This window comes from Solanum dulcamara, chromosome 11 (assembly GCF_947179165.1).
Source record: "Solanum dulcamara chromosome 11, daSolDulc1.2, whole genome shotgun sequence".
NCBI classification, from domain to species: domain Eukaryota; kingdom Viridiplantae; phylum Streptophyta; class Magnoliopsida; order Solanales; family Solanaceae; genus Solanum; species Solanum dulcamara.
Window position 1 is genome coordinate 8,416,370 of NC_077247.1, and position 69,194 is coordinate 8,485,563.

The following is a 69,194-nucleotide window of genomic DNA, read 5'->3' on the forward strand; positions in this document are numbered from 1 at the left end:
AGGACCAAACCGCTTTGATACCACTTCTGTCACAATCCAACCCCGTATGCCATGATGGATACCCGAACTGGACACTTGCGTATACCCTTACCAACCATAAGTAAACTTGTCTCCTATTTGAGTCATAATGTGCCAATAGGTAAGATAATATATCAGCCGAAAAGGCTATCTATCATATCGGCACAACTGTACATACATACATATACACAACCCACATACATGTCCACAGACCTTTAAGAGTAAGAACAGTAATATAAGGCAGGACAGGGCCCCCGCCGTACCCATGAATAAATAAATATATATATCAAGGGTAAATACCAAAACTAGGCTCCGATACAATGGAGCGCTTCTAAACTACTGGGTGGAACTCCTACGCTGATGGATCCCCAGAGTGTGTATCTGTACCTGCGGGCATGAAAACAGCCCCCCGAGAAAGGGGGGTCAGTACGACATATTTACTAAGTATGTAAAGCATAGACATCATAAGGAAATTATAGTTGGCGTAGGGATGCAGGGGCAAGCATGACATCTAATCATTTATTGTACCTGTAGCATATAACATAAAGTCATACATACTATCATCACGTACTGTACCCGGCTCATTCGGGGACTTGGTACAACAACTACATCACTCTGTTATCATAAGCATCTATATACTATTAGTGCTATCTCATATAATAATGCCGAGGAATGTACGGCCCGATCCATATACCATATAGTAATGCTGAGAAACGTTTGGCCTGATCCAGATATCATATAGTAATGTCGAGGAACGTTCGGCCCAATCCAGATATCATATAGTAATACTGAGGAACGTTCGTGTTACACCTCACCCTTTTAAACTCAGAATGTTTCATAAGTTCCTTGGACATTACCATATGAACCGGATATGCTACGACACTATCAAACGGCTCTATGGAAGGGAGAATGTGATACCCCATACTAGAGAAGGTTGGAGATGAAATCATAAGAGTCCGGAAGGAATTGGAGGCCAAGTAACGAGTCGTAGGACTCGACTTATCTACGCAAGCTACTAATTTAGAAATCTTACATACGTGAGTTACTTGATTACATACCAAACTTATGTAGCACGGATTACATAGGCTCTTAAAATAAGACGAGTTTCCGAACCTACGAAAATGAAGCAAGCAGGTGACAAGCAGGCAGGTGACTCACCTACTTGGGATGGACCCCACGCTGCCACATGGCAGCCCCTAACTGGTTGCATAGATATGGTGGACCAATCACGGCTGGACACGTGTCACCCTAGGGGGCTGACACGTGTCACCCCCATAGCCACCTTATATATATGTGTATTGTGACTAATTAGTTCATTCCTAGCCAGAAAATCAGTCCAAAACATGGAGAGAAAACGTGAAAAATGAAGAAGGGAAAGGCAGCCATGTCTGGAAGAATTTAAGGGTAAGTTCTTCAATTTTCTTCCGTGAATTAATTATATACGGTGTACCTTAAGTACGTGGATACGTATATATGTATTTTAAGACCTTCATGGAAGTAAAACTCCAGCTTTGCAATTGGAATTTGGAAGAGAAAATAAGAGAAAACGTTAATTAATAAACCCGTTTTTGGAAGGGACAGTGGTTAGTAATATTGGTATAACTTCTTGTGTACAGATTCGTTTCGAGTGATTTAATATGTTTTGGAAAGGTATTTAAGAGGCCGATAACTTTCGTTCAGACTCTAAAATCCATTTTTACTTGTAGCATCTCGAAAAAGGGTGATGAAGTGTAAAGGAGGTACTGCCCAGATTTGGTTTTGGAAATTCTACACGGACAGCTGTAAGTATTTTGGTCATATCGTTTTGTACAAAATTGATGTAGGGATGATTCGAAATTGTTTGCGACCCTAAGACATATGTCTATAACTTTCATGAAGGGCGTAAATCCTGTTTCCCTCCATTACCCCTTCGAAACGAAGCGACAAGGTGAAACAGTAAACTGTCCAGATTTCACATTTTGGATAGTTTTGGCGAGTTTGACAAGTTTAACGTAAGGTAAGGTTTCTTCTTTAAATTTGAGCTTTATGTGTTCTGATGGAGCATGTTACACGCCCTATTGGTGGCTGGAAATATGAAAATGGCTTAGAAATACTTGGCGTTCGGAATAAACTAATTTGTAGTCGTTATAGTTGAATTGTTGTCGAAACAAAGTGTTGTTCTTGTGAGTTGCTCTGCAGGGGTGTGGCTTGTTGTTGCAGGGCCTAAATATGTCCTAATGTTGGTTAGGGTGCTTCTGGTAGAAGCCACATGACCCCTCGTTATGTATAATTAAAGGCGTCACAAAATAAAGGCTAGACGCCCTATTGAGATATCGTATTTTTGGAATAAGTCGTTTGGAGTGTATGTTGTATATTGTTGGTATGAATTGCTGCAGGTTGTTGTTGTTGGTTGGCTGTAGGTCTTAGGGACCTAATTGGAAATTCGGATAGGGCACATTATAGGGGAGGTGCTGCCCAATTTTCGTTAACGCCTTAACAAACTAAAGAACTAGTCGAGGAAACGACTAAGGGAATAGATTCCATTAGCATTAAGGCGTAACCTCAGATACTGAAAAGTTAAGAGTAGTTGATATTCGTATTACTTTATATTGAATAGGTTCAGAAGACGACGAGGCGAGCAGGATAAAGGGTAACTCCCAAGAGGTATGTAAAGCTTTCTCTTGGCATGTTTTGGTATAAGCACATACAATTATCTTTCTTTCCTTTTGGCAAGTTTTAGACTTAAGTGAATTGTATGTGGAATGTGGGAATAATTCCATTCCCGGAACTCCAGGTATGCCCCATAATCCCTAACTACAGTTAAGTGTTAACGCCCCTACAAGGATTGAGTATTACCTGTTAAGACTTCTACGTGCTAAAAGAATAGTGTATGGGAAACTATCTTTCCCTTCTCTTGATATGTATTTGGTAGTGGCTCACCGAGCCCTATAATGGGTCGGGTATGAAATATGTGTATGAAGGTCATCTGAAACAAAGTACAGACTACATAAAGATTATTCTCTTTCTTCTTTTGGGCATGCCTTTGTCTTAGTTGTAAGTTAAATATGATCTGAGCTCTAGGGTAACTCTATTCTCAAACATCTCTTATTTACTTCTGAATATTGAACTCCTACAGTAGTCGAACTATTTCCCTGGAAACTGTTATATGCTATAGAGATAACAAATATACAAGCTCCAAGTCTTACAGACTATATGTTAACAAATGTTTCTGGTTCCATAAGCAATTTGGCTTTACTTTAGTACGTGTCTAAGGACCCCAAAACACTAGCTAATATAGCCCCTAATGGCATTTAAAGGGCATTTAAGGTGATTACATTACAATCCTGATTCTCAGACAATAGCTTAATTTTCTTCTATGGTTGAGTCTTCGATAATGATTTAAATTGCATATAGTTGCTCATTACTCTACTCGTGTATACTGAGTCTACATGATATATGATATATGTTATTATGTTATGGCAGCCTTGTCGGCTTGCGTGCCCTATCGGGTTGTGGTACAAATGAAAAGGGCTACAGGTTTATGAAAATGTTATCGCCCAGTGGGGCTCTGTTACATGATATTGTCTTATTTATGATTCAATGTGACCTCAGCTAATAGATATATGTACGGGGGGTCCAGGTCGGACCCCAGTCGCGGCCTACGGGGTTGGGTCGTGACAGAAGTGGTATCAGAGCAGTTCGTCCTTGGAGTGTCTACAGACCGTGTCTAATAGAGTCTTGGTTATCGATGTGTTGCACGCCACATCTATAAACAGGAAGCTATAGGACATTTAGGATGTTACCTTTCTTCTACATCTGAGATCGTGCTTTAGATCCGAGTCATAGGAAAAATTCCTTATATTAACCTTGGATCTTAACAGAAGGACGACACCAACAGAAAAAAGTAATTGATGACATGGAAAGTTATAAAGCATGCAGGTAAGTAAAGTAAAGCCACGAAAGATATTCGTCAGGTAAGGTATTGAAATATAAAGTTGAAACCTGAAAGGAAAGCAGACAGAAAGTGCAACAGATGCAGTTTGAAGTTAGACATATGAGGTAAGTCCGGTATTTTTATATTATTGTTGACGTTGAAAGCCCTGTGTGGCTGCGATATGAGATGACATTGAAAGCCCTGTACGGCTGTGATATGATATGTATATATATATGTTGGCCCTATGAGGCATTGTTGGTATTTTCTGCATGCAGGTTTTGAGATAGTAAGGAGTGTAGAGGAAACTCTGTCGAAATTTTCCTAGAACAGGGAAAAGGGAATAAAACGTACCTTTATAACATATCTTGGAAATTGATACCGAGTACCCGTATTATGCTAAAGTAAAGTTGTAAGAGGTACCCTTCATTTCGTCAATAAGGGGCTCCCTTTTCACTCAAAGAATTTTATTTCGGAGGAACAAAGGCTTATTTAAGTAGTAAAGTTCAGATTACGGTATCTCCAGCCGTATTTGTATTGTAGGAATATACATAGAGGGCTCAGAATGAAGGATAAGATGTCCCGCGAATGAGTTTCACTCTTTTGGAAAAAAAATACCAAGCCCTCAACTCCTAATTGTAAATTAGATGAGTTGTTCATAACTCGAGGATAAACTCAGATGGAGACCAGGTAGGTCAAGTACTAAAAAAAAAAGTACTGTGATGTTTAAGAGGTTCTGATTTCTTCCAACAATGGTTGGAAAATGATGTACGATAATAGTTTATAATTTGCCACCGACTAATTGGGGAAAGAACTTCTAATAGAAGCACCTCAAAGAGATGTCAGGAACCAAATATATATACTAGTTAAAAAGGGGGATATGTAAGTATGAACTGAACAGTGTGATACGAGTATGCAAGGATAAAGTGGAACCACTAGTAAGACACACATAGTACGCGTTGCCTAAGTTAAAGGACTGCATTGAGAACGCAGTAAGAGCATGGGGCTTGAGATATAAAAAAAATAAATGACGCGTGTACACAACGTCGCCCCAAAAATAGTGGAACCCTTAAAGGACGAGGATGGAAAACTTAAGGAACAAACGATGCAACTTTTATTCGTCCCAAGAAACAAAGGATATAGGTTGGGACAAAACCACTACTTCGAGAAAACCTAGAATAGTTATCGTCAGAATACTAGCACTACCTAATTGGGATTGGAACAACTACAGGTGCTAAGTAATTCTTGGAAAAAGAAAAAGTAGAAGGTGGACTTGGACGAGTTGTTCCCTAGGTCACATTGTTCAAGTACTGATTAGTAGATAAGACATTACGTTAGATATGGAAAGGTTCTAGTCGCTTCGTAATTTAATCAAGGCTCCGTACGTGGATAGTCAGATTATAAACATGCAGATAAACGAAGACATGATGCGGTACCAAATAGATTGGTGAAAGGAATTGGACAAAAATTTAGACTGGACATAGAGACGTAGAACAAAGTACAAACAGAGGAAAGTGCGGGTACCCCCTAAATGGAGGAAGTTAATGAGAAAATGGAAAAGGTAGGAGGAGGCAATTGATATAGCAATAAATGTGAGATAGACGTCTAAACTTTGATAAGATATCTTGCTAAACCAAGTTGGAAAGGTCCGGAAGTTACCAATAATTGGATGGAAGCCGGAATGCTACATAAGGTAACGTTAAGAAGTTTGTGACGAGACCCTGAACAACATAACACTAGAAGGTGGTTGCGGATAAAAACACATGTAATCATGGAAGGATATCGAATAACTCAAGAGACACTACGAAGGATAATGACAACATGCTAGACCAAAAAGCCAAAATGTTGGCTATAGAGTTGGTCGCAAATGATGTTACGATAAATGTATAACCAAGGACAAAGGAATAGAAAGCCTCCTATGGTAGAAAATGAGAAGAACACAAAATGAATAAAGGATAGGGGAGCTCATATGTCAAATTCCTTTAAAGCTATGCCAGCTAATAATAGCCAAAACTCAAAATGGCTCCAAAGGTTACTATATGAAAGAACTTTAGCGCTACTCAGTAGCCCACCCTAATGAATGGGTGCGTACAGAAAGGAGGGGAATACAATAGGGGAAGTTAAACCAAACTGACCAAAAAGGGACATGGTCATAGCGGAACTAAAGGTCTACACCGATACTGGTTGCAAGATAACAGAGAAAGGGACAAGGCAAAACATAAAGACTCGCGAGACAACGCTGAGGTAAATCTTAGGCTAAATTGAGTGGCCGCACGTCATGGAAAGGATTACAGTGAAACGCGACACGAAGACTTCCAAGGGAGGTCACCCATCCCAATATTACTCCCGCCCCAGCACGCTTAACTTCGAAATTCTGATGGAACGTAATGCGTTAGTGCTGGTATGATCACGCGAGATGGATGAATCTGAACTAGGGATGGAGAAACAATATGGGATTACGTACCTGGAGTATTATAAGATACGTTAAAGTAATTCTAACAAGGACTTAAGCAAAACAAGGAGGATTAGCTACTTGCTAACTGATGACACATTCGAATGCCACAGTTCGTCAACATAGTACCTGTTAATAAGAGGAAAACCACCGAAGGGTTATATGGACCAGTAGGCGAGGGAATTTCGACACCACTGAGCAACCAACTCTGAGGGCAAGAAAAAGCAAAACAGTTGATGTAACTTACGGAGGACAGGAAGTAATACCCAAGGTTAAAAATTCCACAAATGTTACCTGTGAATTAATGGTGTTGACCCTTGCTCCTTCGATCACAGGTTACCTACTCCGCCGAGGAGGTATAAAGTTGTAAGGTAAAAGAGTGGTAGGAACTTACGGAGTCTCCACAGCTATTGTCCTAGGCAAGGGAGCCCAAGTTGTGATTAACTATTGAGAGATGCAGAGATGGGTTAAGTCAAACTATCGAGATGGATCTGATACTATGGGTGAAGTGAGACATGGCCACGAGTGGACCAAATATCTTCCCCGACATCGAATATAGGATAAGGGAGAAGAAAGACCCAAAAGAATAAAGTGCCAGTTAAAGTTCTGAAGGGAGTCGAGAAAGACTATACGAGGCTAACAGTTCCCAAATTATCCACGTCATTACGCACCCATTTTATACTCGGTAGGAGTAGGGTGCTATATGAGTTATTATGATTAGGCTAATGAATCAGCCCATTTGCTTCCAATCAAGAGCACCTATGCTGCTGAAATTAGAGAGAGTTATAGAACATGGAGAATGGTAAGGTTCCGTGAGGTTTCCTCATCTAATATCCCAGATAAAGGGACTTCAATTATAATTAACGCCTTGAGATCAGTCCAAGAAGAGATCAAGAGTACAGACAGGTCTTAGTACCGCATTTCCCCCTCGAGCTACTAAACAGACTGAGCGCACCATTAGACGCTAGAAGATATGCCACAAGCCGGGAGATTAACTTCGAAGGTAGCCGGAATGATTATCCATCAATTATCAAGTTGCCTACAATAATAATTACTACTCTAGTATGCCAATGGACTCGACATGATTAAGCAAGCTATTGACTAAAAGCCCAGAGTCGGCAGGAATGATATACAGATAATCGACGTCGACATACAGAGTTCAAGTTGATGATTGGATGTTCAACATAGGGTCACCTAGAAAAGGAACTTGACCCAGAATACGTTAGACAGTATCAAGTTACTCATAAGGTGGGCAACGTGGCTGGTAAGTTAAGTTTACCACCTTAGTTGGAAACTATACGCCTAGTCCATTAGATACTGACGAGTCACCCAGGGTATATTCCATAAATGAAGTCCATGAGATGGAAGAGTTATCCCATGAGGAGAAACTTATTGCCACCTTCGATTGGCAAATTAGAAGGTTGCGAACTGAAGACGTGCCTTCCGTCAAGGTATTGTGGCAAAAATCAAAACTAGAAAAGGGGATGACCTAAGAAATTAAAAAGAGGACATAAAACACCAGGTAAACAGGTAACCCCAACTCCTAAAACTCGTATACTAAGTACTTCGATGGAAATATGTGTAAGGAAACAGAAACGAATCCCCCGATGGTCTGTATAAGTTCTAAGGGAAGTTTTGTTTAACATTCGTGGACGAATGTTCTAAAGGGGGGAAGGATGTTACACCTCACCCTTTTAAACTCAGAATGTTTCATAAGTTCCTTGGACATTACCATATGAACCGGATATGCTACGACACTATCAAACGGCTCTATGGAAGGGAGAATGTGATACCCCATACTAGAGAAGGTTGGAGATGAAATCATAAGAGTCCGGAAGGAATTGGAGGCCAAGTAACGAGTCGTAGGACTCGACTTATCTACGCAAGCTACTAATTTAGAAATCTTACATACGTGAGTTACTTGATTACATACCAAACTTATGTAGCACGGATTACATAGGCTCTTAAAATAAGACGAGTTTCCGAACCTACGAAAATGAAGCAAGCAGGTGACAAGCAGGCAGGTGACTCACCTACTTGGGATGGACCCCACGCTGCCACATGGCAGCCCCTAACTGGTTGCATAGATATGGTGGACCAATCACGGCTGGACACGTGTCACCCTAGGGGGCTGACACGTGTCACCCCCATAGCCACCTTATATATATGTGTATTGTGACTAATTAGTTCATTCCTAGCCAGAAAATCAGTCCAAAACATGGAGAGAAAACGTGAAAAATGAAGAAGGGAAAGGCAGCCATGTCTGGAAGAATTTAAGGGTAAGTTCTTCAATTTTCTTCCGTGAATTAATTATATACGGTGTACCTTAAGTACGTGGATACGTATATATGTATTTTAAGACCTTCATGGAAGTAAAACTCCAGCTTTGCAATTGGAATTTGGAAGAGAAAATAAGAGAAAACGTTAATTAATAAACCCGTTTTTGGAAGGGACAGTGGTTAGTAATATTGGTATAACTTCTTGTGTACAGATTCGTTTCGAGTGATTTAATATGTTTTGGAAAGGTATTTAAGAGGCCGATAACTTTCGTTCAGACTCTAAAATCCATTTTTACTTGTAGCATCTCGAAAAAGGGTGATGAAGTGTAAAGGAGGTACTGCCCAGATTTGGTTTTGGAAATTCTACACGGACAGCTGTAAGTATTTTGGTCATATCGTTTTGTACAAAATTGATGTAGGGATGATTCGAAATTGTTTGCGACCCTAAGACATATGTCTATAACTTTCATGAAGGGCGTAAATCCTGTTTCCCTCCATTACCCCTTCGAAACGAAGCGACAAGGTGAAACAGTAAACTGTCCAGATTTCACATTTTGGATAGTTTTGGCGAGTTTGACAAGTTTAACGTAAGGTAAGGTTTCTTCTTTAAATTTGAGATTTATGTGTTCTGATGGAGCATGTTACACGCCCTATTGGTGGCTGGAAATATGAAAATGGCTTAGAAATACTTGGCGTTCGGAATAAACTAATTTGTAGTCGTTATAGTTGAATTGTTGTCGAAACAAAGTGTTGTTCTTGTGAGTTGCTCTGCAGGGGTGTGGCTTGTTGTTGCAGGGCCTGAATATGTCCTAATGTGGGTTAGGGTGCTTCTAGTCGAAGCCACATGACCCCTCGTTATGTATAATTAAAGGCGTCACAAAATAAAGGCTAGACGCCCTATTTTGATATCGTATTTTTGAATAAGTCGTTTGGAGTGTATGTTGTATATTGTTGGTATGAATTGCTGCAGGTTGTTGTTGTTGGTTGGCTGTAGGTATTAGGTACCTAATTGTAAATTTGGATAGGGCACATTATAGGGGAGGTGCTGCCCAATTTTCGTTAACGCCTTAACAAACTAAAGAACTAGTCGAGGAAACGACTAAGGGAATAGATTCCATTAGCATTAAGGCGTAACCTCAGATACTGAAAAGTTAAGAGTAGTTGATATTCGTATTACTTTATATTGAATAGGTTCAGAAGACGATGAGGCGAGCAGGATAAAGGGTAACTCCCAAGAGGTATGTAAAGCTTTCTCTTGACATATTTTGGTATAAGCTCGTACAACTATCTTTCTTTCCTTTGGGCAAGTTTTAGCCTTAAGTGAATTGTGTGTGGAATATGGGGATAATTCCATTCCCAAAACTCCAAGTATGCCTCATAACCCCTATCCACTGCTTAGTATTGGAATTTCTGCAAGGATTGAGTATTGCCTAGTAAGGCTTCTACGTGTTAAACAATAGTGTATGGAAAGCTATCTCTCATTTCCCTTGATACGTATTTAGTACGGAAGTGAGATTATGATGCCATAATGATTCACCGAGGCCCATGATGGGCCGGGTATGAAATATTTTGTATGCAGATCCCATAGAGGAAAGTACAGACTATATATAGTTTATTCCCTTTCTTCTTCTGGCATGTCTTAGTTGTAGGTTAAACATGATATGAGTTTCGGGGTAACTACATTCTTAGCAGCTCTTATTTACGTCTGAATATCGGACTTTTATAATAATCGAACTATTTCCCTGGAAACTTTTATACGTTAAAAAGTAACAAATATACAAGCTCCAAGTCTTACAGACTATATGTTAACAAATGTTTCTGGTTCCATAAGCAATTTGGCTTTACTTTAGTACGTGTCTAAGGACCCCAAAACACTAGCTAATATAGCCCCTAATGGCATTTAAAGGGCATTTAAGGTGATTACATTACAATCCTGATTCTCAGACAATAGCTTAATTTTCTTCTACGGTTGAGTCTTCGATAATGATTTAAATTGCATATAGTTGCTCATTACTCTACTCGTGTATACTGTGACCCATCTTTCCCTGAGTCCCGGGCCAGGATATGTTCTCGTGCACAGTTCACTGCATTATTCACTGAGTCCCTCAATAGAGGGCCAGGATACGTGTATAAATATATGATGATGTGTGGTAATAAGGGGGTGATGGCACTGGGGCCATGATGGTTTTACAGAGATGATTTTACAGAGATGATTCACCGGACCCCCGAAAGGGCCGGCTATATGATATGACTCGAACATGCATGTTTTTGTAATTCACAAAGTACAGGTACAGGTTTCTGAATTGATATCTTATCCCCTATTTCTATATCTCAGATACGCTTCCAGTTGTATTATATTATGTTTTACATACTCAGTACACATATCGTACTGACCCCCTTTCTCGGGGGGCTGCGTTCATGCCCGCAGGTACAGATACAGATTTTGGGAGTCCGTCAGCTTAGGATTCCATGCAGCTCAGCTGGAAGAGGCTCCATTGTATCGGAGCCTAGTTTTTGATACTGTCCACGGATGTATAGAAATTGTTTTATCCATTCAGGGGTACGGTGGGGGCCCTGTCCCGCCATATGTTGTCATTTATATGTTTAGAGGTCTGCAGACATATATATGTGGGTTGTGTATGTCAGTTTGATTAAGCTGGGTCTACATGATATATGATATATGTTATTATGTTATGGCAGCCTTGTCGGCTTGCGTGCCCTGTCATGTTGTGATACAAACGAAAAGGGCTACAGTTTATGAAAATGTTATCGCCTAGTGGGGCTTTGTTACATGATATTGTCTTATTCACGATTCAATGTGACCTCAGCTAATAGATATGTGTACGGGGGGTCCAGGTCGGACCCCAGTCGCGGCCTACGAGGTTGGGTCATGACATTTACTATGGGGTATCGCATTCTCCTTTCCTTAGAGTCGTTTGATAGCGTTATAGATTATCCGGCTCACATGACAACTTATAAGAAGATTACGATCCTTTCAAGAAACTTAAGAAGCTTAAATAAAAACTTAAGAAGCTTAAGAGGTTCAAGAAACTTAAGGAGCTTAAGAAGCTTGAGAACCTTCCAAGAAACTCAAAAACCTCTCAAGATACAAAAGTCTTTCAAGGTACAGAAGTATGGGGTGTAACATCATTGATGATATTTTTGTCTTTTCTCGGGGTGAAGAAGAACATGACGATCATTTGAGGATTGTCTTGTAAATTTTCAAGGAATGCCAATTATTTGCTATGCTAAGCAAGTGTGAGTTTTGATTGAGGTCAATTGCTTTTCTTGTCCATATTGTCTATGGTGAAGGTACTATGGTGGATCCTAAGAAAATTGAAGCGGTTAAGAATTTGCCTAGACCTTTGTCTCCTTTTGATATTCAAAGTTTCTTGGCTTAGCCAGTTATTATAGATGGTTTGTGGAAGGATTTTCTTCCATTGCATCACCCTTGAATACTTCGACTCAAAAAAAGGTGAAATTCCAATGGTCCAAGGAATGAGACAAAAACTTCTAAGAGTTGAAAGATAGGCTTACTTTCGCTCTGGTGTTGACATTACTAGAAGGCTCCGATGGGTTTGTTGTTTATTATGATGGTTTAAGCGTTGGTCTTGGTTATGTTTTGATGCAAAATGGTAAGGTAATAGCCTATGCTTTTAGGCAGCTCAAAGTGCATGAAAAGAACTATCCGACTCATGATTTGGAGTTAGCAGAAGTATGTTTTCTTTGAAGATTTCCAGAAACTACCTCTATGGTGTCTATGTTGACGTATTCACCAACCATAAGAGTTTGAAATATGTGTTCAACTAAAAGGACTTGAACCTTCAACAAAGGAGATGGCTTGAGTGTTTGAAGGATTAAGATATGAATGTGTTATACCATCTAGATAAGGCAAATGTGATTGTTAATTCTCTTAGTAGATTATGTATGAATAGTATGGCCCATGTTGAGGATGAAAAAGAGTTAGTTCGTGATGTTCATAGACTAGATCATTTGGGTTTTTGTTTGGTTGATTTCAAGGATGGTGGTGTATTATACAAAATGGTTCTAAATCATCTCTTGTGGCAGATGTTAAGGAAAACAAAGATAATGATCCCATTTTGGTTAAGTTGAAGAAAACGGTTGCCAAAAAAGCCATTGAGGTTTTCTCCCAAGGGGAGGTGGTGTACTTACATATCAAGGACGTTTGTGTGTTTCCGATGTTGATGGATTGAGAGAAATGATATTTTTCGAAACTCATAGTTTGCGGTATTCTATTTATTTGGGTTCCACAAAGATGTATAGGGATTTGAGGGAAGTGTATTGATGGGATGATCATTTTCCATTGATCAAGTTTGCCTATAATAATAATTACCATTCTGGCATCCATATGGAACCATTTGATTCCTTATATGGTAGGAGATGTAGGTCTTGTATTGGTTAGTTTGGAGTGAGTGAAGTAGCTTTGATTGGGCTTGAGTTGGTGAATGAGGCTATGGAAAATGTTAGACTTATTAGACAAAGATTAAAGACTGCCCAAAGTCAATAAAAGTCCTATTTAGATGTGAGGAGAAGGGAACTTGAATTGGAGGTAAATGATTGGGTTTACTTAAAAATCTCACCTATGAAGGGTGTGATATATTTTTTCAAGAAAGAGAAGCTTAGTCCCCAATATATAGGCCCATATTAGATTTTGAGGTGGATTGGCAAGGTGGCATATGAGTTGGATTTGCCCTCAAAATTAGCATCGGTGCATCTGGTGTTTCATGTGTCATTATTGAGGAAGTGTGTGGGTGATCCTAAATATATTGTGCCTATGGACAACATTGGTGTGAAAGAGAGTTTATCCTATGAGAAGGATCCGATTGAGATTTTAGACCGGCAAGTGAGAAGATTGAGGAACAAGGAAGTAGCTTCTATCAAGGTGTTGTGGAGGAACCAAAAGGTTGAAGGTGCTACATGGGAAGCTGAAGTTGATATGATGTCACGATATCCTCATCTATTCCCTTCCATTCCTAATTGAGGTAATGAGTTCCGTCATTATCCACTTCATCAAATTCATGCATTTCAGTCATTATCATGTTTTCATATGTATTCATGTTCAAGAAATAGGTTTCAAAATCACGTTTTATATTGAGATGGAGTATTCCATGTTTTTATGAATTTTTGATATTTTTTGCATTCAAGTTGGGATGCTATGTCTCTTTCCGAATCCATTCATGCTAGTTTGAGCCCCATTCAAGGATGAATATTCTCAAGAGGGAGATATTGTAAGACCCTAGAAATTGGAAAGTCATAAAATAGAGTTTAAAAAGGAAATCACATGAAATAATGGTTTTTTGAACTTCACGAAGATCTTCACGGGACTTACAAAGAACCATGGCCCGTGGAAAGAGGGTAGGGGAAGTTGGTCAGAAAAAAAGAAATTTCAGGGTGAAGTCTACAATAGGGATTATGGCCTATGAAAGGTTATACGGGCCGTAGAAGGTGATCATGTAAAGCTTTGGGGAATTTTGTTAAGAAAAGGTTCTACGGAAGGGTACATGATCCGTAGGAGTTTATACAGACTGTATAACCCACCTATGAAATCTCTAGGGACAAGTAACCATAGAGTGGCCTTCCACGAGGAACTTTACAGTCCATTGTCAACTTCACGAATCATAGACCCCATCGTGAAGAGGAGGGGTTCAGGGGTTCCTTAAGGTATGTTTTCACGAGGGCCTTCACGACCCGTCATGCTATATACGACTAGTAGTCCCCTCCATCAAAAGTTTCCTGCACTCAGACTTGACCAAGGTAGTTCGTGCGGACCAATCCACGGCTCGTGGAGCTGTTCACAAACCTTGAAGATGATCTGTCGAGGAGACCATTCAGTTATTTTAAAAGAGGTATTTTGGTCTTTCCCCTATTTCCTGATTAATGCATTTTGACCTTTTTGGGATTTATTCCTACCCTATAACTAATTCCTAACTCTCCTAAACCCTCATTTATCCAAATTACAAGATCAAACCTCTCAAGTTTCTCCCAATTTCTTTCCAAGGTAAGAACTAGGGAAAATTCTCCAAGCTTCTATTAAAGTGATTAATTCAAGTTCAAGTCTCCATATCAAGTGAATTAGGGCTCTTATTATCTAAGGTATGTGAGAATTCATCCATGGATCCTTCCATCCATGGAGTCCCAACCTTTTCTCTAAATTCTCCTTTATGAATTCTTCTTCTAAGCCCTAATTTTCATGGAATTGCATTGGGTCATCTCAATTATGGTTTATTCTATTATTATTGATCTAACTATGCATAATTCGAGTCACATTGCATAATTTCAAGTGGTTTTCATGGACCCATGCTGTATGCTATTTTCAAGTATAATTTTAAGGACTTATGATCATGATTTATAAAGGATTATTTGTGAATGATTTATGAATGATTATCAAGAATTTATGAGTGCCTCATGAAAAGTAAATGTTTCAATGATGTTCCAAGTAAGTATCTATGGTTATGAAAGGTAATTATCACACATTCATGTTAAAGAGGTGAAATACTTATCTCACCTAACCATGGATTAATAAGAATTGAAAGGCTTTCACATTCTTGTTTGAATCAATTATGTAATGAGCTATTCTTATGACTATTTTATGATGATGGATGGATATTATTAATTTCTTTACTAATGATTTTCATGACTATATTTTTATGATACTTCCATTGGGATAATGACTAAGAACCGAGAGAAATTTAAGGTGGGGTTCGGTTCGGAATCTCAAGTAGTGACCTAAGAAAATCCTAGTAGCAACTTTTAGTTCCTAACTACATTGCCCGCGTAGGTTTGCCAATATGTCCTAGAAAATAGATAGACAAATAGCTCAAGTTTAAGATGTTGTCATGCAGTTTACCTTGGGAAGTAGCTTCTCTCTTCTCGATGTGGGAGTTACATCAGATTCTATGTTATAGCTCTCATGGTCTTATATGTCAATTAAATATCCTATCCCACACAAAGGTATATGATATGACATAATTTCTCTAATGTTTATGATGCATCCCATGTTCATATTGTTTATGTCCTATTATTATTATTGCTTATGCATGCTTCTCACATACTTAGTGCATTCTATGTACTAACACATACTTTTTGCCTAAATTATATCATAATATAGGGTCCAACAAGCATCACGCACCTCCCACTCATGGCTAAAGTTGAGTTTATTCTCCCATTATTAGTGAGTCCGTATGATTCGAGGATGAGACATTTACTTTTATATTGTTCTTTATGAGTTTTTCTTACATATTTTGGGTGAGCTAGGAGCTTGTCTGTCACGATCCAAATTCGAGGCATTTTGGCTCCAACTATAACCCCCGAATAGGTAAGCTAAATCCAAGTAATGCGGAAGTGAAACCTCAAACTAAATAAATAATTGATAACATAAGAAGGCGGAAGCAAGAAGAGTAACCAAAAATGTAAATATGATACAAAATATGCGAAAAGGCCCGAAAGTGACCAAAAATGACGGACTGACGCGAGATCAAACCCCAGACCTGGTTTCACCTATACTAGAGCTACTAAGTACAAAAGCTGACAATATATGAATATACAACATAGAGATAACTATCCAAAATATAAAATACAAGTCAGTGCAAAATAGGGAATGTAGAGAGTCTCTAAACGCTGGGAGATCACCACAATTCGGATTTGGCACAACTACGGATGATTAGGCGCGCGCTGAGGGTGGCTCGAACTAGGAGCTACATAAAAAAGAAGCAGAACTGCAGTATGAGTATATACGGGTACCCAGTAGGCATCATAGGATGACCGAGCTCAGAAAGAATAAATATATAATAAGCAGCACAATGATACTAATAATAACATGTGAGAAGCATAAAACTACGATCTCAAAGAAAGGGTACGGGAAGATCATACAATAATCAAATAAATCCATCAAATCATCTAATCACATCAATAATCTCAACTCATAAAATACAAGAAGAATGCATAAATGTGAAATTCTGGTTATGGCTCAATATCCTCCTAAAGTATCATAAAAAGTCTAAAATAACCCTCGAGCTCATCAATAAAAGGGCCAACTGAAATCTTACCTCGAGCTCATTAACATTGAAATAATGACCCAAAAAATATATCAACAGAGCGCCCGAAATTCACACCTTGAGTTGTTCAAATAAAATGAAATGTAGCCTAAAGTTGATAAAAGGGAACGACCGAAATCATACCTCGATCTCATCATATTTCCTTAAATTCCTCATATTTATTCATCAACCGAAAGTCTTAATCTCATCTTTTATTCTTTCTTTTAAAAAGATTTTTAACTCCAGTGAGGTAAATAAGACAAGTAGTATGTCAAAATTATATATCACTCAAGCTGGGTAAAATCCCATCAAATACACCATATCACTAACCTGAGACTCCGGTGTATCAAAAGCACGGTCTCGGGCCAAACATTTCAGTATCATAAGCAAACAAGGCATAAGCAAGCCAAAATTGTAACATGTGGCCAACCAAAACCAAACCAGTCAAACAAGCTTCATCCCAAGTTCAAATCACCTAGGAGAAATTTCTAAGGATTCTAAACGATGTAAACAAGTCAAACTAGCACCTAGACTAAGGCTCCAACAGGTAAAACCCAAAATAGTTACTAACAATGATCATCGGCTCCAAAATTCTCAATAAGATATCAACATCTAATTCACCAACCTGGTTCCAAAGCTGTTACACCCCGCACTCTTGAGCTCGGAACGTCTTCTTAAGTTCCTTAGACACTATCATGTGAGACGGATAAGCTACGACACTATCAAACAACTCTAAGGAAAGAAGATTGTGATACCTCGCGAGAAGGGAGGTTGGAGATAGAGTCATAAGAATCCGGAAAGAGTTGGAGGCTAAGAAATGAGTCGTAGGACTCGATTTACCTACGTAAGACACTAAGTTAAGAGTCTTATACACTTAAGTTGCTTAAGGATATACCAAGCTTACGTAGTGTGGATTACATGAGCTCTTAAAGTAAGACGAGATTACGAACCCGCGAGGAAGGGAAAAAGACGACGCATGGCAACCAATGGAGAAGTGACACGTGGCAGCACCTCAAGCAAGAAGGTGATGCACCTACTTAGGGTCAAGTAGGTGATGCAGCTGCTTGGGTGAGATGGACCCCGCTGCCACGTGGCAGCCCCTAATTGGCAGCATAACACGGTGGCCAATCATGGCTTGACACGTGTCATCCTTAGGGGATGGCACGTGTCACCCCTTGGGACCACCTATATTAGTTGATATGTATCCAAAAATCTCCAGTTCAGTCACAAATTTCCAGCAGCAACGTGAGAAAAGAAAACCCTAAGAGCTAAGGAGAAAATTGCGACGGCTTGGGAGAAAAATAAGGTAAGTCCCGATTTCGTTCCGTAAATTAATTATATAGCGTATACCACGATGATATGGAAGTATTACTAGTATAAAATTAGAGTTTGGTGCAGCAAAAAACGGACAGCAAGCTGCCACGACGTTACAGCACGCTGAAAAAAAGTTCCGAGGCGCGATTTTGGCGAGTTCTAGCCAATTTCGGGAAAGGGAAGTTCTTACCCTCTAATTTTAAGTTTATGATGTTAAATTATGGTGTATTACACACCTTAGGGGCTGCTGGAAGTTGGGGAAAAAGGTTGAAAAGTTTGGCGTTTGAAATTAACGAATTTAGAATCGCTATAGTTAAGTTGTTATCGGAATAAGGTGTTGTGCGCGTAGGGGCTGCTGCTGGTTGTGTTGTGGCGTGTTGCAGGGCCTAAAATTTCTCTAAATGAGGTGTGGAAGCTGTTGGTTACAGCCACCTGACCCTCCGCTTTGCAATTAAAGAATTCGCGAAAGAAAGATTAAAAACTCTAGTTTTGGTATCTTAGTTTCGAGTGAATTGTTGGGGGTTTATATTGTGTAATTTTTGTCGTAATATGTATATGTATGGGCTGCTGGTTGAATTGTTGGTTGTCTGCAGGTTCTAAGGACATGGTTGGGAATTCGGATAGGGCACATTATAGGGGAGGTGCTGCCCGATTTTCGTTAACATCTTAACTAGTTAAGGACTAGTCGAGAAGGCGAGCGAAGGGATGAATGTTATGAATACTCGTGGGTAGTCTAAGTTGTTGAAAAGTCCAAGGTTGTTAATACTTACATTACTTCCATGTTAAATAGGTTTTGAGGACAATGATGTGGACGTGATTAAGAGAAGTCCATACAAGGTATGTGAAGTTTTCTTTTGGCGTGTTTTTGAAATAAATATGTAGAGCTATTCTTCTTTTCTTTTGGCATGTCTTAGATATAAGTTATAAATGATATGTATATGATATTCGGGGTTCAATCCATTCGTAAAGCCCTGAGTATGAGTCGAGACTCTTATTTACTTCGTGATATTAGAACTTCTGCAATAGCTGAGTCATTGCCTTTTAGTCTTCTATGTGATGAAAACTAGTACATGTAAAGCCTATTTCTTCTTTCCTTTGGAATGGCTTAACTTTAAGTGAAATGGTATATGATATAGGTTTAGAGGTAATTCCATTTACGAGCTCTGAGTGTAACTCGTAACTTGTAGTCACTCCTGAACATTAAGAGTCTGAAAGTAGTCAAACTATTATTCTCGAGCCTACTATATAATGAATAGAAAGTAGAGGTACCAGCTCCTCTTTTTAGAGGCTCTGAAATGATAAATGCCATTGATTGCATGAGTTGAGTCTTTGACTAGATAAATTGTGTTTCTGATTGCATAGACTATATTTCTGATTGCATAAATTATGTGGCATTATTTTGATGCATGTCTGTGATTCTGGAGGCCACAACTGATGTAAGCCCTAATGACATCTAAAGGGATACCTCGGATAATTACTCCACCAGTCTTCAGGTGACGGTTCACTTGACTGTTTCATCGAGTCTTAGATAATGACTTAGTTGCATATGGTTTCTCACTACTCTACTCGTGCATACTGTAACCCATCCTTCCTCGAGTCCCATGATAGGCCGGTATATGTTATCGTGCATAGTGTTACTACTTCTTTCACCGCGTCCCGGGCCGGATGTGTATAGTTCCACGCACGAGGAGATGATGTCGTACGTGAGGTGTGCTATATGTTATATGTTATGACGATACGATTATTCACCGAGTCCCGAGCCGGCTGTAATATGATAGTATATGTGGTGAAATAAGGAAGGAACACCGAGTCCCTCCTTAGAGGGCTGGGTGCATATGTATATTATGATGGTACGCTATAGACGTACACCACTCCATTCACCGAGTCCCTCACTAAAGGGCCGGATACTTTATGTAGGCATGTATATGAGATTAAAGCAATACATTGTGACCCTGAGCCCCGTAGTGAACCGGGTATAATACGATGATATACATGATAAGATGATACCGTATACGATGGTATGATACCGTATACGATGATATGATGAAATGAAATGCATTATGATATGATGATATGTGATTATAAATTAATGATGATGACACCGAGTTCACTTGAGGGCCAAGCACAGTATATGATGGTGTATAGGATCACGTGTCCTAAGGTGCAGGTACAGTAATTTGTTAATTGTTATACTTATCCCCTGCATCTCTATTTCAGTTATGATCTCAGTTACGATGTGTTATGCTTTACATACTCAGTACATATATCGTATTGACCCCTCTTTTCTCGGAGGGGGGGGCTGCATTTCATGCCCGCAGGTACAAATGTTTATTCTGGAGATCCATCAGCGTAGGAGTTTCTCTCAACTGTGTCGGAAGTGCTTCACTGTTCTGGAGCCTAAATTTTGATGTTGGTCACTTAATGTATATATTTGTACATTCAGGGGTACGGCGGGGGTCTTGTCCCACCATATGTTGTTGTTACTATTCTTAGAGGTCTGTAGACATATGTATATGTGGGTTGTTTGTGAGTCAGTTTCAATGTTACCTATTCAATATGTTGTGAATATTTTTGTTATAGCAGCCTTGTCGGCTCCCATGCCCTTTCATGATATGATACAAATGAAAGAAGCTACATGTACATGAAAAAGTTTTAAACTATTGGGGTTTTTGTATATAGTATCACATCACACACGCTTCAACTTAAGTGTAGTTGATAAATACGCATAAGAGGGTCCAGGTCGAACTCCAGTTGCGGCCTACGGGGTTGGGTCGTGACAAAAGCTGTGCTATTGCCTAGCTAAAGATTAGACTATCAGACTCAACTCTGCTATATCAGTCTACAGGGAGTTAAGCTGTCCAAAACGATGTTGAAGAAGTTTTAAGGCCCAACGACACCAAAATTGTGCAAGTCTAAGTCAACACTAGTCTAATCCTAGACTAAGGCCAATCATGCTTCCAAAGACATAAACCAAAGGCACAACACACACCACAAGTTATGAATGATCAACAATAACAGGAGACATGCTTTAACAGTTTGAAAATTCCCCGAAAATAATGCCTAGGATATGAATTCTAGGAATTTAGCATGCTCAACCCCACCCCAGGTGACTGGTCACTTTAGAAACCTCCTAGCCACTTTAGCAGCATTCGCTTTAGCGACTAGGAGTCGCTTTAGCGATGGCACCAAACTTGCTGGTGTAAAATGAACTTGGCATGTCAAATTCTCTGATGGGCTGCTCTGAATTCATTCGGAACACTATACATGCAAATGAGATATTCTACCCCACTAAATTTGACTTTTTAGACTCAATGACATATTTAAAATTTCCATACGAGGTTATTTTAATGAAAAGTATGTCCTACACCCAAGTGACATTTTGAGCCTAATTCTACAATAGCCCTCGGAATTAGACTAAAAGCCTCGAAAAGAGAACGAAGGGTCATTCTAGATCGAACTCGACATTGTGGAACTAATTGTGTGATAAAAATTTTCATTCAAGCACGTTTCACAAGAATGTTGACCAAAGTCAACCATAGGCCAAATTTTAAAGATAAAAGTGCCAAATTGCCCCAAACTCATACTGACTACCTCGATACTCATACCGACCATGCTACTAGTGTAATTTTTCCATTTTGGAGCTGATGCAACCATCAGAATTTGGTTCTAAGGTTGTTTACCTGAATTAATAACTAAAGTCATCTTTTTAAGTTATCAAAGCTCCAAAATAGGAAAACGGGTCTAAAACTCAAACAAACGACCAGACGACCAAACAGTCAGTGCCAAAAAGTCATAAATGACTTGGGGTCACTACAGAAATGCTATAAATGATGAAATGAATGCTTTATTTTAAAAATGACCTAAAGGATCATTAATTTTTGTAGGAACAATAAACGAAAGATCTCCCAAGCACTTCTTAAGCATAAAATATGAAACACTAGATGAATGACTATTAACTTTGATGGTAGCTCTAACTCAAAAGCTAAATTACCAACTCTCTTAATAATATGATAGAGAACAATGTATATAGGACTAAGCTTCCCTTTCTTTGTAATACCTAAGAAGTTGAAAAGTCGAGAGTGAAGGAATAGTTGTAGAATTTGAACTGATGTAGGCCTCTAAAGGTCAACCTACAGGTTATAGGAAGACATACGAGCATATGAAAGAAGTCGTAAATGGACCACACACTTGGAATTATTTCAGATAATTTGGACAAGTTCACCTACAAACCACATGAGATTCTACGGTTGTCCCATAGGGATAGGTCATAGGAAGGGCTTGATGAACTGGATGAATGACTGCTAACTCTGATGGTTGCTCTAACTCATAAGCTAAATTGCCAACTCTCTTAATAATTTGGTATGGAGCAATGTATCGAGGACTAAGTTTCCCTTTCTTTGTAAGACCCCATAAGTTAAAAAGTCGAGATAGAAGGAATAGTTATAGAATTTGAACTGCTATAGGCCTCTACAAGTCAACCTACGGGTTATAGAAAGACCTATGAGATGTAGGAAAGTAGTCGTAGATGGACCAGACACTTGGAATTAATTCAAGTAATTTGGACGAGTCCACCTACAGACCATAAAAGATCCTACAATGGTCCCTTAGGGAGAGGTTGTGGGGAGGGCCTGAAAAAATAGAAAATTGACTAAGTATCAACTCACCCTATGAGAGGGTTGTAATATCTCGAGCGTTTGAAGGTTGTAATATGAAAAAAAAAAGGTTATACATGCCAAAAATAGTCTCGGTAGATTTTTAGGACATATACTTTGGAAGATAAATTTTTTCAAGAAATTGCATTTTCAGAAGGGTGCACGATAAGTTCACATCGTGGACCTTCTCTCCCATAGTACAAATTTTCTCCAAGTCAAAATCTGGCCAAATCTCATTTACTCAAAATTTGTCAGTCAAGGAACAAGTCTGCGTCGTGGACTTGAGTTGGGTTTTCTGTCTGAATTCTATTTTTAAGTGGGGACACTTTAGACATTTTTCTAACTACTAGTTAATGAACCTAAATATTTTTAGGATCTAATTCGGCTTTATAAACAAACCTAAACCTCTAATTTCATTTATTCTACCACAATTCACCTATTCAAATAATTCTATCTCTAGAAAAGCTCCCAAAATCTCTATAGAAAATTCTCAAGGAATTCTCTCCAAGTCTCCATCAAAATTCCGTAATTCTTCAAGTTTCTTTGGTCTCCTCACTCAAGATATGTGGGTATTTAATCCTAAAAAACGTTTACTCATGGAGCCAAACAAATACTCTACCTTTTCAATCAATTAAAATATGTATTTTTGTGGGTATTACGATCTCTATTTCAATTGCATGAATTATAATTCTAATTATGATTTTGAATATATTTTTATATAAATTGATGATTATTGTATGGAATTGAAGAGTTTCTCTATGAGTTTTCCTACATTGATCTTTAGGGTTCATGATATGAATTATGGGTATTTTTCAATTATTCATCCAATTGATATAATTTTCATGAATTATGTATGGGTCGATATAAAAGTATGTGATCATGCATGCTTTTTGTCACGATCCAAGCCTAGGGCTTAGACGTAACATGGTGAATGAGGAACCCGAAAGTACCTCAAAAAAGCCTCTTAGCATTCTTTTAGCCTTTAATAGGTAATGATGATAATTAAACAAGTGGAAATCATAATAGTAAATCTTCAACTTATATATGTCCAACAATACCTTTAACTTTTAGATTTAACGGGGCTAAGACAAGTCCCTAGCTCACCCTTAATCATAATAAAAGAAATGCCATAGTAAAATATCTCAACATATCATAAGTTAGAAAGATAAATGAGTATTATTTTCGGAACATGGGAACTCACCAAAAGTAGTCTTCAACGGAATCTCAACTAGCCACATGGAGGAGAACTAGGAGGAGCACTGGTCCCTACATGGTGATATCAGGTAGGTAAAAGAGTATGCGTTAGTACTTTGAATGTACTAAGTATGTAAGGATGCATGACATTGAGGAAACATTAAAACATTTATGTAATATGGAACATAATGTAATGCATGCATAATAAATTATATAGATATCCTTTAAAATATTCATTTTTTGGGAAAATAACCATAACCGACATTTAAGACCATGCGAGCTATTACATGGAATCCAACATAACCCCCTATGTTGGCCGGGGAGACTACTTGCAAGGTAGAACTCCGTCAACTTCATTTATTTCTTTAACTTTAACTTTAAGGGCTATTTATGGATCCATTAGCCTAAGCCTACAAGGGATCCTATGTTGGCACATAGTTAATAAGACAAGGGGTTGCTACTAGGATTCCCTTACCTAATCCCACCTCAATGCCCCATTCGGTGCTAAGTCAATCCCACGAAATAGTTTAATACTTCAAAATAGTCATAGCATATAGCTTGAGAATTCAAACATCATATTCGGTAGAATAGCTTATTAAAACATTTGGTAATTCAAATATGCAAGAATTGTCCTTATTGCATATAGAATCCATCATTCAAATCATTTCATCATTCTTTCATTTCATAAGACTCCCTTTTGATCATAGATGTTGCTTTCATAAACATTCATTTGGAGTCAAAGTTTTCAAGTCAAACTTTATTGAAAACATAGTAAAACTAGGTGGGTTCAAATCACTTCAACTTGAAAACATGTGTGTAAATAAATATATATAAATACTTTGAAATCCATTAATTAAAAATCATGCTTTAAACAACCCACCATGAATTTCAAGAATTTTTAAATAGATAAATAGAGGAAGCATCAATTCAAACATATGAAATTATGTTGCATCAAAATAGACCAATAATCATTAGTTTAACCATGATTCATACTATTAAGTAAAAATAAGAATTACCATAAAAAAATATTACTTGAAATCAAGAGACTTAATTAAAAGAGTTTTTGGACTACATGGGTGGAAGAACCCATGGATAAACACCCACATAACTTAGAGTAAAGCTTAAAGAAAATAAATATAATTTATCATATAATTAAAATACTTTAGGAATGAGAGTGGAAGAAATACTCTCATTAAAGCCTTACATATCTGGAATCCGAAGCTTTAGTCGGAACCGAAGGACTTAATGAACATTCTTGAGTCCTACCTTTTCTCCTTGCCGGAAAGTTTTGTGTACTACCCGGAGTATATAAATTACCAGAATAGTATTTATTCACTACTAAGAACTAAAACTATATTTTAGAATGAGTAAAGAAGTGTATAAAGAGAAGAGTTGCTTGAGAAAGCTTGATGAATAAAATAAGGAAATAAGGTGGGTATTTATAGGAGTAGAAGAGGGACCTAAAAATAAATAAAAATAATTACAAAGGATGATCTTAAAAATTCAATTGAGGATTTTGATGTCATGGATGATGTCAAAGGGTTCTAGATCTTTCCATGGTAGGTAAAATGAGTTCTTTTTAACAGAATACTCTTTTTCGGAGATGTGTTTGAACAAGATAAATTCCTTATTAGGATTTTGTGTCTTCATAAGAATTGTATATATGGAAGCTTATTTTCATATCTTTCAAGAATCAACTAATTTGGAGCATCCTACAGTGAGATATAATTTTTCTTCTATAAATACTCCATTTCATCACAGCATCCTATCTTACAACAATTAATTTATTTGACCTACTTAACCTCCGAAACATAAAATATAATCTTCACAAAAGTTGTAGGTAATGATATTGTGGTTACTTATAAATTTTTATCACCTAATGTGGACCATACTTTGAAAAGTTATGCTCAAAATATAGAGGCTATATCATTTGTTTTTTGCGAGAATTGAAACATCATATACAACGTTTTTAGGGGATGTTACACTTTCAATCCAATGTTATGATTTTCAAGTAAATTGATCATGTATTCATGTTTCTACTATAATTTCAAGTATAAGTCATGATCATAAATTTCAAGTCTGCAAGTATGTTTTATGAATGAGGGTGACTTAAGACTCTAATGATGTTTCTATGAAGAAGATTCATACTGATGGAAGGCTTACACCCATATTACATGAATCACATGACAATGAGTTATTCCTAAGAACAAGTTTATGATGCATGATTATAAAAGGCTTATGATTTATGATTATCATATGATATGTATACCATGAGATGTTGACTTAGCACTGAGAGGATTTTGAGGTAGGGGATCGACCTAAGCCTTAGTAGCAACCTCTAAACCCTTAAACTGCGTTGCCACCGTAGGTTTGACAATCTAGCCTAGCTAGTTGATCCACATATATCACTTAATAATGATAATGTTGGATGGAACCTACCTTGACAATAGCCTCCCCATTTCTCAATGTGGGAATCATCAAATTCCATGTAATAGATCGCATGGTTTTATTGTCGGTTACGATTATCTCCCACATATATATAGCCCTTATGATGGTTTACAAGACTACTCTTGTCCTTTACCTCTATATGATACTCTTATCATTTAATGCGCACTGACCTTTCTTGTGCCTAGTTGTGATTTCACTACTTCTGTTATCATGCTATTTGAAATGGTCATTTGCACAACATGGTTTTATTATGCATTGCATTGCCTATATATTTCATACATTCAAACATACTAATGCATACTTTATTGGAATTTGTGAGTTTTCTCTTATTTGTTACATTATGTGTGCTTATGATATGCTAGGAGTCTTGGTTGGGGTTTCCTCAAAAATCCTAATCGTCGTGTCACATCTTGACCTTAGTTTGGGTCGTGACAAACTTGATATCAGAGAATAAGGTTTTATGTGTTCTAGAGAGTCAAACATGCTGCATCAAGTAGAGTCTTATTCATGGGTTTAAAGCACACCACATATATGAGTAGGAGGCAATGAGGCATATTAGGAAATCTTTACTTCTTTCATGATCTATGTCATACGATAGAGTGTACTCAAAGTCTTTTTCCTCTAATGATTGTTCTTTGTGATTTTTAGAAAATGTCTCCAAGAAGAAACCAATCAAAATAGGGGTTGATTCTAATGAAGGACAAGCCCCTCAAATTCCTAATGATCCCCTAGCCGATCAAGTTACTCATGCCGAATTTTGGACTGCCATTTCTATGCTAGCCCAAGCCATGACTACTCAAGTGAACCAAGGATTTGTGGCTCCTCCAAAGGTTTCCATACCAACTTCAAGGGTTAAGGACTTTACAAGGATGAATCCTCCCTAGTTTCATGGGTACAAGGTTGATAAGGATCCCAAGACTTTATTGATAAAGTGCCTAAGATTGTTGCCATTATGGGGGTGTCTTCGGATGAGAAGTCGGAGTTAGCAGACTACCAACTCAAAGGTGTTTCTCAAGTGTGGTACAATCAATGGAAGGCCAAAAAGGTTGAAGAAGGTCCCGTAGGTTGGCAGAATTTCAAAGTTGCATTTCTTGACTGCTTTTTCCCACTTGAATTGAGGGAGGTAAAAGTGTTGAAGTTTATCAATCTCAAGGATAGTAACATGAGTGTGAGGCAATAATCCCTCAAGTTCACAAAGTTGTCCAAGTGTGATCCTTCTTTGGTAGCCGACTATCATACTCGAATGAGTAAGCTTATTTTGGGTTTATCGGACTTGGTGATGAAAGAGTGCCAAAATGCTATGCTCATCAAGTAGATGGATATTTCTAGGCTCATGAAATATGTCAAAAAAATTGAAGGGCAAAAGCTTAAGGAGAGGAAGGTGAGGGATTCCAAGAGGGATTGATTTGAGGTTGGTTTTCTCAATCCAAATCCGATGGTGTTAATGGTTGTTTCCACCCCTTCATACTTTGATCCAATTAATCGATCAATCAAGAGGCTAATATCTTTTATTTGGGATGGTAGCTAAGGCCAAAGGTTTCAAGGCCAAGGTTTTTCACAAGCTTCACATCAAATATATGACAAAGATAGGGTGCCCAACCCTAAGTCCCAAGGTGGTGGAACTAGTGGGTCTCCTCCTCCTAAGTGTTCCAAGTATGGGATAAACCATGGAGGTAAATGTTTGTTTGGTATGGGTGCTTGCTTTGGATGTGGTAAAATGGGCCACAAGATCTCTGAATGCCCTAATAAGGGAAGAGAAGGATGCCCTTAAGGTCAAGCTACCCAAAGAGTATAAGATCCACAAGGTGGTGGCCCAAAGCCAAAATAGGTTCTATGCACTCCAAGTTAGGCAAGATGTTGAGGAGTCTCCCAATGTTGTTATGGGTATGTTGTGGGTCTTTGACTTTGATGTTTATGTTTTACTTGATTTTTGTGCCACACTGTCTTTTTTAACTCCATACCTTGCTATAAGATTTGATATATGTCCCGAAATCTTGCTAGAGCATTTTTTTATTTATAATCCAATTGGTGATTAGGTGCTAGCTAAGAAAGTTTATAGAAATATCCCCGATCGAACTTAAATAAAATAATCCCATGTGATCTCGTTGAACTTGACATGACCAATTTTGATGTTATTCTTGGTATGGATTGGCTACATGCTTCCTATGAATCTATTGATTGTAGAACCTGTATGGTCAAATTCCAATTTCCTAATAAACCAGTTCTTGAGTGGAATGGTAATGATTCAATATTTAGGGGTAAATTGATATCGTGCCTAAGAGCACGAAAAATGATTTCTAAGGGGTGTATTTATCATATTGTGCAGGTTAGGGATATGAATTCTGAAGCTCCTACTATTGAGTTAGTTCCCATTGTAAATGAATTCCCCAATGTATTTCTAGATGATTCGCCTAGTATTCCTCCCGAAAAGGAAATTGATTTTGGTATAGATCTTCTTCCTAAAACTCAACCCATCTCTACTCCTCCTTATCATATGGCCCCGATGGAACTTAAGGAGTTGAAGTAACAATTGAAAGATTTTCTAGATAAGGGCTTCATAAGGCCAAGTACTTCACAATGGGGTGCTCCCGTTTTGTTTTTTAGAAAGAAGTATGTGTCACTACACATATTATATACTAGTGACAATTGAATAAGGTCACAATAAAGAACGACTATCTAATTCCAAGAATAGATGATTTGTTTGATTGACTCCAAGGTGCATGTCACTTCTCCAAAATTGATGTCAGATCTGGTTATCACCAATTAAGGATGAGGAAGTGTGACATTCCCAAGACGGTATTTCGAACAAGGTATGGCCATTTTAAGTTTTTGGTTATGTCATTTTGGTTGACTAATGCTCCCTCATTGTTATGAAATTGATGAATTAGGTTTTCAAACCATACCTAGACATATTTGTGGTGGTTTTATTGATGATATATTGATTTATTCCCAAAATAAAGAAGAGCATATGGGTCATTTGAGAATTGTATTTTAAACTTTGAGGGACAAGAAATTATTTGCCAAGTTTAGTAAATGTAAATTTTGGTTAAAGTCTGTGGCATTTTTTGGTTACATTATTTTCGGTGATGGTATCATGGTTTATCCAAAGAAAATGAAGGCGGTAAAGTATTAGCCTAGACCATTGTCTCATTTGGATATTGTAGCTTCTTGGGTTTGGCCCAATATTAAATAAGATTTGTAGAAGGGTTTTCATCTATTGCAATGCCTTTAACTATGTTGACTCAAAAGAAGGTAAAGTTCTAATTGTTAGATGAGTGTGAAAGAAGTTTCCAAACATTGAAGGATCATATTATGCCGGCTCCTATTCTAACATTGTCGGAAGGTCTGGATGGGTTTGTCATATATTATGATGCCTTACGGGTTGGATTAGGTTATTTTTTGATGCAACATGGAAAGCCTATGTATGCCTCTAGGAAGCTAAAGGTGCATGAATGAAACTATCCAACTCATGACCTTGAATTGGTGGTGGTTGTTTTTGCATTGAAAATTTAGCGTCAGTATCTTTATAGGGTGCACGTTGATATATTTACATACCACAAAATCTTGCAATATGTGTTTAGCCAAATAGACTTGAACCTTAGGCAAAGAAGGTGGCTTGAACTAATCAAGGATTATGATATGAGTGTGTTGTACCATCTGGGTAAAGCAAATATTGTTGTCGATGCTCTTAGTCGGTTATCTATGAATAATGTTACTCATGTTAAAGATGATAAGAAGGAGTTAGTAAAAGATGTGCACCGATTGGCTCATTTGGGGTAAGTTTGAGTGACTCTAATAAGGGTGGTATTCTTGTTCAAAATGGTTCAGAATCTTCATTCGTAGCAATGTAAAGGTAAAGCAAGACATGGATCCAACATTGGTTGAGTTGAAAAAATTGGTGATCGATAAGAACATTGAGGTTTTTTCTCAAGTGGGAGATGGAGTACTTTGTTACCAAGGTCGGTTATGTGTTCCTAATGTTGATGGCCTAAGAGAAATGATATTGAGTGAAACCCATAGCTCTAGATATTCTATACATCTGGGATCCACCAAAATATATCGACATTTGAGGGAAGTCATGTATTGGTGGGATGGGATGAAGAGGGACATAACAAATTTTGTGGCGGAATTTCCAACTTTTAAACAAGTGAAAGTTAGAACATCAAAGACCAAGAGGTCTAGCCCAAGATATCAAAATTCCTACTTGAAAGTGGGAAGATGTGAACATGGACCTCATAACGGGTTTGCCTCATACTCGAAAGGAACATTATTGAATTTGGGTGGTAGTGGATAGAATGACCAAGTCAGCCTATTTCCTACAGGTTAAGACTTTTTATAATGCCGAAGATTATGCCAAGATGTATATTCGAGAATTGGTAAAGTTGCATGGTATTCCTTTTTCGATCAGTTTGGATCATAGTACTTAATTTACTTCTCACTTTTGGAAGTCCTTTCAAAGGGGTCTTGGCACAAAGGTTAAGCTAAGTACCGCATTTCATCCTCAAATCGATGGACAAATTGAAAGTACAATCCATACCTTAGAAGATATGTTAAGGACATGTGTGCTTGATTTCAAAGGGAGTTGGGATGATCACCTACCGTTGGTTGAATTTGCACACAATAATAGTTACCATTCGAGTATCAGAATGGCACTATTTGAGGCATTGTATGGAAGAAGGTGTCGATCACCTATTGGATGGTTTAAAGTAGGAAATGGTGCCTTGTAAGGGCTCTAGTTAGTGTTTGAGGCCTTAGAAATGGTCAAACTTATTTAAGAATGGTTAAAGGCTGCCCAAATTCATCAAAAGTCCTATTCGGATGTTAGAAGGAGAGAACTTGAGTTCGATGTGGAATATTGGGTTTACATGAAGATTTTGCCCATGAAAGGGGTAATGCATTTTGGAAAGAAGGGGAACTTAGTCCCTGGTATATAGTCCCATATAGAATCCTAAAGTGTGTTGGTAAGGAGGCCTATGAACTTGAATTGCCATTGGATTTAGTCTCGATTCATCCGGTATTCTATGTGTCAATATTGAGGAAATGTGTTGGTGATCCCAATATCATTGTACCTTTGGGTAATGTGAGTGTTGAAGAAAACTTGACTTATGAGGAGGTTTCGGTTGAAAGTTTGGATTGTCAAGTTAAGAAGTTGAGAAACAAGGAAACTGCATCCGTTAAAACATTATGGAGGAACCAAGAAGTTGGAAGTTCTACATGGGAAGCGGAAGCGGACATTATGAAACAATATCCTTATCTCTTCCCTTTCCTTTCGACCTAAGGTATTTAGCTCTTCATGCTCAAATCCTCCAAACTCTCATGTTCCAATCTCTCTATGTTTTATTACATGCATGCATACTCCTGAAGATAATTTTATATGATGTATAAATTGCATTATTGCATACATGTTGGGTTGTTCAACTATACACTCTACTCTACTCAAGCTAGTCATACCTCATTGGAGGATGAATGTTCCTAAGGGAGATATATTATAATATCCTAGGCATTTGAAGGTTAAAATATGATATAATAAGGTTAAACATTTCAAAAATGATCTCGGTAAATTTTTAGGACACGTATTTTAGAAGATAAATTTTCCAAGAAATTGCATTTACAGAAGGGTGCATGACAGGTCCGCGTCGCGGACTTGCTTCCCCATAGTAAAAAATTTCCCCAAGTCAAAATCTGGCCAAAATCTCATTCGTTCAAAATTTGCCTATCAGGGAATAAGTCTGCATTGCGGACTTGGGTTGGGTTTTCTATTTGTATTCGGTTTTTAAGTGGGGACATTATAGACATTTTCCTAACTACTAGTTAATGAACCTGGATATTTTTAGGACCTAATTCGAGTCTATAAATTAACCTAAACCTCTAATTTCATATATTCTACAGAATTCACCTATTTAAATAATTCTCTCTCTACAAAAGTTCCCAAAAATTCCATGGAAGATTCTCAATGAATTCTCTGAAACTCTCCATCAAAACTCCCTAATTTTTAATGTTTCTTTGGTCTCCTCACTCAATGTATGTGGGTATTTTATCCTAGGGTACTTTCACCTATGGAGCCCAACATATTCTCTATTTCAATCAATTAAAGTATGTATTTTTATGGATTTACGATCTCAATTTTAATTGCATGAATTATGACTCTAATAATGATTTTGAATCTATTTTTATATAAATTGAGGATTATTACATAGAATTGAAGAGTTTCTTTATGAATTTTCCTATATTGATCTTTAGGGTTCATGATATGTAATATGGATATTTTCAATTATGTTTTTAATTGATATTATTTTCATGAATTATGTATGGGTTGATATAAAAGTATGTGATCATGCATGTTTTCAATCTAATGTTATAATTTTCAAGTCAATTGATCATGTATTCATATTTCTACCCTAATTTCAAGTATGCAAGCAAGTTTTATGAATGAGGGTGACTTAAGACCCTAATGATGTTTCTATGAAAAAGATTTGTAATGATGCAAGGCCTATACCCATATTACATGAATCACATGACAGAGTTATTCCTAGGAACAAGTTTATGAAGTATGATTATGAAAGGCTTATGATTTATGACAAGTATTATGTATGATGTATGATATGATATGTATTCCGTGAGACATTAACTTAGAACCAAGAGGAATTTGAGGTGGGGGATTGACCTAAGACTTAGTAGCTACCTCTAAACCCTTAAACTACTTTGCCACCATAGGTTTTCCAATGTATATTAGATAGTGGATCCACATATATCACTTAATAATGATAATGTTGGACGGAGTCTACCTTGTCAAGAAGCCTCCCCCTTCTCGGTGTGGGTATCATCGAATTTAAAGTAATAGATCTCATGGTCTTGTTGTCGATTACGGTTATCTACCATATATGTATGGTCCTTATGATTGTTTACAAGACTACTCCTATCCTTTACCTTTATATGATACTCTTATGGTTTAATGCACATTGACCTTTCTTGTGCCTACTTATGATTTCACTACTTCTCTTATCATGCTATTTGAAATGGTCATTTGCACAACATGGTATTATTATACATTGCATTGCCTATATACTTAGTACATTTAAATGTACTAACGCATACTTTATGGCCTGCATTATATCACAATGTAGGGATGGACGCTCCATCCTATTCTTGTGGCTAGTCAGTGATCCATTTGAATAGTTGGTGGTGAGCCCTCATGCTTCGAGGGCAAACCGAGTCATTCTTCCTTTTATCGTCATTTATAGACTATATTGATGTTCTGAGACTATCCTATGTCATGTTACTACTTTCTTGAGGGTGAGTTGGGAACATATCATAGCCCCCCCTATATAATCATGTAGAGGCATGGTGGACATATGTGTTAGGAGTCTATGTTGTCTCAATTCTCTCTAGTTATGCCATATCTTCTTGTACTTTTATGATTTACCACTTATTTGTTACCTTATGTATGTTTATGATATATTAAGAAGCTTGGTTGGGGTTTTTTCAGGAATTCGAATCGTCGTTTCATATCTAGTCCCTAGTTTGGCTTGTGACAAGGGTCCTACGAACCATAGAAATTTCTATGATCCAAGAGTTAACCGAAGAGGAGGTTCTTTTTTTTTTTTTTTGGGAACAGACCCTACACGAGGCTCCCACCTCTCGTGCACAGTCAGGGGTTAAGCATCACCCCCAAGCCTTAACATATAATAAAACAGAAAAATACAAGGAGGGGGACATAAACCTTACCTCCGATCCTATGTTGGTTCATAAGTCGGCTAACCTATTAAGGTCGGCTAACTCATCCCCGTAGCAAAAGGAGCTATCTATAACTAGAAAGCAGTAAACCTATGAGCGGACTCCTTCCGATACAAGTCGACTAAGAAAGCATAAATGAGGGAGACTCTCCCCTTCCATGAGAAGATAAGAAAGTAACCTACACTAGTCCTATTTAACTATGCTACGTACCATACATAGCTAAATTGAGGAAGAACAAGTATATGAACCTTCTATCTCGCATGGGGTGAAGAAGCTCTTTTCATCTTTGCCCTTTTTCGTCTTGTCGTACCAAGTAAGTCCAAGGGAAGTATGCAATAGCATCACAATCATGATTATCAGCTAAGGAGGATGAAACGAGAGGAAGTATATAAAGCTATAATAACCAGCAACGTTGGAGTTGTTGTTGAGAAAAGGAGTGACTGAAGAGCAGCAAATTGTAACTTGTAGGTGATGCAGCCATGGAATGAGTAGTTGCTTGGGTGTTTCCTTGCATTTTGCATGATTGTACCTGCATACCCACAAACAAACAAACAAGGAGCTCAAAGTGACTTGGAGCTGCTGCAAGAAGGCCCCTGCATGAATGGTTGCTGTCTCCCTTTGTTTGGTTCTTTGTGGACCTGCACAAGGAAATAGCCAAGGAAGCAAACCAGTGTGTGGGGGTTCTGTGGTGCCCATTGGAGGGCTCCTCAATTGCAAGTAGATGGAAGTTGAAGATTGTTGGTGTTGAATTGTTGTAGTTGTAAGGTTGCTGCTGTATCTTCTGAGCTCCAAGGTGCTGTGGCTGGTTGCAACTCCTCTTGTTGATGGTGTTTGTAGCTGCTGCATTCCACAGCTATGAATTTGTTGTTGCTTCCAATCAAATTTAGCTTCAGCACTCTGTGGCATGATATCTGCAACTGCAGCTTCATGGATTTTGCAGCTTCTGATGTTCCAGCAGCCTGCATACTCAAATAAACAACCACACAAACAAGAACAATGGCCTCCCAGATTAGACTCCCATAATGAGTGTTGATGGGTGCTGATGCTGCCAGGAGGTTTAACAGATGGTGCCTTGGATATTGGAGGGTTCTTGTGTGCCTGCACAGAATCCAGGAGGGCTGTTGCACGTGTTGTAGCATGGTAGCTGTTGGCTGCATCTACAAGTGCAACCATGCACTTTGTAATCCCTGCATCTCCAATACTCCTGCACAGCAAACACTGTGCTGTGGTTCTGCAGGTCCATTGTGGACTTGTAGTTTGTGCTTGTATGCTGCATGTTGTTGGAGTTTTTGTGTTTTGTGGCTTGTAAACATGTACCCAACTGTAACATGCTTTAATGTATCTCCAGATACCTGCAAATGCATAGAGACAAGCCAACAAGACCAAAAAACAAATAGACACCAACCTCCTCATTATGCTTACGTCGGCTAACTTTTTCAAGGTCGCTCGACTAACGTTTCCAATTATCCATTTGAGGTGGAACTTCTTGGGCCTTGTAGTTACTGTATTTTCTGTGTTCTTGCAACATTTGGAGGCCTTTTGGACAAGCTGGAAGCTCTAAGTAGTGAATTGCTCCATTTGAAGACTTAAGTCGGCTAACTTTTTCAAGGTCGCTCGACTAACGTCTCCAATTATCCATTTGGGATAAAACTTCTTGGGATTTGTAATTATAGTATTTTCTATGTTCTTGCAACATTTGGAGGCCTTTTGGACAAGCTGGAAGCTCCAAGTAGTGAAGTGCTTCATTTGGAGAGTTAAGTCGGCTAACTTTTTCAAAGTCACTCGACTAATGTCTCCAATTATCCGTTTGAGGTAAAACTTCTTGGGCTTTGCAAATACTGTATTTTCTATGTTCTTGCAACATTTGGAGGCCTTTTGGACAATCTGGAAGCTTCAAGTAGTGAAGTGTTCCATTTGGAGACTTAATTCGGCTAACTTTTTCAAGGTCGCTCGACTAACGTCTCCAAATATCCATTTGAGCTGAAACTTCTTGGGCTTTGCAACTACTGTATTTTCTATATTCCTTCCCAGTTTGGAGTCAATTTGATGTTGCATGATGCTTTTGTTGGGGGCTGCAGCTGTGGCCTGTGCTGGAATTTTGATGGTTGTTGCTGCAGCTGTAGTCCATCTGTTGCAGGTATGTCTTGATGTTGCTTTATGTTCTAGTGAGTTGTTGTATGCTGAAGAACTTGTTCTTGGAGATTGCAGTTGTGTATTGTACCTGCACAAGTAAAAGAATAAGAAAAATTCTACACAGCAAAAACTGTGCTGTAGTTTCTCCTTGTATGCTGCATGTTATTGGAATTCCAAGCTCAGTTGCTGACACTGCAGCACCAGCCCCTTGATGTAAGTTCTGGTTGCATAGAGGAATTCCACAAGCTGCAAGCTCCAAATGGTGAAGTGCTCCATCATGCCACTGCGTAATATGCAGCACACATAGCTGGCCCTCCAACTGTGGATTGATATGTTGCATGTGTACAAGTTCCTGCACAGTCAAAAAGTAGAAGGAAAGGAAAGAAAAAGAAAAAGGCTACTCTAATCCTAGGTAGGTAAGATGCAGGGGAGACTCTCCCCTTTACAATGGTCCTAACTGTAGAACCTTCAAAGTGGTTATCACTAGTCATATTGATATCCAATTTGAAGAGTAAGTTAGAACATTGAAGATAAAAATAGTTCAAGGAGGTTGTTTGATCCTTTTTAATCTTTTTCTCCTGAAGCTTGCCATCCCTATCTTGTCCAGCTTGATGTAGCCCTTGGTGGAAAATTCTCATAGGATTTCCTTCCATATGCCTATCCCAACATGTTTTAACAGTATCCAGGAAGGTATCAATATCAGCCACCTGCAGCATTTTTTCCCAAAGACTTCTTCTCAAGTAATCTTTACACTTGGCATAGACAAATGTAATAGTGTGAGAATTGGGGCTAGACACATGTTTAATATCACAAGTGACCTGTTGTTCATCCTGGTCTCTAATGTGACAGTCCACATCCTGATTCCAGAATAGCCAAATCTTGTTATTAGGATTATGACAGGCATTATTCATTCTAAGCTGATTTTTGTATTGGTTGATCTGTGATTGATGAGCAAATGGTTCAAGAATTGCCAACATAGAGAGACTATGATAATCCTTGAGTTTTTGGAGTCTATCCAAAGCACCTTGAGTATCAATACTCCTTGCATTCCAGCATATTGTATTCATCATCAAGGTTTCATGGATTTGGACCTTGTTTTGATGCCACTCTTACAAGTAGCATTATCTGAACTGGTGGAGATGTCTTGTTTCTTTTTCTTCTTGTTCTGATCTTGCTGACCCCTGGGTGATAAACCCTTCTCCTCAGTGACCTGCAGCACCTCCTCCTGTATTGTAGTATCTGTGATATCCTCCAATGCTCTAAAGGGAGAGGCACTAGTTTCCTCATCCTCATCTTGAGATTGTTCCCTTTGGTCCAGATCCTCTTCATCTTCAGATTGAATAGGTCTGTATTCATCCTCATTATCATCTGATATGGCTCTCTTATTAAGAACACACACTTCAGTAGAACTGGATTGAATTTGAAGAGGTGTCACATGAATCCCTGCTTGTTCATCAACCAACACATAGTTCACTCTGTGTTGTGTTTTTCCAGACAAAGATTTTTTTTTTGTTTCTGAGCTAACTTTTTCTTCATTGCATCCCTCTTCTTCTTACTCAGAGATAGAGTATATTTATTATTCAGGAGCTTAGTAACTGCACCCATATTTCCTTCACAGCTATTTGGAGATTCTGCACCTCCCTTATCTATTTCAGTGAGCTGTAACCTATCTTCTGGAACTTGTTGAATATCATCTTGTTGCCATTGCATAGAGGACCTTATTTCTGCTGGAAGGGTGTTGACAGGGGTTCTAGGATCTTTTCTATGTTCAGCCAAATTTTCCTTCCCCTTGGTTTCCCCTTCCTGCAGATTAGTGGTTTTCTCCTGTATTCCCCCATCCTCACCTCCACAGACTTCATCAGCCACAACAGTAATACCATTTAAGACATTAAAGTAATTGGGGGAGCCATGGGGGTGTGGGAGCATTGAGTCAATACCTGGGATTTTTCCATAGGCATTGTTGCATTCCACATTGTTCACAGCAGTACTTAGTGCACAAATAGCTGTAATATTTTGCTCTTTTTGTTTGTCTGCAGGTCTGCTACTTCCAGTACCATGTAGAACCTGCTGTATAGGCTTATGGGGGATGGGATCCAATGTTGTATGGGGAGTAGGGAGTAAGCTCTGGACTCCAGAGTCTACATTACAAGTTTGGTTAGTACAAGTATTAACTTTAGAGCTATTAACCATACCTGCCTGCTGTGGAGTTTTCCCTTCTCTGCTGCTGCTGATATTATGCTGGTGGGGTGCTGAAGTTTCCCCTTTTGTCATGTATACTTGTGTTTTATGTTGTTGTGGTTGTTGTTGGTGGTGTTGTTCTTCTTTTTTACCTTTCCTCCTTTGAATTTGCCAACCTGCATGTTCTTGGTCTCTTTTTTCAGCTGCAGCCCTGCTAGTATTTTGTTGTTCCTTACTTTGTTTGTCTTCTTGGTGCTTTAGCTCATTTTCTGTTGTTCCTTATTCTTGTCAGTGTTGTCCTTATCTTTGTGTCTTGCTTCTTCTTCTTGAACTTGCTTTTTCTACTTATCCTCATCCCTTCTTTTAACAGTACAAACATGAATGGTGTGACCTTGATGTTTGCAGTGTTGACAGTAATCTGGCACCCCTTCATATTGAATAGACTGCCACCTTCCTGCTCCATTTTCATCTTCACCATAGCCCATCCATACATGCTGTGGTCTTTCTTTTGTAAGGTCAATTTGTACTTTGACTTTGGCAACACTACCCTTTGTTTTCTTGTAGGTTGCCAAATCCAAGAACAACACCTTTCCAATTGGGGATAGTAAAGGGGTTACCACTTCAAGACGATAACAGTGCCAAGGTAGTTCTGGTAATATAGCCCATATAGGAACTAAAGAGGTTTCTTCTTCTGGCTTGAAGGTGGGGGTCCATAGCTGGAGTCTCATAAGTTGTCCATTTATGTACATTCTTCCTTTGGACCATACAGTAGAGTGATCATATTCATTGTCCAAGTCTATGTACAGATGCCTAGAGTTAAAATGAGTAATTTTCACTCCTCCTCTGAGCTCTGTTTGCAAGATGAATTCCTTTCTAATGGTTTCTATCTTAGGCATAGTATTAGTGAATTTTCCTATCAGAGTATACTAACAATCACTAGCCAATTTCACCAAGAAATCTTCTTCTGTAAATACTATAGCTGGATAGCCTTGTTTTGTAGTAATTTTGGGGGGTGTAATATCAATAATGGTTGTTTTAATGGCTTCTTGGGCTCTCAGCTTAGTAGCCAAGGTCTGATGGATGACAGGATTTGGAGGGGTTGGAATATTAGTATTGGGATGCTTGTTTTGTTTGACATGTAACTGATTAGTAGGGGACACCACATGATTAGTAGAAATAGAAGTATTAAAAGTTGGAGCTCTAAGTTGGTTTGGATATTTGGGACCTAAATTGCTTCCAGTATTCATAGTAGCAGATTTATTATTGGATTTGAAAGCATCAAAGTTATTAGACACTTTCATTGGGTTACTATTAGGAACATAAGGTTTTTGGACATGTTGAAATTTCACATTGAGACCCCTGTTAAACTAGGCAGTTTGTTTGGTTTTTTCAACATTTCCAGGTAATATGTTCCCCTTCTCCTTGTGTTTATCAACAAGATCAACATCAACATTGTGAGTAAAAGTCTGCAGTACTTCATTATTCTTGGACATAACAAGATGCATATCAGTAGACTTAACAGTAGCTGCATTAGCTACATTTTCTTTTTGAGTATTATTATCAGTTAGACTAACTTCATGAAATTTGACAATATCAATATGCATTTGATCAACATTGTGATTATGACTAGTACGTTCTATTATATATTGATTGAAATAGTTAGAGGACTTACCTGGAGGAATCACTGTAGGGGCACTGTTCCCTTGCTCAACAACAAAATTCCCCTTCGAATTTTCTTTGGGGACTTGATCATACTCTTCAATGCCTTCCAATGTTCCCATTCTATTTTCTTGTTGGTCATATTTATCATGATCCATCGCACCAGTTACAAATTCAGATTGAAGAACACTGTCACAGTGTTCTTCATTAAGATAAGTGTTTTTGCGACTTTTTGAGTTTGAGCTTGTTGGTTGTGATTCGAGGCACTCTATATAGCTTGGGAACCTCCTAACACCTTGATGGACCTTTTGGAATTGGTCTTGTGCCAATTGGTTCACCGGAGCTCCGGCACCCCCAAAGTCGTCTTGACGACTTTTTGAATTTGAACTTGTTTGTGGAGATTCGAGACATGTTTTATTGTTAGAATGCCTCTCCACACTGTTACGCACCTTTTGGTATTGGTCTTGGATGAATTCAGTCGCCGGAGCTCCGGCGACTCCATTATTGTCAGAGCTCAAATGGGAATTCGAAACAATTGGAGTATATCCGAGTTGGCGCTCATGGCTGGGAGGATGGGAAATAGCTTGAGGATCATTTTGGTATTCATCTTGTTCAGTTTTGTTCGCCGGAGCTCCGCCGCCGCCGCCGAACTGTTCGCCGGCGATGATTTTGCCGGAGATTTTTGTTCCCTGAGGGGCACCATATCCTTGAGAACAAAGCCCAGGTGGTGCGATGGCTCGAATATCGCCGGAACCACCTGAAAAGTGAAGGCGCAGTGGTTGCACAGTGGTGTCAATATGCGCCTCTTCATTGCTCTCAATCTGGACTGTTTTTGTGTCGGATTTTTGCACTGTATGTAGTATATGAGATGAGGATGCATCTCCTATATTACTTGTAACCTGCAGCAATCCACAATTTTTCAAAGCAATAATTTTTTCTGCATTCAGCAGCTCCTCCCGAGAAACTTGAAAAGTGATCTCTTCAGTATTTTGGAGATTTAAGGAGCTGTAGATGGAATCTGGTAACGTGGTAACTTTTGTTGTGTTCGTCTCGACGGAATTTACAGTTCCATCTTTCGAATGAAATTTTTCAGCATCGGGAGGTGGGTCCCACCCCATTTCCGTTTTTGTGACTAAATTGCCCTTTTAGGGAGCCTTTTACTAGAGAGATGGAGTACTGAGGTTTGTCTCTATGAAAAATAGAGTCAAGGATCTCAAAAGCAACATATAAAATTTGACTAAAACCGAAGAGGAGGTTCAAAGACTTGATTTTTGGGGTTCTGAAAAGTTGGTAGGACGATAAAGGTCTACAACTGGTAGAACCTTCGACGATCCATAGACTTGAATCATAGGGTTATTTTGCAATTTAGTAGCTACCATTTTGGGTGCACCAATTCTATAGACGAGTCCTATAACCTATATAACTACTTACAACCCATAGGGTGGTGGTCATAGGAGTTGAGTTGTGATTTTAGTTTTGAGGCATGGGTTTCTGCGAAAGGTCTTGATGATCCATACAAGAACCTAAGATCTGTAGGTCTCAAACATAGGTCCCTCTGTTAGATTTAAGTTAGGGGTATTTTAGACTTTCCCCTTGTTTAACCCCTAAACTAAGTCATTTTAGACCTATAACTACCCCCATACCCATTTTTACCATTAAAGTATACCCTACTCCTTTTCATTCTCTCAAAACACCCAAATTCCCTCAACTCATCTTCTCCAATTCTCTATCAAACTCAAGGAAGGAAAACTAGGGCTTCAATCTTCAAGTTCCTCAATCTTGTTTTCTTTTAGTACCTTGATAGCCAGATATGGAAATTCACCAATGGATTCCATTCATCCATTGGGTCCCAAAATATCTTAATTCTCTAAGTTTCAATGAGGGTTTCATGTCAATTCTTCATGGGTATTTCTTAATTGATTTCAATAAATGTTATTCTACTATATTATGAATGAATTTACTATGATACATGATTTGAAATTAATTTCATATGAACCATGCAATATGTTTATAATTTTCAATTATGAACTATGAACTAAGATAATGAAATTGATGAAGGTTTTACAAATGTTTTATGAAAGCTATGAATTACATTTCAAGTATGTTTTCAAGTATGAATGAATGAATTGTGAGAGTTTGTTTCATAATATTAATGAATTCATGGTTTATATGCGTAGAAAGGTAAGTTTATGTATGAACAATATTATGAAATCATGATTTAAAGAGCTACTCTTATGTTATTTTATGGATGTGGATTCGTTTATGAATATTTCCTTTCCTGATGATATATTAATGGTTTTATCTATTCCGTTGGGATTTAAGTTAGCATAGAGAGTGATTGAGGTGAAAGCTTGGTAAGGGAGCTTGTAGTAGCAATTGGTAAGGGAGCTTGTAGTAGCAATGTCTAGTCTCAAACTATGCTGCCCCCGTAGATTATCTTAAATTACTTAGCTAGTGAATCCATAAATAGTTTATGATATGCATGATACAGAGTCTATATTGACAAGTAGCCTCTCTTTTTTTGGTGTAGAAGTTACACCACACTCCATGTTGTAGCTCACATGGTTTTATTATCAGATTATGGTCCATATCCCACAAAATGAATATGTTTTCTTACAAGTTCTTAAATGATATTTTTATAATGCATTGACTTATCTTATGATCTTATGTTCTTTCTTTACTCTTTTCAACTTATTTGTTCATGCAACACATGTTTATACTTATTATGTCCATTTATTCATGCTATGCATACTTCTCACATACTTAGTATATTCCATGTACTAATGCATATTTTTACCTATATTATTTTATACTATAGGTTACAATACTCCTACTCCTACACGTGGCTAGTTCCGATCGCCACTTAGTATTGCTATATTTGGTGAGTCCTCATGCTTTGAGGGAAACCATCATGTTATTTTCATATGTTTCAACTATGTCATCTTCTTATGTTTTGGGTGAGCTAGGGTTTGTCCTATGCCCTTGTCTGGTTTAGTAGAGGCATGTTTAGACTAGAAGAGTATGTTTAAGTCATTTGGCCATTATATTATGAATTCTCTTATATTTAAGATTTTATATGTTGAGACTATTTGTTACATTTATGGCTAATCTTGGTTTCTTGTTGTTTGTATCATGTTATGTATGCTAAGAGGCTTCATTGGAGTCCCTCAAAATTCTAATCATCATGTCTTATCTAGGACCTAGCTTGATTCGTGATAAACTTGGTATCAGAGCACATGTTTTCAAGAGTCCTCAGGTGTCTGACATGCCGTGTCATGTAGAATTTTTTTCATGTGTGTAAAGCGCGCCACATCTATGAATAGGACTCTATGAGGCATTTAGGAAACATCACACCTTTTATCATTCTTAAGTTGTGAGACAGAGTTGAACTCTCTAAACTTTCCTTCTAACTCTTGACTATTTCTTCCCTCTTAAACTAAGAGAGGCCAAAGTCCAAGAGTTCATCAATCTCAGCAAAGGTAACATGAGCGTGACAGAGTATGCCTTGAAATTTACTCAATTGTAAAATATGCTCCTTTCATGGTTGCTGACTCTAGAGCTCATATGAGCAAGTTTGTATCGGGTGTTTTGGATTTGATGGTCAAGAAATATAGAACCGCCATTTTGTTTAAAGAGATGGAAATATCGAGGTTGATGACACAAGCCGAGCAAATAGAGGAGGAATGGACAAGGTATTCAAGTAATATCTGGATATGTTCGTCATTGTGTTCATTGATGATATATTGATCTATTCTCAAAGTGGGGAGGAGCATGATGATCATTTAAAATTGTCTTGCAAGTTCTCAAGGATAATCAATTGCTTGCTAAGTTTAGAAAATGTGAGTTTTGGTTGAGGTTGGTGGCGTTCCTTAGCCATATTATCTCGGGTGATGGTATTCAAGTTGATACGAAGAAAATTAAGGTTGTAAAGAATTGGCCTAGACCTTTATCTCTTTCCGATATTGAAAGTTTCTTGGGCTTAGCCAGTTATTATAGACTGTTTGTGAAAGTATTTTTTTCCATTGCACCACCCTTGACTACTTTGACTCAAAAGAAGGTGAAATTCCAATGGTCTGAAGCATGTGAGAAAGGTTTTCAAGAGTTAAAGGATCGACTTACTTCCGCTCTGATATTGATTTTATTAGAAGGATCCAACGGGTTTGTTGTATATTATGATGCTTCAAGGATTGGGCCCTTGACTACTTTGACTCAAAAGAAGGTGAAATTCCAATGGTCTGAAGCATGTGAGAAAGGTTTTCAAGAGTTAAAGGATCGACTTACTTCCGCTCTGATATTGATTTTATCAGAAGGATCCGACGGGTTTGTTGTATATTATGATGCTTCAAGGATTGGGCTTGGTTGTGTTTTGATGCAAAATAGTATAGAGATAGTCTATTCTTCTAGGAAACTAAAGGCGCATTAAAAGAATTATCTGGCTTATGACTTGGAATGAGCGGTGCTTGTATTTGCTTTGAAGATTTGGAGACACTATCTCTATGGTGTTCATGTTGATGTATTCCCTGATCATAAGAGTTTACAATATGTGTTCAAGCAAAAGGAATTGATCCTTCGGCAAAGGAGATGGCTTGAGTGGTTAAAAGATATGAAATGAGTGTCCTCTATCATCAGCAAAGGCAAATATGGTTGTCGATGCTCTTAGTAGGTTGTCCATGAATAATTTTTTCCAAGTTTAGGATGAAAAGAAGGAGTTAAATCATGATGTTCATAGACTAGATCATTTGGATGTTTGCTTGGTTGATTTCAAAGAAGGTGGTGTGTTGTGTAGAATGGTTCTGAATCATCCCTTATGTTGGATGTGAAGGCAAAGCAAGATAATGATCCGACTTCAGTTGAGTTGAACAAAGCAGTTGTCAAAAAAGTCATTGACGCTTTATCCCAAGGGGAAATGGTGTGTTTTGTTATTAGGGCCGATTATGTGTTCCCAATGTTGATGGATTGAGGGAAATGATATTTTCCGAAGCTCATAATTCTAGTTATTCTATCAACCCGAGATTCACAATGATGCATCGTGATTTGAGGAAGGTGTATTAGTGGAATGGCATGAATAAGAATATTGTGGAATTTATCGCTAAGTGTCCAAACTGTCAACAAGTGAAGGTTGAGAATTAAAAATTGGGAGGTTTAGCTCAAGACATCGAGATCCCTACTTTGGAGTGGGAAGACTTCAATATGGACTACATTACGGGTTTGCCTCATACTCATTGTCAACATGATTCACTTTGGGTTGTTGTCGACCAAATAACTAAGTAGGTGCATTTTCTTCCTGTTAAGACTTCTTAGGGGTTCCTTTGTCTATTATTTCAGACCTAGGTACTCATTTTAATTATCATTTTTTGAGATCATTTCAGAAGGGTCTTGATACTCAAGTTAAGTTTAGCACAACTTTTCACCGATAAACCGATGGTCAAGCCGAGCATACTATTTCGACATCTGAGGATATTTAAGGGTGTCACAACCCAACCTAGGGATAGTCATCACACAGCGATCGAAACCTCCGAGGGCTCCAACAAAGCCTCTTGAAATATTATAAACATGCATAAGTTAAAGTCAGCATAAATAAAATAGGAAGAGTCTAAAACATAAATCATAAAGAGATCGTAAAATTGACTACATAGACTCCATAACATCTATCCAACGAATGCCTCTACTAAACAAGAAAGGCGGGGGCAAAGACATGTCCTAGCACACCCTCAACATGAACGAAATAAAAGTCTTTGAAATAAAACAATCAACTCATATCTAGTCCTCGATGGATAAGAACTCATCACAACTCCGCCGGATGGAACCTAACTAGCCACATGTGAGAATATGATCCTTAACCCCTTCATTATGAGACAATGTAGGCAACAATATGTGTTAGTACGTTTGAGTGTACTAAGTATGTGGGCATGATATTCAATGTAAGACATAGGAAGCAATGATCAATTATCATATATAATGAAGAAGATAAGTAAGTCAGGAGGAAAAATCAGAATGATCAAAGAATTTAAAGATATAGTTGAAGTCATAAAAGATCATAGGAAAGTATACATATGTGGTATAGGAACCATAACCAACAATAAGATCATGCGAGCTATAACATGAAATCACGTTGTCTCCCCATACAATGAAAAAAAGGGAGATCTACCTGCCAAGGTAGACTCTACCCCGCTAGGCAGATCGTGTACATACGCTATATGTGGATCCACTAGCTAGGCCATAAAGGAAAATTGTACGGTGGCATGTAGTTATGAGATAAGAGACTTTATATAAGAACCCCGTAGGTCGAGCCCCCACCTCAAGTCATCATTCGATGCTAAGTCAAATCCCACGGAATACATACATAGTATACTTAGCATATATCATAAACTTCATAATTCATAGAGTAGCTCATTTTCATGTCATACTTGTAATGTGAGTATAAGCCTTTCAACATTACAATATCATACTTGGATAATTCATGTTATTAGATTCCTAGGTCACAACATAGGGCCTTAAGTCACCTTTCTTCATAACTTGCATAGAATTCATTACTTTAACATACTTGTAATCCATCATCATAATTCATAATTGAATTTAGAGTAAAACTCATATAAATAGTCGATTTGGATATAAATTATGAGAATACTTGAAATCATTGAACTTCAAAATCATACATCATGTATATCATCTTTGAAAATAGCTTCATGCATAGGCATTCAAAATTCAACTTGAAATCATGCTATAAATATCAAATCATACTTATAATGATCATTTATAACAATTAAAAACGTAATTGAAACAACCCAACAAAATTTATTAAAATTAGAGTTTAAAGATAATGAAATTTCTTGAGATTTTTAGGGAAAACCTTGGGACTCCATGGGTGGAAGGAACCCATGGATCAACCTCCACATACCTTGGTGAAATAAACTTAAAATCGAAGAGGAACCTTGATGAACTTGAAATCATAGCTTGAAAGTTGGAGAGGAACCTTGAGAGAATTCTTTGGTCTTACCTTAAGAGAAATTTTGAAGAATGAATTGAATAGGAGGGGATTTTGAAGAATTGATATATATATATATATATATATATATATATATACTTTGAACTTGTCCATAAAAGAATCTAGGTTCATTGAACTAAATTTTGAAAATGATATAAATACCTTTTATTAAAACACGGCTGGACAACCCTACGAGGGCACTTTATGAATCATAGAGACCGTGACAAGTCTTAGGAACGACTCATCCTGCAGGCCCTAAAAAGACCTGAAAGTTGGGGTGTCTGAATTTTTGCTATAAGTCGTGTCTACAACTCAATTCTTTTATCCACGAGTCATAGACTCCACTCGACGTACAGGTCCTTGAAAACTTGCAGAACTGAGCCTCTAAACTTTTACTACGAGTCAAAGTTACAACTCATCATCGTGAAGACGACTCTTCTAGATGAGTCATAAAGGATTCTTCACGAGATGGTCTTAAACAAGTTCAAGGACTCACCTTACAAGTCATAGGTAACTCTGTGAGTCGTAAAGGTACTCATAGACTTGAAGTCAGTCCATATTTTGAAAATTTTCTCCTTAGTTCCGACTTTCCAACTTTCGGGGTCTTACAATATCTCCCCATTGGATGAGGTTAACTTAGCATATAAAGGAGACGAAACGAGGACTAGCAACCCAATGATGAATACGATGACATAAAGTAAAGCATAAACCATGAGATTTTCAATCTTAACATAAATCATGACTTTAAAACCAATTTCATGAACATGCATGCATATGGAAGACATACAAAACTAAAACATAAGGGTTTAATCAATTCGGTCATAAAAAACTTAGTACTGTAGGCTTGAGTGGAAGGAAAGAGATACGTATAACGCTTCATCATGTCCGCTTTCTTCTTTTTATATAGCACTTTCTACTTGCTGATTTCTCCACAATACCTTGACAGACACAACCTTTTTTTTCTTAACCTTTTCACTTGTCGATCAACAATTTTCACCAAAACCTCCTCATGAGTCAAATTCTCTTCAACATTCACATTTTCCAATGGCCTAATGGAATTTGGATCACCCACAATTTTTTTCAATATGGACACATAAAATACCGGGTGAACCATATCCAACTCAAACAGCAAATCTAACTTATATGACACTTTGCCAATACGCTTCACTATCCTATAAGGTCCAACATATTTAGGACTCAATTTCCCCTTCTTACCAAAATGCATTACACCCTTCATGGGTGAACCTTCAAATAGACCCAATCATCCATCTCAAATTCAAGTTATCTTCTCCTAGTATCCGAATAGGATTTTTGACGACTTTGATCCGTCTTTAATCTCTCCCTTATGAGTCTTACTTTCTCCATTTCATCAACTACCAAATTGAAACCAATCAATTCCATCTTTTCTATTTCAAACAATCACACTGGAGATCTACATCTTCTTCCATACAAGCTTCAAAAGGAGCTATTTGGATACTAGAGTGATAACTATTATTGTAGGCAAACTCAATCAATGGCAATTGCTTATCCCAACTTACTTTAAGATCAATCACACATGCTCTTAACATATCCTCTAAATTTTGGATCGTTCTTTCGGCTTGTCCATCGGTTTGAGAATGAAAAGCGGTACTGTACTTAACTTTCCTACCAAGAAGATTTTGAAATGACTTCCAAAAATGTGAAGTGAATTGAGTACCTCTATCCAATATAATGGACATGGGAACACCATGAATCTTTACCAATTCCCAAATATGTAACTTAGCATAATCTTCAGCACCATAAGAAGTCTTAACCGGTAGAAAATGTGTTGACTTAATCATTCGGTCCACAACAACCCAAATGGAATCATATTGCATTCTTGTACTGTCACGACCCAACCTAGGACCTAGTCGTAACACAGCGATCAAAACTCCGAAGGGCTCCAACCATGCCTCTTGCACATATCATAAATATACACAAGGTAAAATAAAAGAGGAAACATCATAAGAAAGTCTAAACTATGAATAGAAATTTAAGAATGTCACATGACAACATAGACTCGAAACATTTGTACAACTAGATGCCTCTACTCATGAATATGGGAGGGGAATAAGACATGTCCCTAGCTCACCCTCAATATGAAATATAGGAAAATTCTTTGGAACAATAACCACCTTGATAACTAGTCCCCAATAAATGAGGACTCACCACAACCACTGCCGAAAAGAAAAGCTTAACTAGCCACATAGATGAGTATAATCTTCAACCTCAACCCCTACATTATGAGACAATGTAGGCAAAATGTATGCAGTAGTACATTAGAATGTACTGAATATGAGGGCGTGACATGCAACGTAAATAATGGAATGCAAAGGTCAAGTAAAATACATAATAAGATGGAATAAGTAAAGTCTTGAGAAAATCATATTGACCAAAGCATTTTAAAAAGCATAATTTAAAATCATAGCATAATTAAGAGATCATACATATGTGGGATAGGAACCATAACCGACAATAATACCATGCGAGCTATAACATGGAATCCGATGATACCCACATCGAGAAGGAGGAGGCTACTTTGACAAGGTAGACTCCTATATGCCTAAGTAGATCCACTAAGCGATCGTGTGAACTTGGTACTCACCCCTAGTTCTTAGACTCGGGTACTCACCTCCAAGCCTTGATATTTTGGGTACTCACCTCTTAGAGATTTGGGTATTCGCCTCTAATCCCTTTGTTCCTAAGGTGGCATGTAGTTCAAGAGACATGAGGTTTCTACTAGGGCTTTTGGTAGGACCCTCACCTCAAGTTCCATCGGTGCTAAGTCAAATCCCACAGAATATATATATATATATATATCATAGAAATCATAATTGACATATATCATAGTCATGATCATAAATTTGAAAATCATAGAGTAGCTCATTTTCATAACATAAGTGCAATGCGGGTATTGTCCTTCCACATTACCAATCATACATACATAGTTCATATCATTTGGCCTTAAGGCACCACATTGCGCCCTAAGTCACCCTTTCCATAATTTGCATAAAAATCATCATTTGAAACATACTTATAGTTCATGATAATAATTGAAATACATAATCATAATTCATACTTGAAAGTTCATGATCATAGCTTATACTTGAAATTAGGGTAAGACATGAATGTATGATCAATTGACTTGAAAATCATGAAATTGACTTGAAAACATACATAATCATAAATTTTCTTTCATCCCACACATAATTCATATAGATAATATCCTTTGGAAGTATAATTCACAATACTCATAATTTACATCATGAACCTTAGAGATCAAAATAGGAGAATTCATGGAAAAACTCTTCAATTCAATGCAGTAACCATCAAATCATATCAAAAAAGACTCATGATCATACTTTAAATCATAATTCATGCAATAGGAATAAAGATCATAAAACCCATAAAATACCATACTTTAATAGATAGAAAACCTTGAGAAATTGATTGGGCTTCAGGATGAAAGAATCCATGAATCAATACCCACATATTGTAAGTGAGAACACCAAATAATTGGAAGAACTTGAGAGTTTGATGGAGTAATTGAGTAGATTACTTGAATTCTTCAGTAGAAACCCTTGAGAGCCTTTTTATAGAGAGAGAAATATTTGATAGATGAATTGTAGAAAAATGAATAGAATTAGGGGTTTAGGTGAATTTATAGAGTCGGATTAGGCCCTAAAAACGTCTAGGTTCATTGACTAATAATTTGGGGAAGGTCTAAAATGCCCTTAAAAAAACTCAACTCGGCCAGAAAACTCTTCCAGGTCCGCGATGCGGATCTATCGCGGATTCTACTATTTCGTGAATTTCTTCAAAAATCTATTATCCGATATACGGGTCCTAAAAATCCACCAAGACTATTTTTCCACAGATTTTGACTCCCTGATCAATATTCCGAACTCGGATTTTCCAAAAAGATTAAGGATGATGCATTACTTGAGCAGCCTATTCCCAAGGCATTCATAAGGTACTCGTAATCATTTTTGAGGGATGTTACATGTATGAGGTAAACCCGTCACAAAGTCCATATTGACATCTTCCCACTTCAAAGTAGGAATCTCAATGTCTTGAGCTAAACCTCCCAATTTTTGATGCTCAACTTTCACATGTTGACAATTTGGACACTTAGGTATGAACTCCGCTATATCCTTTTTCATGTTATTCCACCAATACACTTCCCTCAAATCATGGTACATCCTGGTGGATCCCAGATGAATAGAATATTGAGAACTATAGGCCTCATCCAATATCAATTCTCTTAACCCGTCAACATTAGGAACACACAAACGACCTTGGTAGCGAAGTACCCTATCTCCCTCATAGGAAAAGGCCTTAGTGGTTTTTTTGGCAATCGACTTCTTTAATTCAGCTAAAACTATGTCATGGTCTTGGACTTAACAACCACCACAAGAGATGATTTCGAACCATTATGCACAAGAATACCCCATCATTTGAATCAACTAACCACACACCTAGACGGGTCAACCTATAAACATCTTTAAGCAACTCATTCTTACATTCCTCAATATGAGCAATACTATTCATAGAAAACCGACTAAGAGCATCATCCACAATATTTGCATTACTCGGATGGTACAACACACTCATATCATAGTCCTTTAGAAGCTTAACCCACCTCTTTTGCCTAAGTTTAAAGTCCCTTTGGCTAAGCACATATTGCAAGATTTTGTGGTTGGAGAACACATCAATATGCACCCCATAAAGATAATGATGCCAAATTTTCAAAGCAAACACAACTGCTTCAAGTTCAAGATCATGATTGGATAGTTCCGTTCATGAACTTTAAGTTTCCTAGAAGCACCTTACCGTGTTACATAAAAACACAACCCAAATCAACACGTGAGGCATCACAATAAATAACAAACTCATCTACACCTTCGTGCAATATTGAAATAGGAGCCGATGTAAGATGATCTTTCAATATTTGAAAACTCTTCTCACATTCATCTGACTATTGAAACTTTACTTTCTTTTGGGTCAACTTAGTAAAAGGCAAAGCAATAGAGGAGAACCCTTCAACAAACCTTCTATAGTGTCCAGTCAAGACCAAAAATCTTCTAATATCCGAAGGAGAATATGGTCTCAGCCAATTCTTCACTGCCTCCATTTTTTTTGGATCAACCTTAATTCCATCACTGGACACTACATGGCTAAGAAATATAACTTTCCTTAGCCAAAATTCTCACTTAATAAACTTGGCAAATATTTCCTTATCTCTCAACATTTGCAACACAATCCTCAAATGACCCATATGATCTTCCTCATTCTGAGAGTAAATCAAAATGTCATCAATGAACACCACCACAAACATTTCCATGTATGGTTTGAAAATACGATTCATCAAATCCATGAAGATAGCAGGAGCAATAGTCATTCCAAATGACATGACTATAAATTCAAAATGACCATACCTTGCTCAGAACACCTTTTTGGAAATATCACACTCCCTTACCCTTAGTTGATAATAACCAAATGGATATCAATCTTAGAGAAATAACCTTTCCTTTGAAATTGATCAAACAAGTCATCTATCCTCGGAATTGGATACTTGTTCTTCACGATAATCTTATTCAATTGCCGGTAATCAATACACATTCGGATTGACCCATCCTTCTTCCTAACAAACAACATGGCATCACCTATGGTGAAATACTTGGCCTTATAAAACCCTTATCCAGCAAATCCTCTAGTTACACTTTCAACTCTTTAAGTTCTGTTGGGGCCATACGGTAAGGAGGAATATAAATAGGTTGAGTATCAAAATGAGATTTATGCCAAAGTCAATTTACCTTTTGGGATGAATACTAGGCAAATCTTTAGGAAACTCATTAACTATAGGGACCGAATCAAGAGTAGGAGTTTTAGAATCAACATCCCTAACTCGCACTATGTGATAGATACACCCTTTGAAAATTATTTTTCGGGCCTTAAGATATGAGATGAATCGACCCTTAACAACTGAATCATTACCCTTCCATTAAAGGATAGGCTCATTAGGAAATTGAAGTATGACCTTACGGGTTCTACAATTAATGAATGCATAAGAGGCATGTAACCAATCAATACCAAAAACAATATCAAAATTATTCATGTCTAGATCAGCAAGATCACTAGGGATAACTTTGTGCAAAACTGACATGGGACAATTTTTATAAAATCCCTTGGCTAACACCGAATCACCAATGGGAGTATCATCAAAAAAGGCTCTAACAACACTTTGGGCACACATCAAATCTCATAGCAAGGTAAGGAGTAACGAAAGACAAGTTGTAACCCGGATCAAGCAATGCATAAACATCAAACGTAAAGACCCATAACATACACGTGACAACTTCGAGAATCTCATGCATATCTTGCCTAGCATGAAGACCATAGAATTAATTATTGTGTTGACCACCCTTTGGTTGAGCTTGGGCGCCTTATTGCACTTGGCCTTCTAGAGGACAACCTTCTACACCTTTGTTGGAAACATAAGGGCACTCGTATTGCTTATGGTCCATCTTTCCATATCCATACCAAGTACCCGTTCCCATCAAACACCTTTCTCCATGATTCTTTCCACATTTAGCATATTTGGGAAATGAAGGGCTACTAGCATTCACACCTCCTCCTTGAACTTTAGGGTATGACACCCTATCTTTAACAAACTTCTTTCCCGATCTTTGGCCTTGTTGATAAAAGCCACAACCACCACCGATCTCAACATTAGAGAACCCACCTTCATACTGGGCCCTCTTAGAATCTTTCATCCTCATCTCTTTGAGTTTCTATCTATTTAGTTTGGCAAAAATCATGAGTTGGGATATGTCCATTTCCTTAACAAGTATAGCAGTACGACATTCCTTAGCAACTAAGTCGGACACCCCCAATATGAATTGGCTCATTCAGGTATGAGGATCGGCAACCAATGAAGGAGCATATTTAGGTAGCTTGATGAACTTGAAGAAATAGTCCCTCATACCCATATTGTCTTGCCTAAGATTGATGAACTCTAACACTTTTGCCTCCCTTATATCAATAGGGAAGAAGTGATAAAGGAAAGCAAGCTTGAAGGCTTCCCAATCAATAGGACCATTATCAACCCTCTCTATCCTCCATTGAGTTTACCAAACTTGAGCAACACTCTTGAGTTGGTAGGCCGCCAACTCCGCTTTTTCTTCCAAAGTCACCCCTATAATACTCACTATCTTATACACCTCATCAATGAATTCTTGAGGATGCTCATCAACTTTCAAACTATGGAATTCGATAGGGTTCATTCTTGCAAAGTTCCTCACTCTAGAAGTCGGAGTGGGAGAATTAGGAGAAACTGTGACCCCTTGGTTGGAAACTACTTGAGCTAGCATGGTAATAGCAGTTCGAAACTCCTCATTAGTAACTTGGTCGGGTAGGGGAACCATTTTCTTTAGGGATCGGAGGAGCTTTGTCCTCATTAGCATTAAGCCCTCTTTGAATAGGTGCTCTTCTTGGAGGCATTTCCTGAAAATCACAAACGATAATTGTTAGGGAAATGAAGTCATAGAGTAAACTCTATAGCACGACATATATCATAAAAGAAGTAAGGATTTCCTAAGATGTCTTATAGACTCTTATTCATAAATGTGGCACACTTCACATTCATGAATAAGACTTTACTCGACACAGCATATTGGACTTCCTAGGACATATTAAACCTTGTGCTCTGATACCAAGTTTGTCATGACCTGACCTAGGAAATAGTCATAACACAGTAATTGAAACCCTGGAGGGATCCAACCAAGCCTCTTGACATATTAGAGACACGCATAATGTAAACTAAGAGGAAATAACATAGGAAGAGTCTAAAACATGAATCATAAAGAGATCATAAAGTTGACTATATAGACTCTATAACATTGTTCAATGAATGCCTCTACTAAATAAGAAGGTCGGGGGCTAAGACATGTCCATAGATCACCCTCAACATGAATAAAATAAAAGTCTTTGAAATAAAACAATCAACTCATATCTAGTCCTCGATCGATGAGGATTCACCACAACTCCACCAGATGAAAGCTAACTAGCCACATGTGTGAATATGATCTTCAACCCCTATATTATGAGACAGTATAGGCAATAATATGCATTAGTACATTTTAATGTACAAAGTATGTGGGCATGACATGCAATGTAAGACATAGGATGCAATGATCAATTATCATATATAATGAAGAGGATAAATAAGTCAAGAGGAAAATTCATAATGATCAAAGCATTTAAAGGCATAGTTGAAGTCATAAAAGAACATAGGAAAAGTATACATATGTTGGATAGGAACTATAACCGATAATAAGATCGTGTGAGCTATACTATGAAATCCCATTGTCTCTTTATACAATAAAGAAAATGGGAATCTACTTGTCAAGGTATACTCTACCCCGCTAAATGGGTCATGTGCATACGCTATATATGGATCTACTAGCTAGGCCATAGAGGAAAATCCTATGATGATGCATAGTTATGAGATAAGAGACTTTATACAAGAACCCCGTAGGTCAAGCCTCCACCTCAAATCATCATTCGGTGCTAAGTCAAATCCCATGAAATACATACACAGCAATCAAACTTAGCATATATCATAAACTTGTTCATAGAGTAGCTCATTTTCATGTCATACTTGTAATGTCAATATAAGTCTTTCAACATAACAATATCATACTTGCATAATTAATGTTATTAGATTCTTAGGTCACCACATAGGGTCCTAAGTCACCTTTATTCATAACTTGCATGGAATTCATTACTTGAACATATTTGTAATCCATCATCATAATTCATAATTGAATTTTGAGTAAAACTCATATACATAGGCAATTTCAATACAAAGCATGAGACTACTTGAAATCATTGAACTTCAAAATCATACATCATATATATCATATTTTGAAAATAGCTTCATGCATAAGCATTCATAATTCAACTTGAAATCATGATATTAATGTCAAATCATACTTATAATAATTATTTATAATAATTAAAAATATAATGGAAACAGCCCAACAAAATTCATTAAAATTAGAGTTTAAAGATAATGAAATTTCATGAGATTTTTTGGGAAAACCTTGGGAATCCATGGGTGGAAGGAACCCATGGATCAATCCCCACATATCTTGGAGGAATCAAATTAAAATCGAAGAGGAACCTTGATGAACTTAAAATCCTAGTTTGAAAGTTAGAGAGGAATCTTGAGAAGATTCTTTGGTCTTGCCTTAGAGAAATTTTGAAGAATGAATTGAATAGGAGGAGATTTTGAAGAATTGAATATATATATACTTTGAACTTAGCCATAAAAGTATCTAGGTTTGCTGAGCCAATCTTTAGAAAAGAAATATATACCCTTCATTAAAACATGGACGGGCAACCCTACGAGGGCACTTGACGAATTGTAGAGGCAATGATGAGTCGTAGGAATGACTCATTTTGCAGGCCCTAAAAAAGACCTGAAAGTTGGGGTCTCTGAAATTTTGCTACGCGTTGTATACTCCACTAGACCTCCAGGTCCTTAAAAACCTACACAACTGAGCGTCTAATATTTTACTACGAGTCAAAGTTATGACTCATCATCCTAAAGATGACTCGTCATCATGAATATGACTCTCCTGATGAGTCATAAAGGTTTCTTCACTGGATGGTCCTAAACAAGTTCAAGTTCTCACCCTATGACTCATTTCTACAAGTTGTAGGTAGCTCTATGAGTTGTAAAGGGACTCGTAGACTTGAAGTTAGTCCATATTTTGAAATTTTTCTCCTTAGTTCCAACTTTCCGACTTTTGGGGTCTTTCATAGGGGTTGTGTAATCGACCTTTAGTGAAATTGGGATGACTATTTGCCATTGATTGAGTTTTTTATAAAAACAGTTATCATTCGAGTATTTAAATAGCTCATTTTGAGACGTTGTATAGTAGGAGGTATAGATCTATAATTAGATGGTTTGAGTTTGGTAAGGTCACATTGATAGGGCCCAAGTTGGTTTTTGAAGCTATTGTGAAATTAGACTCACTAGGGAAAGGTTGAAGACTACCCAAAGATGACAAAAGTTTTATTCGAATGTAAGGAGAAAAGAGCTTGAATTCAATTTTGATGATTGGGCTTACTTAAATATCTCACCTATGAAGGATGTGATGTATTTTTGTAAGTTTGGGAAGCTTAGTCCTCATTATGTAGGACCATATCAGATTTTGAGGCACTTTGGTAAGGTAGCTTATGAGTTGGATTTACCTATAGAGTTGGCATTGATGTATCAAGTGTTTCATGTCTCTCTATTGAAGAAATGTATTCGTGATCCTACCTCTATTGTGCCATTGGATAGTGCTGGTGTGAAAAGAGTCTATCTTACGAAGAGGTTCATTGTGCCATTGGACAGTGTTGGTGCAAAAGAGAGTCTATCTTATGAAGAGGTTTCGGTTGAGATTTTAGATCGTCAAGTCAGAAGTTGTGAAATAAAGAAGTTTCATGCGTGAAAGTCTGAATCAACTAAGTTAAAGGTTCTACATGGGAGGCCAAAGCTGATATGATATCCCGTTATCCTCATCTTTTTTCCTCCGTTCTAACTTGAGGTATTAAGTTTCTTCATGGTCACTCTTTAGAATTCATGCGTTTCAGTCATTCTCATATTTTCGTATGCATTCATATTTATGAAATGAGTTTTAAAGTCATGTTTTAGCTTGGAGTTGATTACTCCTTATTTTTATGCATTTTAATGTGTTGTTGCATTCATGTTGGGTTGTAGATCTCTTTCTCTATACTATTCATGCTAGCTTGAGTCCCATTTGAGGATGAATGTACCCAAGGGGAGATATTATTGTAAGTCCCTCAGAAGTTGAAAAGTCAATATGGAAGGAAAAGTTGCAGAATTTAAACGAGTCATAAGATAGCAGTTGTAGATAAACCAGACACTTGAAATTATTTTAGGTAATTTGGACAAGTCCACCTATGAACTGGATAAACTCCTACTGTCCATAGGGACGGCTCATAGGAAGGCCTTGATAAAATGGAAAATTGACTAAGTATCAACTCACCCAATGAGAGGGTCCTGCATACTATAGAAAGTTCTATAATCCGTGGGGTTGATGATAGAGGAGGTTCAAAGACTTGATTTGTAGGGTTTTAAAAACTTTTTAGGACAAGAAAGGTCTATGACCCATGAAAAGTTCATAGGACAAGAAGGGTCTACGACCTATAGACCCTTTGACAATCCGTAGACTTAAATCGTAGGGTCATGTGCAATTCATGTAGCTACTATTTTGGTGCACCAATTCTACGGACGGGTCCTATGACCCATTGAGATACCTATTACTCATAGGGTGGTGGTCTTAGGAGTTGAGTTGTGATTTTAATTTTGAGGCATGGGTTTTTACAAGAGGTCTTGACGAGCCGTAGAAGGGCCTACGATTCGTAGGTCCCTCTGGCATATTTAGGTTAGGGGTATTTTGGATTTTTCTCCCTTGTTAAACCTCTAAATTACATTGTTTTTGACCAATAACTACCCCCTTAACCGTTTTTACCCTTAAAGTATACCCTATTCCCTCTCATTCTCTCAAAACACTCAAATTCTCTCGACTCATCTTCTCAAATTCTCTCTCAAGCTCAAGGAAGGAAAGCTAGGCTTCCAATATTCAAGTTTTGTAATCTTCTTTGCTTTTTGTGCCTTGATATCCAGGTATGTTGGAATTCAACAATGGATTCCAATCATCCACTAGGTCCCAAAATATCTCATTTCTCCAAGTTCAATTTCACCCAATTCAATGAGGGTTTTATGTCAATTCTTCATGAATTTTTCTTAATTGATTTCAATTAATGTTATTATACTATATTATATATGAATTAACTATGATATGTGATTTTAAATTAATTTCACATGGACCCATGCATTATGCCTATGATTTTCAATTATGAAATATGAACTATGATATTAAAATTGATGAAGGTTTTACAATTTTTTTATGAAAGCTATGAATTACGTTTCAAGTATGTTTTCAAGTATGAATGAATGAATTGTGAAAGATTTTCTCACAATATGAATGAAATCATGATTTAAATACTTAGAAAGGTAAGTGTCTTTATGAAGGATATTATGAAATCATGATTTAAGGAGATACTCTTATCATATTTTATGGATGTAGATTGGCATATGATTATTGCCTTTCTAATGATATGTTAGTGACTTTATCTATCCCATTGGGATTTGGATAAGCACCGAAAGGGCTTGAGGTGCAAGCTTGGTAGGGGAGCTTCTAATAGCAACCTCTAGTCCAAAATTAAGTTGCCCCCGTAGGTTGCCTTAAATGACTTAGCTAATGGATCCACAAATAGCTACTGATATGAATAATACAGAGTCTACCTTGGCAAGTAGCCTCTCTTTTTTAGGTGTAGGAGTTAAGTCAGACTCCATGTTATAGCTCACATGGTTTATTGTCAGTTACGTTCCATATCCCAAAAAATGACTATGTTTTCTTAAAAGTTCTTAAGTGATGTTTTATGATGCATTGACCTTATCTTATGATCTTATGTTCTTTCTTCACGTTTTTCAAGTTATTTGGTTATGCATCACATGTTCATGCTTATTATGTTTGTTTATTTATGTTATGCATATTTTTCACATACTTAGTACATTTTATGTACTAACACATACTTTTACCTATATTATTTCATAATATAGATCACGACGCTCCCACTCCTCCATGTGGCTAGTTCTGTTATCCACTTGGTATTGCTAGATTTGGTGAGTTCTCATGTTCCGAGGTGAACCCATCATGTCATTTTCATATATTTAGACTATATTATCTTCTTATGTTTTGGGTGAGCTAGGGATTGTCCTATGTCCCCATCTAGTTTAGTAGATCATACTAGAAGAGTATGTTTAAGTCATTTTGCCAGTTTTTTTTTGAATTCTCATATATTCAAAATTCTATATGTTGATACTATTTTCCCCATTTATGCCTGTGTCATGCTATGAATTCCAAGGGCCTTATTTGGAGTCCCTCGAGATTCTAATCGTTGTGTCATGTCTAGAACCTAGCTTTGACTGTGACATTCTTCTGAAATCTCATAACACCCTTCATGGGTGAAACTTTCAACTGTACCCAATAATTCAACTTAAATTCTTAGACTCTTCTCCTATTATCAGTGTAAAATTTTTGATGATTTTGCGCAGTTCTCAAACACTCTTGAATGATTTTTACCTTCTCCATAGCTTGATGAACCAAGTTTGGCCCTATCAACTTAGATTCACCTACCTCGAGCCAACCAATTGGTGATCTATATCTCCTCTTATAAAGAGCCTATAGGGGACCATCTAAATAATTGAGTGATAATTGTTGTTGTATGAAAACTCTATAAGAGGCAAGTGATCATCCCAACTACCTTTAAAATCAATGACGCAAGCTACAAACATGTCCTCAAGAGTTCGAATCATACACTCTTCCTGACCATCTGCCTGAGGATGGAAAGCGGTACTAAAATTCACCTTCAAGCCTAAACCTTTCTGAAATCAGTTCAAAAACTGAGCAGTGGATTAGTATCTCTATCTGAGAAGATAGACAAAGGAAATCCATGAAGTCTGACTATCACATAGATGTATAATCTAGCATCTGTAGTCTAACGGGCAAGAAGTAGGTTGATTTAGTCATCCCATCTACAATCACCCAAATCGAATGATATTACCTTCGAGATTATGGTAAGTCTATAATGAAGTATATATTGATCATCTCCTATTTCCACTCTGACAGCTCTATATTTTGAGCCACACCACAAGGCTTTTGATGCTCAACTTTGACTTGTTGACAATTTAGGCACTTAGAAACAAAGTATGAAATATCTCTCTTCATACCATTCTACTAGTAGACTTCTCTCAAGTCGTGGTACATCTTGGTAGAAATAGGATGAATTAAATATCTGGAGTTATAGGCCTCTTCCATGATTCTGTCTCAAAGACCATCAACATCTGAAACACACAACCTACCTTGATACCTCAACATACCATCTCCCTATTTGGTAAAAGCCATCACCTTTTTCTTATGGACTTCTTCCTTTACTTAAAGTAGATTGGGGTCTTGGTCTTGCTTTTACCTTACTTCCACAACAAGTGAAGACTCAGCCTCATTCTAAACAATAGCACCACTTTCATTTGAGTCCACAAGACAAACTCCCAAACATGCAAATCTATGCACTTTCTTAGCCAATTCCTTCTTTTCCTCATCCACATTAGTAGTAATATCCATGGATAACCTTCTAAGAGAATCAGGAACAACATTAGCTATACCTGGATGGTAGAGAATGCCCATATCATAGTCCTTAATCAACTCAAGACATCTCATCTGCCTTAGGTTCAAATCTTTCTAACTAAGAACATATTGAAGGCTTTGTGGTGGTGAACACATCCACATGCATGCCATATAGATAGTGATGCCATATCTTCTAAGAAAATATTATCGCTGCCAACTCGAGATTATGATTCAGACAATTATTCTCATAGATATTAAGCTATCTAGAGGCATAAACTATAACCTTTCCTCTTTGTATAAAATGCACCCTAGTCCAACTCTGGATGCATAGCAATAAATGACAAAACCGTTTGTTCCCTCACATAGGGACAATATTGGAACAGTAGTCAATCTAGTTTTCAAATCTTGAAAACTTTTTCCACAAGTATCAGACCATTGGAACTTAGTCTTCTTCTAAGTCAACTTACTCAACAGAGATGATATAGATAAGAATCCCTCTATGAACTTTCTCTAATAACCATCCAAACCAAGAAACTCTTTATGTCAGTCGGGGATATAGGTCTAGTCCAATTCTTTACTGCCTCTATTTTCTACGAGTCTACTTAGATACCTTCACCAGAAATAATATGGACTAGGAATGCCGCAGATGCAAGCTAAAACTCACACTTAGAAAATTTAGCATTCAACTCCCTATTCTTGAGAGTTTGGAACATAATTCTAAGATGGTGGCATGCTCCTCCTTGTTTCTAGAATATATCATAATATCGTTGATGAACATGCTAACAAATATGTCTAGATAAAGCTTAAACACTCTAGTCATGAGATCCATGAATGTTTTTAGGGATTTATTCAAACCAAATAACATGACAAGAAACTAATAGAGACCATATTGAGTTTTGAAAGTTGTCTTTAAAATGTCACTTTCAACTCATAATAGCCTGATCTGAGGTCTATCTTAGAGAAACAAGTAGCACTCTAAGGTTGGTCAAACATGTCATCAATTCTCAGAATAGGATACTTATTATTTATGGTGACCTTGTTCAATTGACGATAGTCAATGCACATCCTAAAAGAACTATCTATCTTTCACACGAATAGAATAAAAGTGCCCCTAGTTGAGAATGAAATCCTTATAAAGAAGATCTTTCAACTGCTCTTTTAAGTCTTTAACTTAGCTAGAACAATTCTATTTGGTGGAATAGAGACAGGCTAAGTATTAGGAAGAAAATCTATTCCAAAGTTTATATCCTTGTCGGGAGGGACTCTAGGTAAATCATCATGAAAGACTTCAGAAAATTCATTTAAGACTGGAACTGAATGAAGGGATAGTGTCTCTGAACTATTATCTCTAATTAGAACAATATGGTAGATACACCCTTTATAGAAAACCATGATATAAAAAGACCCTTAGGCACTATTGGACTACTTTTCCACTCGATAACCGACTCATGTGGAAACTAAAATTTGACAACTTGAGTTCTACAATTGATTAAGGCATAACAAGCATGAAGCCAATCCATACCGAGAATGACATCAAAATCTACCATGTCTAACTCAACTAAGTCAGTTGTGGTGTCTTTATGATAGATAGAAATTATACAATTTCTATCAACTCTTTTCTCTAGAATAGAATCACCAATAGGAGTAGAAATATTGAAGGGCTCTAAAAGATGTTCGGAACGGATCCTAAACTTCACAGGTACATATGGAGTCACAAAGGACAAGGTTGCACCTAGATCAAGTAAGGAACAAACATCATAATAAAGGAATTTGAGAATACCAATTATAGCATCTGGTTAGTTCTCCTAATTTTGGATACTAGCCATAGCATACAGACAGCTTGAACCTCCACTTGCCCCCGAAGTAGTACGTCTCTGGACAACTCTACCGGATGGTTCTGCTAAAGAAAACTAGGCCTTGTTTCCCCAATTGCCTTGTCTTTCTGATGGGAAGTCTCTCATGTAGTAAACCATGTGACCATACTTACAACAGCCACTAGTGTCATCACAACACTCTCCTAGATGCAGTCTACCATACTTACCACAAGGTGACTTACGCGAAGAACTTTATGCCACACTTCCCTATTACTGAGAACCTTGAACTCTGAAGTTCTGGTTACTCCAAGATCTTTATTAATTTTTGTTGTTCGATGCCCGTACATTGCAGATGCCGGTTCATAACTAGAAGACCTCCTCTGGAAGAAATATCAGTTTCCATTACCACTCTTCTAGTGTTAGTCTTATTACCTGCAGATATTGCTTTCTTATGATGCTGCTCCTCCCTATCTTTCTTCTTGTCCTTCTAGACTTATTGTGCATACACCATAAGTTTAGAGGTGTCCATGTTAGAAATCAATAAAGCAGCCTTGCACTCCTTCTTCACATATTTGCTCAGGCTAGAGACAAACTTCCACAACATTGCTATCACATTTGGAATAATCTCTTGAGAATACTTGGATATCTAGATGAACTTAAGGTTGTACTCTTTCACGGTCAACCACTCATATTTCAGATTCTTGAAGTCTTAAAACAGTATCTGTAAGATCTCGAGGATTACTAGACGGAATTTGATCAAAAATGAACCTTTTCTTCCTTCATCTCTTGGGGAAAGAATTGGTTTAGGAATGCACTCTCAAACTCATCCTAAAAAAAGGCCCAACATCCTCACCACAACTCTTCTCTCACTTATTATACCAATATTTGTAACATCTTTAAGTTGATAATAAACAAGTTCAACTCCCTCGATTTTGAGGATCTTCCACATCCTATCTATAAAGTTTTGAGGATCCTCCTAAACCTTGGATCCAGTGAAGGCTGGTGGGTTTATCCTTAAGAAGTCTCGAATTCTTATAGCAATAGATTGCTTTTGAGAACTAGAGTTAGTAACTGGAGTGCTTTGATGGCCAGAGTGGACAACCATCAACTGGGTGAGCATGGTGATAGATATTCTAAAATACACCTCAGAAGTAATGGTAGGCTAAGCAGTAGGGGTCTGTGGAACCTCTTGAATTCCATTATCATTCTCCTACTTAGGTACTCGGGCTCTATTCCTTGTCTCTATTCCAGACAGTGGAGGCATGGTTGTTGGTGGGATCTCATTGTTGGTGGTATTCCTCTAATTGAAAGTGCATTTTTGAGGCATGATCTAAAAACGTGTAACACATGAGTTAAAAAGAGATTTTATAGAGTAAAACTATATTGCACGAAATTGGTGTATGAAAGAAGTGAAACAATTTCTAAAGTTTTGTAGCCTCCCCATTATAAATGTGGCACAGTTCACATCGATAAGAAGGATTTTATTAGACTCAGCTTCATAAATATCCTAGGACTCTTGAACTCTTGCTCTGATAACAAGTTTATCATGCCCCGAGTCTACACTCTAGGTGTGTCCGGCACTCGGAAACCATTGCTAGTTCTCAAGTGAACTCTTGGCTTGGCTGAATATTAAGCGGAATACTTAACTCACAACAAAAGCTAACTCAGATGGTCATGCAAGAAAATATAACTATTATTTCTCAAAATAAGTCTCAAATAATCTAAATATATATAAAGGTTGTTTACAACATAAACTCTAAAAACTAAAATAACTCTATACTCTGTCTATATCTATGAATCCTCTAGTGACTCTAGATAGGTACTGGGATAGGCCCATGGCTACCTCAAAAAAGGACTAATAAATGCTGAAATAATGAAGCTAAAAAGAGTTCCTCTAAAAGAAAAAAGGCCTCATCAAAAACTGGATGACAAATGATATTCAACGATGCGTATGTAGAGGATCTCTAATACATGTATCTGCATCATGAAATAATTCAGCATCAAAAAACGTCAGTACATGAAATGTATGATATGTAAAATAGCTAAAAGAAAACATACTCAATGAATACTCAAGGGGATGAACATTTAAATATCTCAACTCAAAATAAAACATGCAAATATAAAACAAGCCAATGCTTTACAAAATACAAGTGAATGCAACTTAGTATAAAAATAGGATTTACTCTTTGGGGTGTTTTTCTAACCGACAATCATCACTATGAGCATTATGAAGATACATAGAACTGATCTCATTTCCAAAGCCATCCAATACTTTGCCAAGGTAAGAGACACAAACTTATCTTATGGATCCATATAAAAGACCGTATTAGGGACTGAAGTGAGAAGTAGCCCAAACCAACGGCATAATCCTATCCTAAGCAGGCTACGTATTTTATGAAGTAGTTGTTATCAAAACTCTTACCAAAATCGGTACTTAATACTATTCCCAGAATATGCAATAACGCTCATACTTAGGTGAGTGAAAATACTCAAATAATATCTCATTTAGTCTCATTGGACTTTACTCTGTTTAACTCCACTCTTCTCTTTAAAATAGTTACACTTCTCAATCTTAGTAAATGCATAAAAATATAAATTGTGTTTTTCAACTCGGTCTCATCAAACTCTTTCTCAAAATATATTATATTCTCAAATACCCTAACTTATTTGGACTTAGTGAAAGCATGCATAAAATCAATGATATATATATATAGCTTACTGAACACAATAGTATAATGTACTTAAAAACTCTCTTCTAAACCAAAACTAGAAAATATGTCATTATCTTACTCATTACAATGCATGGTATGAAGCAATTGAAATTTCTCAGCTAGGGTTCATTTGAATATAAGCATGAAGAATAATTCAGGAATTCAAATACCAGGAATAATCGCATTAGAAATAGGTTTACTAAGGATTCAACAGGAAACATCATAACTTGAATGCTTAATAAGACAGGATAGAACACTAGCTTGAATCTCATAATAACAGAATTTAGATGTAGGCAGCAAGACGAATTCAATCCATCACTATGATTAGCCTTAAATACCTCAAAGAATGTTGTTCTTGGTGAAGATTGAAGAACTTGATTAATGTGCTTGAACCCTACTTTTTCTCCTCTCCAAATCTTGCTCTAAATATTTTAAGTGTTAATAAAGGAAAAGGTATGTAGTGTACTGATAAGAGACCTAAATTAGTTCCAAAACTGCAGAGTTTTGGTTTTGAAAAGGTGGATAAAGACCAAACTACCCCTCATTAAAATTGACTATGGGCCGTTTATGGGTCATTCTATGGATCATAGGAATTATTACAGGCTATAAAAGACCTCTTATAGGAAATGGTCTCCAAAATGTGAACCTACTCAATTTGTAATATTGGGTGTATGTGCCCTTTCTACAGGTTATGGAAACTTTGATGAGTCATACATGATGATCATAGGAACACTGGGGTCTCATGAGGGTTGGAGTCTACAAACCCTTCTATCGGTCGCAGACCTTGTTATGGTTCGTATGCATGGATCATAGAAATACTTCATGGAAGAGGGCCTTGGGTCTGGTCTTAAGGCCTACAGATGCTTTCTCTACGGTCTGTAGAAACTTTTATGGGTCGTAGAAGCCATCCGTAGAAGTATGTCAGTGCCTTATATCTTTATCCAAGTATGGATGGGTCTATGAGTCCCACCTACGACTTATAAAACCTTCTACGGGTCATAGGTGCCACTCGTGGCTCACTTGACATTGTACTATCCTTACTTTCTCTAGGTTCTTCGGGATTGATCTAAGATGGAATATTTTAGGGTGTTACAGATAGCCTCCTGATTATAAGTGTGGTTTACAACACACCGATAAGCACTACTCTACTAGACACGACTTGGGGACTCCCAGAGACACAACATTTTCTGATACCAAGTTTGTCACACCCCAAACTAGGAGAGGCGCAATGGGCACTCGGTACCATATTCAAATAAGCTAGCCACTAAAACATAACAGAAGGAGAACAATGAAGGCCGAAAAGGCCATCACAATCAAATGTTGAAATATGATAAATAGACCGGCGAGGTCACAATAATATCAATGACATAATGAAAGGGTCAGCAAGACCAACTTAACTGATAAAGAAATAGTAAGTTGACAAGGCTATAAAAGAAAAATGAGAAGACCCAACAAGGTATGTCCACTCGTCTATATGAATATTACAACTCAACTAGTTGGGAAAAGTCCCTAATGATAGCAACAATTATATGCAAAACTCAAGTATGAAAAACCTACACACAACCAACAGCCCCATGAAGAATGAAGCTTACAGCATCCCCCAGGTAACGGGGTGTCAGTACGAATGAAAATATACTGGTATGTAAGACAAAAAGTAGAATCATAAATAGTTATGGTAAAAGGCTAATAGAGATACCACCTGAAACTGAAACTCTGATAGTCTCCATGGCCGACATCTAAACTCATAGTAATAAAATATGCATGATATTCTTGTGTAATCATATGTCATGAACACATATACACATATGCAAATGCATGACATACCCAACCAAATGCTAGCAATGGCGGTCTCTTCTGGTAACTAACCGGAATGATACTATCAACTTGTGGCCATCTTTAAAAAATATATAATCTTTTGGTCAAATAGGCCCCCTTTACTCTTATTATAGCTCAAATTTCAGGCATAATATGCCATGTATGATATAAACTTTTAATGAACATAGTAGTCCATAACAAGAACTTAGTCAATCGTGGCTCTTCCGTACTCTTATTCTCATAGTCATGTAATCACTTTCGTATAACATACAAATATTTCGTGAAACCTCATATGTTTTCTGAAATAATCTTTGAAAATATAACTTGAGTTTATAAAGGTAACTTAAGCTTGAGAAAGTTCATAAAGAGCTTAAGGTACTTGAAGAATGTCCTCGTGAATTTATTTACTCTCATACGACCATTTAGGCCAACAAAAATCATATTAAACTTGAAGCTTTTGACTCAACATTAACTTAAAAATAACCATTTAGGAACTCGAAAGGAGAACTTGATTTATAAGAAATGACTCCAAATTGGTAAAAGTATGGTCCTTTTCACAAACAAGGTTGTTTGATAAGTATATAACCAAAAGAATAGAGTACAAGATTGGACGGGAGGATCATTTTCAAACAACATTTTTGTAAAACCTTCTGATGAGAAAGAATGGTTTAACAACCCCCTTTATTAGATACAATATGATAATTCTCCAATATTTCAGTCTCACTCTTGAGACAATAGCTCACTAATAATCATTAGAAATATGAAACTCGACGGAAAATAACTTTAACCATAAATTTACTTCACAACACTACACATATAATAAATATATGATAGAGTCTAGAGATGAAATCAACAGACATCCCAATGCCCTTCACAAAGGGTCTTTCTAGCGAGAGAATAGTAGAAATGAAATTGATAATTTGTAAATTTCAGAATTCAGTGATATAAAAAAGAGGAATTTTGCCTTAACATACCTTAGTTCCAAATTTAGAAACTACCACGACTCCACTCCCATACCTACTATGACAACTATAAAGGAAACTCAACTCTACTATAACATCAAAAAGTACTTCAACGTTATGATGAAAATAAAAACCTTACTACAATGCTTATGGGCACAAAAACTTAAGCTACCAAGGAGTGACGTGAAAAAATAAACTTACCAAGAAGAACACTAAACACCCTGAGCACCTCTAAACACTAACTATTCCCCACTTCAACTACTGCAAACAGGAGAATTGAACGATAAATAACCCACGGAAAGGATGAAAGGAGTGGAATTAAGCTCAGGGAGAATACCCTTCTGCAACATGCATATTTATGAATGTATATAGAAGCTATGTGACTTAGTTTTGTAATAAATGCTTTAAGTTAAAGAAAATGTGAATTTTCACAAATATATAGATACAGCCACAACGTTTTTAAAAGAATTTAGCATTTTTCTTGTTTAATAAATAGCTACTTCACCATCTAAATGGATAACTCATAATATTTATTTAATAAGTAATGGAGGAGGTGATAAGTGAAAACCACCCATTGATTAGAATATGGTTGTACAC

At 37.3% G+C, this 69,194-nt stretch overlaps 1 protein-coding gene across 1 annotated transcript; it reads right to left on the bottom strand.

The window, feature by feature from the left end:
• Positions 1 to 36,463: 36,463 nt before the first annotated feature.
• On the bottom strand, positions 36,464 to 37,530 carry LOC129872414 (uncharacterized). The gene is made up of 2 exons (XM_055947406.1): positions 37,007 to 37,530; positions 36,464 to 36,895 (listed from the first exon to the last, which is right to left on the bottom strand). The coding sequence occupies exons 1-2, from the start codon at positions 37,256 to 37,258 to the stop codon at positions 36,464 to 36,466; spliced, it is 684 nt and encodes a 227-aa protein (XP_055803381.1). The 5' UTR covers positions 37,259 to 37,530.
• Between the last annotated feature and the right edge of the window lie 31,664 nt (positions 37,531 to 69,194).

What these genes read in the sequence shown, in the direction of transcription:
- LOC129872414 (XM_055947406.1), bottom strand. Translation starts at nt 37,258, where the DNA reads ATGATGAATACAATATGCTGGAATGCAAGGAGTATTGATACTCAAGGT. An exon ending in GAGACCAGGATGAACAACAG is followed by an intron (nt 36,896 to 37,006) that starts GTCACTTGTGAT and finishes AAAATGCTGCAG; the next exon opens with GTGGCTGATATTGATACCTT.